This window comes from Rhipicephalus microplus, chromosome 3, assembly GCF_043290135.1.
Source record: "Rhipicephalus microplus isolate Deutch F79 chromosome 3, USDA_Rmic, whole genome shotgun sequence".
NCBI classification, from domain to species: Eukaryota; Metazoa; Arthropoda; class Arachnida; order Ixodida; family Ixodidae; genus Rhipicephalus; species Rhipicephalus microplus.
The window spans coordinates 182,434,385-182,506,473 of NC_134702.1; the positions used below are offsets into that span (position 1 = coordinate 182,434,385).

Genomic DNA, 72,089 nt, shown 5'->3' on the forward strand with positions numbered 1-72,089 from the left:
TAGCGATTTTGTGATTTAATATCCTATGGCGATTTACATGTTGACAATCATGTACTAAAACTAGACAAAGGTATATGACGGACCATTCTGCATGTATTTTTAGGAATACACAAAAATCCGTCAGTATACTGCCCGGCCAGAGTGGATTTTTCGTGTCAATGTTGAGTATTAGTGTAATTACACCATGTTCGGAATACAACAGGTGTTTTTACACGTATTATGTTACAGGAGTTAGAACGGTCCCATCATCCACGGCAACATTTTATTGAAAATATTTAAGGTACATCTTTTCAAACAGCTTTTAAAAAAATCAACAGATCCAGTGTACTTTGGTAATCGATGTTATGTGGAGCATGAAGATAGAAGGTGACTGTGCTGTAATGTTTTTCATTGAGCAAAACGTTACGGAGTGGTGCTAAAGATATGCACAAACGCACGCACAGACACATGTTTAACAACCGAATACGTTTTTTTACATAATGAATGGATATTAGCAACAACAGAAGCTGTAAGCTGATACGAAGCGGTGGTGGTTGCAAGGTTGGTAACCCTGCAGAAACTCCCACTTAAATGAACTTCAGCGGATTGCGCTTACCTACAATTGACGTTAAGCCGACGTGAAGGCTATATCTCAGGAGTACATAAATTATGTTTATAAAATTGTATAGCCAGCTATGCAACCATATTTGACGTTTCATGAACATTATCGTCTATTTTGAAAGTAGTTCCGAGACCTGGCGTGGCTCTGTATATATCAAATTGGTTGCACATAAATAAGTTGCAGTTCAATGTGTACAAAAGTGAGTATATATTATTTGCCCCAAATAATAAACCACGTAAATGTAAAACTGCATTGAAGTTTTGGGGGGCTGAACTGGAACACGTGAGAATACTCAAATTTTCGGGTGTATGGTTTAAAGAGGATCTGTCACGGAATACTCATGTTACTATCTTTACGGCTGACCTGAGCGAAATTGCTGGTTGTTTCTTTAGGATACGTGACATTGTACACATGTGGTTAAACTCTAGGCTTTCGTACTGTACACAAGTATGGGGCACTACCTTTACCGCGAATTATAAGAAACTTATTATCTTACAAAAAAGGGTGCTCAGATTTTTTAGAAAAATACCACAAGAATAAGCCACAACATTTGAGTTCAGAACTTTTGTTTCTGTGATATGCCTTACTGAAGGCCTCTCACATTTTTTTCATAAATTATTGCAACACATAAAACTTAATAAGCTGCCCATCGCATATCAGCCACAAGCGCAAGCTCAATAACCGCTTCGTAAGACACTTATTCTAACCATGCGGACAAGAACCCATTATGGCAGAGAGCACATTAGTTATCAAATCCCGACATTGCTAAATCGTCCAGAATTTATTGATTTCAACAGATTTACTGAGAGTTTGCATAAATCATTGTTAATTGAAAAGAAATTGAATATAGCTAGCTTCCTTCCAATTCCCCTAATCTTCTCAAAGTATGCTTTCATGAAGTGCTACTGATGTTAGTAATGTATACTGAATCAGGAAATGTGTTGCATATATGGTATTGCTTCTTGTCATTTGCTGTTATAATTGGTTGTATTGTGGGATGGTAATCTACTAGATGCCTTTATCATACAAACAACCTGTTCACGGCAGCCAAGTTTGTGGACGAAGCAGGAGCCTTGGTCAGGCCTCGGTGCCTTTTGCTTGTGCCACTTCTGTGTAATGTTACAGAATAAATAAATCCTTATTATTCGATAAAAAGTATAAAAATCTTGAATGCTACGCCAAATGCTGGTGTTCGATTTCTGCTGGAACCCTGGCTTTTATTCTTTGCATTCGTCGGGTAATGCTGCCGGTGTCAGTCTTTTCTGGGTACGGACAGATGAACGTACGGGTACATGGATGGATGGACAAGTGGACGCATGCACGGACGAACAGATAATTTCTGCTCAAGATTCTGCTCAAGAGACGATTCTTGAGCAGAATCTGCTCAAGAGACGCTGATTTTGACACGAGCTCACAAAGGCTAAAACCTATGCTCGAAAAACAAAAATACCCCTCACATGTAATTGATGACACCGTTTAAAAATTGAGAAAACTGAAGCGTGATGACTTACTTATGAAGCGACCACCGCAAGAAGACCCACAACGAACAAACCTCTGCTTAACTTACAGCACAAATTTCCCCAATGTAAACAAAATCCTTAAACGACATTACAACATTATTGAACAAAGCGAACGTCTAAAACGCGCATTCACATCCGCTCCTGGCGTCGTTTACCGACGACCACACAACCTCAAAGACACACTTGTTCACTCTCAAATCAATACCTCACTTCCTAATAATTCATGCCGACCTTGTTTAAAGTCACGATGTCTTGTATGTAAATCGATGCGAGAAACACACAAAGCAACCAGTACACAATCCAAGTTTTCGATTAACATATGAGGAAACCTAACATGCGATTCCTTTAATGTGGTATACCTACTCGAATGTAACGTGTACAGTATGTAGTACATCGGACAAACAGAAACACCATTTAGGATTTGCTTCAATAATCACAGAACCCATGTGAAATCAGCCCCAAGTCTACCCTTATCTAAACATCTCAATCTTCCCGACCATGCATTCGACAAACTATCAGTAACGCTCTTAGAGACGGCATTTAAATCAAACCGAGAATGTGAAACACGAGATTCATGCCTTATCCACCAATTTAACACCCTCGATAGAGGAATAAATGAGAATCCGAGTACACTTGCAGCAATTAAAGTATTAGAAAACAGTAACGCCAATAATGAAAAAATAACTGAGTGCACGGCACTGCAGCTGCGAAGGGCACCGGACAACTCAAAATAATTCCAAGTGTAACTACCCTTCCTATGTACTGCTGTTATCCCTTTTTGTTTTCACCTCACTATACAATCAATTGTGCCAAATATGATATGCCCAACAGCAACCCTGTGCACAGTCGAGAGGCCCCTACTGCACGCGTAATGCAGAAGCGGGCAAGAATTGCCATTGCACCCGCTTGCCAGTCTTTGCGGCAATACGCGGCGCCCCTATTTCTCGACGAGGCGCTGAGTAGTTAAACGCTTGAACTTTTCAAAAAAGTTCTTTTTCCTCCACACCGAATCGCCAGAGCCAGGAGGTGCCGTCTGGTCGGGAACAATGCGTTAGTAAAAGGAAGAAGAATACACAGACCGCAGACATCCTAAAGATGAAATGGAGAAAGGGGAGAGACATGGAGGGGAAAGAGGAAAGAAGAGTGAAAGGGGGCGCCCAGGGGAGTCCACCTTATATTCTGCTTTTTCTTTTTCTTTTTTTCCTTCTTTTTCTTCTTCTTTCTTTCTTTCTTTTCTTTTTTTCTTCTTTTTTTCCTTTTTTTCCTCGTTATCTCTCTCACCCACTGATTCAAGATTGTATAAAGCTGAGCACCAGCAAACTATACCCTCAATCCTGATGAAGCCCAGGCTCTAGGCCAAAACGTCGAAATAAACCATGTTTTGACCGCTCACGGAGGATCTACTTGACTACTTGCAACGCTACGGCCACTCAACCACCATGCCTGACTATATATATATATATATATATATATATATATATATATATATATATATATATATATATATATATATATATATATATATATATATATATATATATATATATATATATATATATATATATATATGTAACTTGAGTGAGTCGTAGTCAGCTCCGCCTTTTATTGCCAGCCCGTGGTTCTATCTACTGCCCTATCAACTTTACTATTAGCCTTATATCGGCTTACGTTGATAGTCAAATCTGTTCGCACATATCCCAACGCACCAGCTTTCGTGCACAACCTGAATGTTCATTGATCAGAAGCGGAGTTATGGGAAAAAGTGCTCTTACCTCATTCCGCGAACTCTTTCATGGGCCAATAAACAAGGTGCTACGCGAAAGAAACACAGACAAGGAAGTAAGCGAAGACAGCCATAAGCTTCCTCGTCGGTGTCTCTTTTGTGCAATCACTTGGTTAATAATGCACCACTGACTTATTCACTGCAACAGGCATTATTTACGAGACGTTGTTGGTAGAAATATATTGGGTGAGTCACATGTAGTTTATAAAAATGGCCTTACTAGATTGAAACCAGTGATGGCTCGCACTTGAAGGTGCAAAATCGAAAGGCATGTCGTATAGCACCGAATATGTGAGATATTGACCTTAGAGCACATTTCGACGTGATTGCAAAAATTAGTTTTACTCTAGCGGACTGACAAGGCAACTCACTCAGGCTAACATCAAGACCTGAGTATCAGTCTGTGTGAGTCCAGCTGAGCAATAGTTTGCTGAGTTTGAAACTGAGTCAGGTCGAGAAAAATATTAGTGATTTAAATTCCGAGTGAGGCCGGTTCAGAAAAAATGCGGTAGTCTGAGTTCGAGTGAGCTCCCGTGTCAAAACATATTTCGTGAGTGAGTCCAAATAGGCTTCAATACTTTTACTGACCTATGCCTAGACTGAGACATGTGTGTCCTGTTCATCCATAGGCACTGCCGCAGTCACGAAAAGTTTCTGACCTCCAGATTTGACTCAAGCTGATATAACGAAATTTCACGCCATTTTTTATTACAATAGTGATCTCTGGAAGCTGCTATTTTAGGCATTTAAATGCACGCTTTACTCGCCAAAGAGAGGTAGACCAAACACCGCTCAAGGTCTTAAAGATAGTCAATATAAGCAATAGAGGTCGGCGCCCCCATGCTGCTTTCAGCGGTTCTCTGGATATTTGTAGAACCAGAGAACTAGGTTTAACATTATACAGTTTCTAAACAGTTGAGTTCCTGGGTCGCATAAATAAATATCTAAAACTGCACTTGAGAGTCAAATTGGAAACTAAAATGGCTATCTTATAGGTTCCAATTTTGGCAATAGGTCTTTATAGGCACTTATGGGCATTTAGGCATTAACGCCAAAATTGGCATTTAAAGGCCCTATAAGAACACCGTAGGAGCTCTTCTTAACCTCTAATTTATGTTCATACACTGAAATGGTGAGACAGACCATAAGAAACAAAATAGGCATTTGCCTCTTATTCTGTCTCCAGTGATCGGATTCGAGCAAATGCCTATTTGGAGACAGGTAGGAAGAAGGCGAAGACGCAGGTGTAGTAATTAATATACAAATTAAGTGCAACCTTAAGGAGTCCTGATACCGCAATTGCGACCTCTAGGCGTTTATGTTGTTGGATCTTTCTCTATGCGTAGGCACTCTCTATCGATTATCAATGACTCAATGGCAAATGTTAGTTTTAGGAAACATTTGTTTCATTTTGAAAATAAGCGTGACTTCTCAATTGAGTTGGCAGCACATCGCGACATCGCCACTGGTATGGCGTAAATTGAAGCCCCGTCACATAGCCCTGTGTGAAGTTCGACGAATAAAGCCGTCCTTATCGACGCCACATAAAATTAAAGGGGTGCACACTACGCCGCTTGTCGGCAGGTGACGGCTACTGTTCCTTACCCATCCCACTTCATTGTCGGGCCGCTTCGGGATAGCAGTGGCTGCTGAGGTCAAGAATGCATTTTAGTTTTCCTAAGTGTACACGCGCTCAACAGGCTTGACATACCGAAGCAACCTCATCATTTATTCCTTTACCGCGTGGTTTGAACAGTGCTCTTTCAACGACACGAAACCTTGAGTTCACGTGGTCTTAGCTCTAGCCCCACAGTGGAGCGGTGGCTTCTCACGGTTGTGGGCCACTGTTTAGAGAGAGAGAGAAACAAATGAACTTTATTAGGGGATATCGTTAAAGAGTCTGTTTCACGGAAATTCCGGAGTCGTTAGTTGTGAGCGCAAAATCATCATCTGCGTGACCGACACATCGCGAAAGATGCAAATAAACTGAGAATAAGGAAAAAAAAAAAACTTTGGACCTGAGTGGAGGTTGAACCCCGGTCGATTGCGTGGCAAGAAGGTGTTTTACGACACAGCAATGCGTCTGCTTGTAAAGACACTGAAAATCAACCTCCTCCGCTTTTAAATGCAGTGGAAGTAACTTTCAAGCTTTACCCCCAAACACACGTGTTCTCTATGTATTATTCACAAAACAGCATGTGATATCGCACCCCACCACGGTGGTCTAGTAGATACTCGGCTGCTGACCCGTAGGTCACAGGACCGAATACCTGCTGCGGTGGCTGCATTTCCGATGGAGGCGGAAATGTAGTAGGCCCGTGTACTCAGATTTTGGTGAGCGTTAAAGAACCCTCAGGTAGTTGAAATTTCCGGAGCCCTCGACTACGGCGTCTCTCATAATCATATGGTGGTTTTGGGATATTAAACCCCACAAATCAATCAATCAATCAACATGTAATATCACACTAATAATGCGTGGTGCAAGCGTACGTTGGCATCTTGCGTCATAACATGTTGTCATAATGGTTTTATGGTTTAAAGGCGCTCACCCACTACACAGCGCACACACGTTGCTGCGCCTATACCCTCAAGGCCACCTAGTGAATGCATAGCAAATTCGAATACATTTTCTTAACTAAGCGTTTGAAGTACGCATTAGAGACAAGATATCGCTATCGCGTTCAACTCTTAAAGGCGGCGCTTAAGATTCGCCCAATCGTTTTACCAGGCTCTTTGTGCCTCAACCCTAAGGTGGGTGACCCCCTCAATAATTGACAAAAATTTAGTTGCTGTAATAAAAGCTAGTAATTATACAAGTACTTAGACCATTGACAACTCAATTGTAGGGTCATAAGACTCAAAGCTACTAATTACGGTAAAAAGGTCACACACAAGAATTTTGCTCCCCGGGGTGTAAGAGCCGGGGCAATAACATATCAGCGATGTGGATACCCAAGTACCGGCCGCCATCATTTCTGGCTCGGACTGATCGCGATTCCACTGGTAATAAATTCACGAGTATGGTCGCGCGTGCGCACCTTTCTTATTCAGTCTTTTCTTATTCACTCTTTCTTATTCGTGCGCACATTCTTTATTCATAAAAGACGGTCGCACTAAAGATCACTCATTCGATGGCGAGCCTTGAAGTACAAAAGGGAAAGCGAAAATCAATAAATACAACTCACCTACAGTGAATGTATCAGCGGTAACAGACTAGTGCAGACAACACAGTCACACAATGTTTTAAAGCGAGTGTAATTAGACGAATAAGCACGTTCCACTAGATGATCATGAGAGAGAACACGCCGCTTTCTGCAAGCACACAAGTGCACACACACGCACGGCAAACACAAAAGACTAGGACAATGCGTGTGTGAACCATAAAACAGCGTTATAAAAAAGCACACCGTTTCACGAGAAACAAGTTCTGATGCATCGCGAAATGAAATAGTGCTTTGATAATAATGCTGGGCGCTTCATACTGCACCTGTATTGCATAAAATTTCAGTATCATTACCTGGTACGGGCTATCATAAAATGAGGCTTCACATCCAAATTAATACATGAGCTAGAGCGCCCTGTTCCTTTTCAAACTGGGAAAACCAGCCGGATGTGAATAACTGCTCGAGGCAGTTAGTATGATAAGCGCAGTTTAGAGGCATTTATGGGTGTGGGCAGAAAAAAATGTCTTTTCTTTCACTTGATTTGGTGCAGCTTTTATTTCAGCATCACCCATACGAAGAAGAGCGAGTGACCTGACATGTTTTATAAAAAACTGCCTTGTCTAGCACACATTGGCAAAATATTGTACTTGAACTTCTTTACGCCTCTTTTGTAGAGATTCTGCGTCGAACTTGAGCAAAGGCCGATTGCGAGAGCTATAGACGCTTTTCCGTTTCAAGGTATCTTGGACTAAGCTCTTAGCTGTCCTAATATATTTATTTAATATTTCCCCAAAGTAGAGCTCTACCAGGTCGTCACTTCACAGCAGCTCTAACACTCCTAAGCAATTTATAAAAGTGTGTAGTTTCGCCTCTATAGTGCATGCACATGAGTAGTAGCGCCACATTTGTGCAGTCGACTGAATGTGTTTGAAGAAAAAAAAAATAGACGGGCTGTTATGTTTGGGTCATGTTGAAATAGCCTGACAGAAATCGTCACTGACTGCAGTACTAGATGTGAAATGCGTCTCAAGACCCAGTACCCACTTTCGAACTTATTACGTCTTCCCTGAAGTTGTACGCAGCTGCATCGTAATTTTTTTATCGCTTCTCTGGGTACGCCGCAGACGCTGTAGAGTACTGGCACAGAGTTCGAACACACGAGCCTTCTGGAATACTTGTGCAGTCCACGAAGAAAGATGCACCAGCGTGTTACTCGAGGAGGATCTAAACCACGTCACTCTCCACTGCACAATACAGCAACTGGCATTCAAGCTACTATTCTCTGCTGGCTCGAACACGAATTTCAAAGACAAGACAATTGGCAAAACTGCCCTAGAAAAATAATTTAGCACGCTTACTTTCAAAACAATGTTTTTGCAGAAAACCGATGCTAAGTAGTGTTCCACCTAATCCCGTCTGTTGCGATGGGCACCGCCACTGAAGATGAGCGCGCCGAGCAGACCGGCGCCCACTACCACGGCACCGGCTATTGATAACGGCTGTATGTAGTCGGTCACTACGGTACGGGCGTCGACTTCGTCAGAGGGCATTTCAATGTCCAGTCTATGCAGAAGGTCTCGGACCCATTTCTGGCAGTTGTTCTCGGTATAATGGTACTGGCCGGAGTCACACATCTTCCTCAGTAGCTGGTCAATGTGTTCTTTTGGAATGTTCCGCTTTGCGAGATATCTCTGAAAAAAGAAAGAGGCCAGTTAGGGTGCGCTGGGTTCGAGCACTCTTATTATAGATGACAAACTAACTGGAGCACAAGGAATTGCAAATGTGGTTAAACAGAACGGAAGCAGATAGTGCGTATTAGATTTATCTATAGGATTCGACAGTGGGCACCACTGTACAGTTAATTGCAAATAATCGTTAAATACAAAAAAATATTGACAATAAGATAAAACACCATCGTTACAGTGCACACCCACTTCAACACTTTGATACCAACACTTTGATATTACAGGCACGAATTCACAACTCTATGGTCGGCACTGAAGCTTTCAAATTTATTGCGCAAGTAGCACAATAGATGAAGCTGAGTCCAAAGTTTTGTGTTAGGATGCGCATGTTTTACAATGAGTTAGAAATTGATTGCATTTTCAGACTGCATGCATAGAAAGACATGCAGATGATTAAACAGAGTCAGCTTACAGTGATAGGTTAGAATAATTTTAATATATTTGTTAGGCTCCCAATATTACGCTGCACGGTGCATCATTGCAACGACACAGCATAAACTGTTCTAAGTTTTATTATCCTTTTTTCTATAGCCTCTTCAAAGACAGGTGTGTTCAAAGCTGTCGTATTATGTACACTAAGTGGCCTAATATGCGATAATATGCATGTGTCATTATTCAGGTCTGTTTGAACGATGAATCTAGTTCGATGACTTTGCAGCAACATAAAAATTATATTGCGCTCATTGACTGTCGTTTTATTAACATTTGTAATCTACATACAAAAGCGACGCCCATTGATGACAACAATAGTATAGTGGGCGAAATGCCATGCGTCTGTACAAATTTGTCTGAACACGCTTGCTTCGAAGCGCATATTTACAGTCTATGCAAAAAGGCCTGGATACAGCAGACACTCATGTAATATATACTCGGCAACAACTTTACTCGGCAGCACGGTAGAAGCTACGCAACAAAAGGGCATGCCTGGTAGCGCACAATTTTTTTCATTGACCTTGCTGGGATAAGCGCTGCCTCATCTATAGCATACTTCAAAAACCAGCTGCACGAAGTCGTAGGTAAAATACAATGTTGTCCAGTTTGTAAAACTACCCTCCTCTCCTTCTCTGTTCTTGAAGAACAACACCTTTTCAGCTAGCCAATTTCACAAAGTAAACCAGAATTACGTGGTGAGTAAGTGTGCAGCCACATACGCGCTTTTAGATCTCCAAGCAAAATGTACTCGCAATTCGACACTAAGATGTACACGGAACAATCTTGAGACGTTTCTCCCGTGCACATTTTTTAGTATATAATATTGACAGGTGTTAATGACCCGGTAAGCCAATCTGATATCAGCCATAAACAACCGTAATGCTTGTGGAGCAATGCGTATATGCGGAAGCCTTTGCTCCAGTGTCAATATAGTTGGCACCGAGTATATACGACTATATGGCTCCTGAGCCTTTATAGTGTTTGGCGTAGAGGAATGTCATTATGTCGTGGTGATGTGAATGGCTGCCGTGTTAAAGCAAAAAGTAAAGAAATAAGTTCGAAATGGCTGCCTATAATGGATAATTGTGTTACATATACACTCTTTGAGGCCGTCGAGTACAAGAAGCTAAGCTGTCCGAGATTCAATTTGGAATGTAGATTTTGAATAAGTGCGCGGAAAATTCGTCAGGGCTCAAGGATTCCTTGCTACATGTTCTAAGTTAGCACCCTGCTATTTGAACGTCTTCAACATTTTAACTTACGTTCCAGTTTACCTGACGCAGATTTACTCAGTTGACGTCATAAAGCACTTGTGTGGATGATTCACACATGCAGCACGGTAGTACTCCCTTCGAAAGCCATCTGTGGTACCTTAACATTGAGCTTAGAATGTGCAAGAACACGCCCACATTGTAAATCATTTTGTGCGTGGCGAGAACTGGAAACAATAGAGCTGTTTAGTGTTTGCAGAACCTTTTCAGAGGCAAATACCTTTGCTCTATTCATTTGTTAAACACTTATAGTTAGGTAACCGCTGATAACAGACAGTTAACGACTGATAATAGTTCAGAGTGTAGGAGTTCGAGCTTGTTGGTAAGGCTTTGTCGATGCGAAACTGCGCGAAAAATGAGGATACGGGAAGAAACAAACGGGAACAAGCGCTGACTATTGACTAATACGTTAATTTGTGCAAGCACGAATACATAGGCTTTTACACGTGACAGGAAGGGGCAGGAGTATGAAAAAAGCACGTGCGCCTCACCTTATACATTGCATACACTTAACGGGGCAGATATCTCATAGCTTTTTTCTGTTTGTTTGTTCGTTTCTGTGCGCTTGTTTTTCACGCTGTTTCGCATTTATGAAGATAATAGCTGATCCTTTGCAAGTAAAGTGACAGGAAACCTGGAAAACGTATGCCTGATTTCAGAAACTCACACTAGAGTTGCATATCTGGTGAAATGTTGAAATATGGGATGTTTTCTTAGGGTGTGTAAAGCCACGCAATGGTGGTATAGTGGCTAGAGTACTCGACTGCTGACCCGCAGATTGCGGGATTGAATCCCGGCTGTGGCGGCTGCATTTCCGATGGAGGTGGGAATGCTGTAGGCCTGTGTGCTCATATTTCGGTGCACTTTAAAGAACCCCAGGTGGTCCGAATCTCCGGATGCCTCCACTACGGCATCTTTTATACTTACATGGTGGTTTTAGGATGTTAAACCCCACATATCAATCAATTAGATAGTATAATGAAATCTGACTCTATAGAACATGAAGCACACACAGGTTTTTGACCGAATCCAGTGAATAACACATTAGGCACGCAATGCATCCTTAGAGAATGTGACCGAATAAACAAAATTAAAGTACCATGTCATGCGTAGTGCAATGGCACGAAACCTATAGCTAGCACAGGGCATTCGAAAACTGTGTACGGTTGAAAACTTTTTTTGGAGAGAGACCTGAAAAAATATATTCATAAGAATGTTATATGTCAGCGTCTTGTTTTTTTTTTCAGTCTTTGAAGATCAAAGAATGAGAGTACTGTCATATTTGAGGGCCATTTCTAATTCGACATATTCCTTGAATTTATTCTTTGGTAACTAAGTGAACATGGAAAAAAGAGCTTCATCTTTCATCATTGTGCTGAAATGTACGTTTTAAAAAAATGATATCAACGCTGAACACAAAGCCGATCCGAATATGCATGTGCTTATAATTAGAGAGAAAGCTGGGCTAATTGGTAGGTATTCACAGTAAACAGACAGGGCGTGTGTGTAAGCACGGACATAGCAAACAGCCCATCGTTTTACTCGCCACTCGCACCAAAATGCTGTGTATCTACCACGGGCACATACGGCCACCTACCAAAGTTCATTTTTCCTGCATAATGCAGGAGAATGGAATGCCCTTCCATCCGATATCACCCTCATCACCGACATTGCTCAATTCAAAGCTGCCATCAAACCATCTTTCAAGTCATAAAACCTAACCTGACCCGCCAGTTTTTCGTTTGCCCACCCCTCATTTAATGTCCCATGTGGGACCTTTGAGGTATTATCAATAAATGAATAAGTGAATAAATAAATAAATAGACATCTCAAATGTCCACTAACAACTGTAAAAGCGCACGATGGTGGAAAAGAAAGAGGCGTGAAACCCTATCTGCGCATGCTCATGCCATAGGCGAACCACTCAATCCGGCACGCGTAGGGGTATATGTGAAAGATGTCTATTAAGACAGTTCGTTTCGTTTTTTGGGCAGGGTAATCAATAGTGAGCTCACGCATGCGCTATCACAGTTATCGGTATGCCTGGCTTCGAACAATAAACGCTTTTCTTTGTTCTCATGCCGGTGAAAATCGTGCGTTCATCGAATTTCGGCGTGCAATAATACTCTCGACCATTCGAAAATGGATTAGATGGTGAGCCTCCGGTTAGCCTTATCTTATGTCCCATTATACTCATTCTCACTCGGGTCTGTATTTTCACGATTTGTCTCTATTACCAAAAATATGGGAGCGTCATTGCACAGCGCCGCCTCTATTCTGGGCGAATATTTTGGCAAAATTAACAAAGGGGCGTCCGCGTTCGCTTTGACTGCTACATGCTTAGTAGTTCTGTATTCCTAGAAATGAGCTGACAACTATAAGCGCGCACGTCTTCAAAAAAAGCACACATCTCTACGAAGTGCATGATGACGAGTGCGCGAAGCTATAGGCCCTGAGGTTCATAACGTCTACGTTGGAGTCATGTACTAGTATAAAGGACGGACACATGGACGGGCGCACGAATGCATGGACGGATGGACAAACGAATGGCACATGTAATTATTTATTGTAGTGTCATATATTCATTGATGTACAGATCAAGTCGGCTTTTTTCTTTAAATAGATGTTTTCGTTCTTCATTGGGCAGGTTTCAGTTTCGGTTTTGTGAAGGGCGACGGACGCCAACAAAGTTCAGCCCTCTTGAGCTTCGCCCCTAAAACTTAGAGGACACTTTTAGAGAACGCGATAGCGTAATTAGACCGATTTCGCATCGGTGTCGGCATCGTTGTTTGTCAGCGAACAATCAGCGATGTCCTTGAGGGAAAATTAAGAACCGATGCAAATATTATAGTTATGAAGCCGAGCCGCAATAGAACCCTGGCTTGCATGAGAAGCAGGCGTTCTACCTCGAAAACGGAACCATATGTCCAAAGCAACTACAGAGAAATATCCCGCGCATTTGTTATTGAGTGCGTCGACTCGAAATAAGGCACATCAACTGCGTGGGCGAAGCGTGAAATCTCACCAGTCGTCTCAACATGTGAATTTCACAAAGAATAGGTGGTTTAAACCTTCCGTACCCACTAGTAAAGGCTCTGCCACAACTCATTACGATCAGTCACATCAAGAAAAAGAACTTAATGTCTTAGGGCACGCCCAGTGGTTACTTCCCTTGCAGTGTGCACTTCGCAACGGCACGTTTAATATGCACTCTAGGATAGTTTAAAAATACGCCAAGTTCCTTTCCTCACAGCGCGGTTGAGTCGACAGGAATATGACACCTGGCTAGCGATTTAAAGCTCGATGCCAACGACCGCGATTAGGCTATCGCGTTGAATTGTGGCAGCCGAAGCTCAAGCATTGTCAAAGTTCTTTTATTTGAATCAATCTTGAATTTTCACTCGAAGACAATGCAGATCTTTCATTCACAGCCAACAACGCACATGCTCGATTTACTGCGAATTGAGCTCCTGAACGCCAACACATTAAAAAGAGCCGAAGGTGTGAGATAGCCTTCTGTCCAAAGGCCCCTAGCCGATCGTCACCTGCTTCCAATGCGCGCCACAAATTCAAAAGTCGACTCTACACTTCTGCCTTGTACAGCAATGCCGTTTATACTTACTTTCTTTTCGTAGTTCTCAAGAGCAGCCCTCTTTTTCCAGTACGTGCGCCCCGTTAGTTCTCCGTCGTGGTTGTCGGCGTCGCAGATGAGCACCTCGTCCTCGCCGTAGTCGAACACGAGGAGCCAATGCATTGCCCACGAGTTGCCGCTTGCCGATTGCGACGAAGACGTCAGCAGGGAAAAGGCGTTGATGGCGCCATTGATGGAGCTGCCCTGCTGAAGCGGCCTACAGCAGAGGTACACCTTGCACCAGTCAGAATACAGGCGACCCGACATGCTTGTTGTATTCCTCGACCTCTTCGCCGTCCACGCAGTCTCTCAGCAACCAATCCGAGCACGACAGGCAGCTATCTGCGGAGTGAAGGTGGGACAGAACAGACCCGGTTTGTTTTATGCGAGGTAAAGGAACACGCACATTGCACGCATTCGCGCAAAGCAGGTTGAACAGACAATGCATAGCTGAGATATCACTGTAGCGGCACTGCCATCAGCATCTTACACGTTATTTGGTCCTGAGAGGGGTGATATTCCAACAGGGGAATCCCCTTTTCTCGGTGGCTTGTTTTTCTACTACCTAATATAAGTCATAAAAGAAAAAAAAATGCCAAGGCTCCGTGAAACGCACAGCATGAAGAGTGGCCTTTCAGAGCCTTTTCTTAAGACTTTTTGAGTAACTGCTACAAACACACTTGCTGGGTACCCATGGCACAGTAAATCATCATAATTTTTGTGTACTATGCTATCCTTCATCATTCTTCGGAAAAGCGTGGTATCCGTTGCAAACTTGCAAGGAGTTATGTTCACTATTTTCATGCAGTAGCTGATGACGATGAAGAATTATGCCTGAAATGGGTATGCGCCACTCACCCTTAAAACAAAAGTAAGTAAAAAGGTGGCAAGTTCAAGGAAATAGGTAGTAACTGCAGCACTTACTACCTTTATTGGACCGTTACTAACCTTTTGCTACCTTTCTACTACCTACGTTAGTAAAGACTAACTAGCTGCAACCGTTGCTAAGTTCTTGCTACCTGTTTACTGCGTAAATTAGTAAACAGTTATTAACTAGAATGAAAGAAGTAGAAACTGCAGCCCTTACTAGCTTTCATGCCCCGTGGCAAACTTTTTGCTACCCGGCTGCTGGCTGTCTAATCGAAAACAGTAGGTGATTTTTATAGTGACAATTTATGAAAGGAATCGTCTCCACGTATGATTTCAGATAAATAAAAAAGTGACGCAGGAGATATCCATGGATAAAGAAAAAAGATTTTGTTCTAAAGTACGCAAACGAGATATATATGCAAACATCATTCTAACATTGCCGAAATAGAGAAGTAGAAGTTGACGAACCAAAATCAAGTTTAACACGCGCTGTAATCGACAATCACAACAAACTCAGTAAAGTACAACAAAATATTAAGACAAGCGGATCACAATAAACCAGGTGGCGGAATTATTCTGGAGTCCCTCACTACGGCGCATGGTAAAGGCTAGGGTAGTAACATTTACTAAATGCTGGTTGTGACAGCAAATGTAGTAACTGTTGAAAGCCTGGTGGTAACTAACTATGCTTACTACAAGGGTTGTGACATATGTGACAAATCATTTCTACCTCGAAGTTAGCGAGTATTATATCTTTCTTTATGAGTGCAGTTAATAGGTGAAGCAGAACAAGCTTATGTAATGGTTTGGATCATTGAACGACCAACTATTTACGCGATTCTCATTGTGTGACATCTGGTTGTTCTTTTGATGTTTTAACTGCTTTATTGCTCACTTTGCGCAATTCTTTTCCCGACATCAAGCCTCCAGCGGCTAGCCAGTTTTGAAAGTTTCAAGGGCCGGCATGGCTCAATGGTAGAATAAAAGGCTGGCACGCTGCGGGCTCGTGTTTGCATCCGTCTGTGTCCTTCCAATTTTTTTAACACGATAGTCTTTCTTGGGGACCTCCGAAAAAATAAATTTGGCCTGTATGTCTGTCTGGGCATTTGTCTGTTTGTCCGCCCTAGTGATACCTCAAGCGGCATCAAACGGCCAAGCCCATCCGCAGCGCCCACCAATATTGCTCAAGGTTTAGTGTTTATAGTTGTGCGATTGTCAATTAAGTAAAAGCCATTATTGCACATATCTGAGGCGCCACAACAAAGCTTCGATGTTTTGTATGTCTGCGTTCATACTAGAAGAGGCGCACAAAAGTAACTCTAAGGAATTTAGCGTTTAATCACGTTGCGCTGACAGTGCAACGCGATGCTCGAAAAGGCGTTTCCAACGCTTTGCTACGACGTCACGGTGGTCGCACCTGCCCGTCGCTTTGCGTCTACAGCTTACCACCTCAGAGACTGGCGTGCATCTTCCTCCGCGGGCTGCATGCCTTCGTTTTCCAAGATAACTGTCAGATGGCACTTGTGTCTAACGTGCCTCGATGCGCTCGTTCACCTCCGCTACACGCTCGAGGCACTCTGACGCAGCGCCTGCAGAATACCATTCACCGAGATTCTTGCGCAGAACATGAAGTAAACGTTTTCTTAACTCTCTATACGCAGTTTATTTTCTGATTTGTTTTTTTTATTTCTTGTTATATTGGTTACGGACACTGACGGCTGTGGCAGCGGACAACTACGGCACCGCACGCGACCCGTGTTCTGATCTCTTAGCAGCTTTCGCTGTAAAACAGGTGCTGCTTCTAAAGGGACAAGAAAGAACACACGAAGGCATGCGCAAGATGTGTTTCTTCTTGCCCGTGTTTTCTACGCAGTGCCTGTTTTCCTTCCCAATATATATTTATACGAATGAGGCCACGTTCAAAACCCTTTAACGCCAGTTGCTAACCTGTATCATTCACCGACATTTGCATGGCTCTGGCTTATAACTTGGTACTAGTACTAAAAGAAATGGCAACCTTTAGAATCACTCAAGAAAAGGCTTTAAATAACTCTACATTTTTCTTTTGCGTAATATGTAGCGTACTTCGATCTATTGTGGGTGTCAAGTCGCAACATATATGTGACCAGAAAGTAGAAAAAAGGAGGTACATAAATACAATGAAAGCCTCGGTGAGTGGGCAAGTATCATTTTCGGAACGAAGCGCCAACAAAAGTATGGCGTTAAGAAAATAGTGAACACTGAGTCACGTGTGACATGTTTCTGGGTCCAATGGTCTTTCGGTCTTTCGTCCTCTGACAGATATCCATGTGAGCGATAAATATTTATAGAGTGTTGTGGACGTAACTGACATGAGGCATAACTATAAGATATTAAAACTAGATTGGTTGATTCGTTAGACCCAAGAAGAGTGGCTTAACCCACCACGGGGGATCGACCATAAGTTGCGCGACAGTGGGATTTTGAGAAAAAAAAAGGGGGGGATGCCGAAAAAGATGTTTTTAGGTACACGAAAGAACTAATTTATTTATTTATTTATTTATTTATTTATTTATTTATTTATTTAAAGTACCTTACCGACCCAACAGGGCATTGTGTAAGGGGAGCATAAAAGGAATGCATACATGAATTGGTACAATTTCCATACAAACAATAACTGGAGCTAAATTTCAATTATTATACAAGTCCTAACAGGAATAACAATGAGAAAATATTAATAATAATTTTAATAGGAATAGAATAGCAATTAACATCAGATGAGTGTACGCGTGAGATAATGACGTAAAACAAGTTAAAAAGAAGCACAAATTGTGAAAAGACTTTCCATTATTAAAAAAAAACATCACTGAATAAAACACAACAGAACTGAATGGCATGTTAGTATTCAAACCATCAAACAAAATAAGAATAAAGTAAGAGAAAAAAAGCGAGATAATAGTAGTGAATAAACGCGTAGGTGCCGATTTAGATATAAATAAAACGAGCTTTTAATCCTTGAAATGGGTGAGTAGAAGGTGGCGGAATTTTTCCCGATTGCGTCCTGCTACGATTTCATTTGGAAGGCTGTTCCACATGCGGATGACACGGGGGAGTGCAGATGAGTTAAAAATGTATGTTTTACCGTATATGCCTGTGAATGAAAGATGACTATTTAGTCTCTTTGATGTGAATGCAGATGTTTGCAATGTCATTGATAATGGCCTTGTATCATGTACGTATTTATGGAATAATAAAAGAAAGTGTAGATCACAATGGCTGCTCAAAAGGGATAGTGATAAGCTTTTTTAATTTGTGTTAAGCTTGCGCTATGATCGTAGTTGTGTGAGATGAATCTAGCGGCTCTATTCTGGATCGATTCCAGCATGTTAGTTAAATAGCTGTAATGAGGGGACCAAACTGCACAAGCGAACAAATGTTACGTAAGCTAAAGCACGTATATTTGTGGGCGTCTAGCGTAGATTTCGGCGTATGTAGCATAATGATCGTGAGGCGTCACTGCAGATGTTAGTGATGTGGGTAGTCCAAGAAAGGTTCCATGTGAAGGTTACACCTAAATTTTTAAAAGAGTCAACACTAGATACGGGTTGCCATTAATAAAGGAAGGAAACTCAGAGTTAGAATTCTTGCAAGAGAAGGACATTACTTTACATTTACTTGAATTAAGGGACATTAGCCAACTATTACACCAATTGCTGATGAGGTCAAGGTCATTTTGAATTATTACGTGATTACAAGTACTAGTTATTGCTCGGTATATTATACAATCATCAGCGAAAACGCGCACTTGTGAGGATAAATTACTTGGTAAGTCATTAATATAAATAAGAAAAAGCAGTGGACCGAAAACATTCCCTTGCGGTACACCAGAACAAACGTATGAAAGTGGGGATAAAAAATCATTAACAATGGTGAATTGCTGCCGGTTAGTAAGAAAGTTCCGTATCCATGACAGAGTTGATGAATCTATACACAAAGAAGCGAGTTTAGAGATGAAGCGGCAGTGAGCAACACGATCGAAAGCTTTGGAAAAATCCAGAAAAAGACAGTCAATTTACAAGTTTTGATCTAAGTGATGATGTAGGTCAGTCGCGAATTCGAAAAGCTGTGTTTCGCATGATAGGACTTTTTTAAATCCATGTTGGTTTGGGAAGAAAAAGTCATTCTGCTCTAAGTGATTGTAAATGTGGGAGGCGATTATATGCTCAAGCATCTTACAGCAGATGGATGCCAGAGAAATGGGTCTGTAATTTTGAGGTGAGTTTCTATTGTCGCTTTTAAACACGGGGATGACCTTGGCAATTTTCCAATCATGTGGAAGCTGTCCTGTTGATAGTGATTGCTGAAAGATGTGACATATTTTATTCGAGGGTGAGGCTGTACTTTTTAGTATCTTAGTGTTAATCTCGTCAATGCCTGCTGACGTGGACAGATTAAGATTATTTATTAGAAATGCGATTCAGTCAACAGTGATTTCAATGGGCTGCAAAAAGAGATAGTCAAGATCGGCTACATTGGGGACGTTTGTATGATCTTCAGTGGTGTAAACTGATGTAAAGAAAGTATTGAAAGCGTTAGGACAGTCTTGATCTGGAATGGGAATGCGGTCATCATTTTGCAACGTTATTTTGTTATCGTGACGTTCTGGGCACACTTGTTTTCAAAACTTCTTAGTGTTAGTGGTGAGCAGTGACGGTAGATCATGAGAAAAATACTTATCACGGGCGGCGAGCATCAAGGAGCAGTAGCTATTCAAGAAGTCTCTATATCTTTGCCACAAAGCAGCAGTTTGTGCGCTTTTAGCCACCGTGTACAATCTCTTTTTTTATTTCTTTGCCTGTTAAGTGATTTATTGAACCATGGATTTTGTTTATCATTAGTTATTTTGATTGTAAGAATATGTTCACCAGCTTATGAAGCTAACCTGTTTTTGAAGAGTGTCCAGTTGTCTTCTAAGGATCAATTTTGAAAGGATGGTAAAAGTACGCTCTCAAAAAACGTGCAAAATTCATAATTTATAACATTGTAATTACCTCTATTATAATCGCGTATTGTTTTGTTTTAGCTCCAGCGAGATGAAATGGGACGTTAAGAATCATTTGAATTAACCGGTGGTCGCTGAAGCCATCTCTGTATGTTATATTTGATATAGTATTTGGTGCCATTGTTAATACCAAGTCAAGTATATTTGAGTGACGAGTGGGTTGGCTTATGATCTGGGCTAGGTTAATATATATTGCTAGGGCAATGAACGCAGTGGAGACATGGCAATTCTATGAAAGAAGCTTCCAGTTTATTGAAGGAAAATGAAAGTCGCCAAATAAATAAACGAGCTCAGTTGGACATGTCTTAACAGAATGAGTTATGGAACTACGTAAGTCGCTTAGAAATGATGGATTAGTGTCTGGAGGGCGATAACAGCAACCAATAAATAATTTCTCAAATAGAATTCTGCAAACAACCCATACAATTTGTATATTTGTAGCAGACGCTATTAAATAAGAGGCCTTTTTAATGGCTCTAACTATGCCTCCACCCCTTCTGTTAACGCGAACGCAACGGTAAATGTTATAGGTATTCTATAGGGGACTAATTTTATTGTATAAAATATCTGCATGAAGCCATGTCTCAGTGAAGATGATTATGTCAGAATCCGTGTCATCAAGGAAGGAACAGACTTGGTCAAGCTTTCGCAGAAGGCTGGGAATACTAGTAAATGATATGGTGAGTGACGATAAACTCTGAGGCTCAGGTGCCTGCTTGAATTCACAGGTGCGAGTACCACGCCTTAGCTATCTGCCTAGTCGCACTACCGTGGTTGTTGCGTGGTCTTACACGTTTGTTACATCATCTATGCACAATCTGTCAACAGATAGCTTAAAGAATTTTTTTCTGGCCTGGGCGAATTCGATAAGCTTTCTTCTTGCCTCTCGCGTAGCAGGATAGAAGTCTTCCCGAATAGAAAACTCGAACCCCTTAAGCTTTCTTGCAGCGGACAGGATGCGCTCTTTGTCCTTATAGAAGGTCATTTTTGCAATGATAGGCCTCTTTTTGCTGTCAGCATGTTTGCCTAACCTGTGCACTCTTTCGAAGTTTGTGCTGGATATGTTAATGTCAAGCTTTTCTGAACAGAATTCTACAATTTTCTGCTCAGACAAAGCCCAGTCTTCTTTTTCGTCATCGGCAATGTTAAAGAAAAGCAAGTTCGAGCGTCGCATTCTGTTCTCAGTGTCTACGCACCGAGAAGAGATAGTGGCCAAGCGATCAGATACACTGCGAAAGGCGTTAGCACTAGCTTCGGCATCACCCGAGCTGCTTCCGGACGTAGAAGCAAGCGACAGTGAAGCAATCTTTGCATTAAGCAATTTAATTTCGCCTTCAACGGCTTCCTGTTTCATTTTCGAAATATTAAGATCTTTGAGAAGTGTTTCCTGCCTTTCTTCTAGCTTATCAATCTTTTTCTAAGCAGCAGCATGGCCAGCTTTTGCACTAGTTAACTTGGAAAGCAAACCTGCTTGTGCCCCTTCCAATTTTTATTTGTGTCTAGGGCAGCAGAAAATGCCTCTTTTTGAGCTTTAGTCATTGGTCCCGGATTTGGCTCAACATCGCTAGGCAACATAAGTGTTAAGGCAGACAAGTCATAACACAGTTCCGATGCTCAAACTATAAATCGCTTAAACACATCTTTTAGGTTTCGTGGGCACGACACCGCCAAAAAACAATAACTATTGGATTTACCACAAGTAGCACCTTTCAGGGAACTAACCTGGAAAGGCAATGGACGTAAGCTTTCCATCCTGGGAATGGTGTCGTGCCCGGAAGACGCGGCAGCTGACTGACGATTATGAAGGGTGTCAGCAGCGTCCAATGCAGTTGTGCTGTGTCAATGTTGCCAGATGTGCTGCCCGGCTGGCTCCGAACTTGGCATTTTGTGCAAGCATTGCAGCCATCCTGGAGGGGAATCTTCTGTAGCTACGTTGCACGTACCGTGCAGTCCAGAACATATGATCCAGGTAAAGGCGACCTGGAAAGGCGATGGACGTAAGCTTTCTATCCTGGGAATGGTGTCGTTCCCACAAGACGCGTCAGCTGACTGACGATTATGAAGGGTGTCAGCAGCGTCCAATGCAGTTGTGCTGTGTCCATGTTGCCAGATGCGCTGCCCGGCTTGATCCAAACTTGCATCTTGTGCAGCCATTGCAGCCATCCTGGAGGGGAATCTTCTGCAGCTACGTTGCACGAACCGAGCAGTCCCGAACGTATGATCCAGATAAAGGCGACCTGGAACGGCAGTGGACGTACGTTTTCCATCCTGAGAATGGTGTCCTGCCCGGAAGATGCGGCAGCTGGCTGACGATTATGAAGGCTGTCAGCAGCGTCCAATGCAGTTGTGCTGTGTCCATGTTGCCAGATGTGCTGCCCGGCTGGCTCCAAACTTGGCATCTTGTGCAACCATTGCTGTCATCCTGGAGGGGAATCTTCTGCAGCTACGTTGCACGAACCCAGCAGTCCAGAACATATGATCCAGGTAAAGACGACCTGGAAAAGCAATGGACGTAATCTTTCCATCCTGGGAATGATGTCGTGCCCTACTATAGTGTCGTGCCCCACTAATTGTGCTAACACTATATTATGAATTGTTATAGAAGAAAAAATATTCAGATAATAGTTATATTAACTAATAGAGTAAAAAATACATGAAATAAACTGAAGACTGGAATAAGTAATCAGTACGTACTTGTGACATTAGCATGCAGTCGTTTTCATTCATTTATATAGTTATATACCGCTCAATATATGTCCCTGTTGCAGTGACCCAGAGCCGAAGCCCCTAGGGAGAGTAAAACCGTTCTAGATAGATCGAGTACATGTTTTCAGAGAAATGGTGCCAAAAAAATTTGCCCTGGGTTTCGATACTTGTAGCATTCTGTGAAAAACTGTTCTATTGTTTCTGCTTGTGCACAAGAGTAACAGTGAGGGGGAAGAAAAAAACGACGTCTGTATAAATAAATGTTTGAAGATGGAATCCTGCATCGCAATTAAGTAAATGTCACTTCGAATTGTCTTGTTGCACACCATGAGCTGTACTACTCAAATTTAAGGCGCTGAGAATCGGCGCCATTTAGAACAGAAGAGTTGGTGTGTTCCTGCCAGAAATTGGGACATCGCGCGACTGTATATTGACCGCCAAGTCTTAGAATATTCAGGACTGGGCTCTGAATTGATGCTGTCACCATTGTGTCCGCTGCTTCATTTATTCTAGTGCACTCTGACCTGGCAACCAAACGAAATGAGCATCACGAACATAATTGGGAATCTATATACAAAATTCTGATAAACAAAGCCATCTCTTTGGTACTGTCAGTCAGTGCAAAATTATAAAGAATCAGTCAGTATAACCACCGAGAAAGAGAGAGAATAAAATGAGAGAAAGACAGGGAGGTTAACCAGAAAATTAAGCATCCGGTTTGCTACCTTGCACTAGGGGAAGGGGGATGCTGTGTTGGGGGCTGGCTGGTCCCGACGAAGCAGAAGAAGAAGACGGCCGACGGAGACGTACGCGGCCGGCGGGGACACCGACCAGCCCGAACATGCGGGTGTGCGCCAAGCGCCGAAAGAGAGCACACAACCGCACTCCACGGTTATCTAACACACACTGCCTTTATTTTACAGTCGCCTTGAAATCCTACGTGCCCGAGCTGGCCCCTGGCATCCTCACATGTCAATCCGAAACCGAAACTGAAAACCCAAAACATAACAATCATCCCCTCCTCGAAAAAAGCACACCTATACACTGTTTATATTTATACATGCTCGATACCAACATATATTACAAGGTATGTACATTAGAACATATGAAAATTCAGAACACGGCACACCGAACTCACACGCTACAAGTCCTGAAAATGCACTGACAAACAAAAAAAATGTACACAACTGTTCGGAACAAGAGTTCTACATCACGTAGTCTTCGAACCGATGCGGATTCTGCCGCTTCCGCTTAGGGCGGGCCCTTTTGGGTGTATAATCGGGTGTCTCTGCACCTTGGCCACTTCTGCTCAGATGTGACACATCAAGAGCAGTGGAAGATTGTGACGGCTCTGAACGAGCGTTGCAATTTGCGGTCTCATCAGAGCTCGCAGCATGAGCTTCAGAAGAATTTTGCGGACCGGAGTCTGGTTCAAGGGTCTCAGCCGTATTTGAAGGTTCGAAGTGAACCGTATGACTTGGTGTACTTGAACCAGCAACACCAACTGGTAACTCCTCCCCCCTTGAAGAAGAAATGCCTGTAGATAAAGGCCACATGTAACAGTCTGATGCGTAGTTGAAAGGCGTGGACGGAACGTGATGAGGAAGACTTTTAGGTGTTGAAGGCAAATCTGTATGAAAAATAACAAGGCGCGAAGCATTCCAGATGTTACCACCACTTAAGCGAAAAGAAGTGGGGCTAACCTGGCCCAACACTTTGTAAGGACACCGATACTTGGGGCGCTTGCCTGGCACACGAACCTTGACTAGATCGCCAGTGCAAACTTTGGACTGCTTTGCACCTCGACGGGTGTCGACATACCTTTCATTGCATGTTGATGAGAAAAAATCCTGGTGCGGATTTGATCAGGAGAAGACACTGCTATGTTACGAGGCAAAGAGGCTATGTCGAGTGAAACTCGCGGTTGCCTACCGTGGAGAAGTTGAGCAGGAGACACTCCCGTGGTGCCTTGTTGTGTGAATCTGTACGAAGCTAAACATTCAGTCAAGACTTGCTTGAGGGGGCGGTGCTCTAATTGGGCGATCTGGATATATTCCTTCAGAACGCGATTAAAGCGCTCGATTTGGCCATTTGATTGGGGATAGAAAACTGATGACCTCAAGTGCTGAATTTCTCGTTGTGAAAAAAAAAGCCTCGAAATGTTGGGACTGAAACTGTGGACAATTGTCCGTAACTATGGCATCAGGAAAACCTTCCCGGCTGAAGATTGAAGACAGAAACTCAATGATGACCTCAGAAGTAACCGTATGTGTGAAATAAATTTCTGGCCATTTGGAATGGTAGTCGATGAGAAAAACAATTAACCGGGCATTTTGCGGAACATTATGCAAAGGACCGATGATGTCCATGCCGAGTTTCTGCCAAGGCCGATCAGGCCACTGGACTGGCTGCAACGGAGAAAATGCAGGTTTGGCAGACTTGTCAGCTGCCTGACATATATGGCAGTTGTAAACTGCATGTTCGACCTGCTTATCTAAGGCTGGCCACCAGTACCTGTCTCTGAGATTCTGTTTGGTGCGGAAAATGCCAGGATGGGCCTCATGGGCAAGCTGTATTAGCTTGTTACGAAAAGAAGGAGGGGGAATCACGCGTTCATCGCGGAAAAGCAAGTCCTCGACACAAGACAGTTCCTGTCGGACTGCGAAGTAAGGCAAGAATTCAGAAGCAAGAGCACCTTTGGAAGGCCATCCTTCACGTAAATATCTGAGAACTTGAGACAAAGTAGAATCTGCAGCTGTAGCTGCCTGAAGCTCAGCTTTAGTAATGCAGGAAGTAACTAATGGAACAACTTCCTCATCCCGCTCTTCAGTAACCAGTATCTGAAGAGGAAGCCGCGACAGTATATCAGCAACCACGTTATTAGAACCTTTACAATATTGAACACTGAAATTATAATACATGAGTTTGGCACACCAGCGGAAAATGCGAATGGGGTGGTGGCCTTCGGATCCTGCAGAAAGAAGCGCAACTAGTGCTTGGTGATCTGTACGTAATGTGAAGTGCCGGCCCCACAAGTAAACATGCTATTTCTCACAGGCAAAAAGACACGCGAGAGCTTCACGCTCTCCTACTGAATATCTGCGTTCAGCAGGGGGTCAATGTACGAGATGCAAAAGCAATAGTGATCAGCTGATCATCTCTGAGTTGTTGAAACACTGCTCCCAGTCCAACATCGGATGCATCCGTCGTGATGACGATGGGAAGCTTCTCATTGAAAATACTAACAGCTGGCTTTGAGGCCAGTATTGACTTAACTTGAATGAAGCTCTGCTCAGCTTCAGCTGACCAGTTAAAAGGCTGTGCTTGACGAAGTAGAGTACGCAGTGGTTCAACAACATCAGCATAGTGAGGAACAAACTTGGCATAATAACCAACAAGACCTAAAAAAGATTGCAAGGTTTTAACATCAGTAGGCCGTGGGGCATTGACAATGGCCTGAACTTTAGATTCACCAGGTGTCAAGCCGCGGGAACTGACATTATGTCCTAGAAATTATAACTCATTCACAGAAAAAATGCACTTGTTATTAAGTTTCATACCACATTCACTGATGCGGTTGAGAACAGTATGCAAGTTAGCATCGTGCTTCTCGCGAGTACGTCCCCACACGAAAATATCATCCAAGTAACAAAGGGCGCCATTACAACCCTTAAGAATAATTGACATCATTTTCTGAAACACTGCAGGGGCAGATGCAAGCCCGAAACACACGCGGCGAAACCGAAACAAGCCCTCATGCGATACAAATGTGGTCAAGTCTCTGCTGCACTTCAAAAGTTCAACTTGGTGATAAGCGGACGCGAGGTCCAGCTTAGAGAAACATACCGCTCCGGCGAGCTGATGAAGCCGTTCTTCAATGTGGGGAAGTGGAAACCCGTCTACGACGATCGCCTTGTCCGGTTCTCGTAAGTCGACGCATAGTCAAAGGGATCCATCTTTTTTCTTGATGACGACCAGTGGAGAAACCCAGTCGGAAGCAGAGACAGGCTCGATGATTCCGCTGGCTTGAAGGCGAGACAGTTCCGTAGAGACATGCTCACGGAGAAGAAGAGGAATGCGGCGCAGCTTGGCACGCACAGGGCACACACCTGGCCGACGCATCACTTTTTGCACAAAACCACGCACACAACCCAGTTCACGGGTGAACAGGTGGTGAAATTCAGAAGGTGCGTTGGCCGGAAGATCTTGGACGTCGGCTTGAGCACACGTCATAGACGCACCGACGATGTTGATGGACAAAGCCTTAATGGCATCACGTCCCAAAAGTGAGCTGCCATTGGCTGTTACATAAAAAGTAATGGAAGCAGTGCGACTGCAATAGGAGACCTGAGCTGTAAATTGACCTAAATTATCAATCGTTTCCTTGGAATATGTTTGTAGAACGACGTGTGAAGGCAAAAGCCGTATGTTGGAAAAATGACTGTGAAGGTCAGTGGCACTGAATAAAGAGACTGAGGCACCAGTGTCCACGAGAAATGACAAGGGCACATGACCCACTGAAACTACGATGCTGGGCTCGGACGTAGAGTGAAAGCCATCCACATTTAAAACAGTGACCGTATTGGTTTGTGCAGTGCTCGAAGGAGCGGACGAAGAAACTGGTTCCGGAAGATTTGCTGGACGGGAATTGCATACGGACTGAAAATGGCCGATTTTTCCACACGCAAGACAAGTGCGGTTTCTCGAGGGACACTGCGCAAAATTGGCTAAATGCCAAGCCGATCTACAACGAAAGAAATGCGCGGTTGCGCTTGGAGAAGAAAATTGCGAACGCGAATTAGGAGCTCGGTGCTGTTCCTGAAAACCCGAATTTGGCGAAATGGGGTCGCCATATTGACGGCTTCCTCGCCCCCGCGACGCAGAGAGGTCGCCATGTTGACCGCCACGGAAGGACTGTGCAGGCGGGCGTCCATGTTGGCCGCCGCGCCGAGACGAAGGTGAAGGGCTGCCATGTTGACCCGTCCCGTGAAACGAAGAGCCGCCGCCTTGGCCCCCCGCAGCAGAAAGTTGCTGCACTGAATGCGGAGCGAAATGCTCCAACTGGGAGCGAATAAGCTCGTCTTCTCGTGCAATCGAGAGGGCTTTGGATAATGAAATCGAGGAGCCCTTTTGAAGCATGCGGCCGCGGACGTTTTGCGAGGCTACCCCGGTGAAAAGTTGATGGCGGATCATATCGTCCTCGAGCGCGCCGAAGCCGCACGACGCGGCGGGCGTTCGAAGAGAAGTAATGAACTCGGCGACTGGCTCACAAGGCAATTGTCGCCTTTCTTGGAATTTTACGCGTGCGAGATAATCGCACGAGCCATCTTTAAAATGCTCATCGAAAAGAGCAACAGCATTCTTGAAGGCATCGCCCGACGCTGGCGTCGGCGACGCGTTGGTTGCTTCCAAAGTATAGAAGAGCTCTAACCCGGCAGGGCCCAACGCGTTGAGCAGCAGAGCCTTGCGACGCTCGGGCTTGCTGGCGTCCTCCCCGGCCGCGTCTGCGTAGGCCTGAAACACCAACTTCCAGTCCGCCCACGGAAGTGGCGGGTCTCCGGGCGAATGAAGAAATAGGGGAGGTGGAATAGGAGACACCATTTCAAGCAAGAAGAATGGAGAGGTGCAGACGAGAAGAAAATGACGCCAGTACACTGTTTGAAAACGAAGGCGGAGGCGGCGTAGCTGAATGAAGCAATGAAGCGACGCAGCACGCAGTAGCCACGTTGCTGGGAACAAAGAGCGTCTAGGGTTAGCACAAACACGGAGAACGAAATGGGTTCTTACAAGTCTTCGTCGCCATTGCTGTGTTGGGGGCTGGCTGGTCCCGACAAAGCAGAAGAAGAAGAAGACGGCCGACGGAGACGTACGCGGCCGGCGGGGACACCGACTAGCCCGAACACGCGGGTTGGCGCCAAGCGCCGAAAGAAAGCACACAACCGCACTCCACGGTTACCTAACACACACTGCCTTTATTTTACAGTCGCCTTGAAATCCTAGGTTAAGGTCCCTAGATGAAACAAGTTTATCCTGGGTGCCATAGCGGCGCGCCCTGGCATCCTCACATGTCAATCCAAAACCGAAACTAAAAACCCAAAACACAACAGGGGAATGGGGAAGAAATATGGAAAAGAAAGCGAAGAGGGAAATAGACACGCGAAAAAAAGGGGGTGGGGCTGCAGTGCTATATTCTATACAATAGGCCATTGTCATGAAAAAAGTTCAGTATGGCCTTCACTGATTTTCTGTCAGCACACAAATCATGTCGCCTTTCAAGCACTGATTGTTCAGACAAAGGTCTGTCGTCAAGGCGAGCTAACACAGCAGCTAGTTGCCGTCTTTGCACGCTGTAACGAGGACAGTGACAGAGAACGTGCTATATAGTTTCATTTCTGCCGCAATGACCGCAAGCAGCACTGTCTTACATGCCGATTCGGAAGGTGAAAGCTGTGGTCAAGGCGACACCAAGCCATAGTCGGCAAAGCACCGTTGTCTCGAGTGGAGAGAGTTTAGACGGAGGCCGCAGTCCACGAGACGTGTCCAGTCTATGAAGTCACGTGTGCCGTAAGCACTCGGCGTTCCACAGGTGTTTTAATTCTGCAATAGCGATTTTTCGGATTGTCATTGCAGCATCAGTCCTTGAAAAAGGTATAGTATCTTCTTCACTATCTTCTTGTGCTGATCGAGCAGCTGCATCGGCATGTTCGTTGCCCAATATGCCACAGTGATTTGGAAGCCACTGAAACGTGATTCTGTGTCTTTCGTCGAAGAGGTGGTGAAGCAGCTCCATGATTTCCAGCACTAGTTGTTCATGTGGTTTCCGGCGTAAGGTGAATATCAAACACTGTAGTGCTGTTTTAGAGTCCGTGAACACGCTCCGTTTCTTGGCTTCTTGGTGTTTAATGACTTTAACTGCGCTACGTAGAGCAGAAAGTTCCGCAGCTGTCAATGATGTCTGGTGGGATAACCGAAACTTCACCGTTGTCGCTGTTGCAGGAAAGATCGCCGACCCTGCGGACCTATTCACATTAGTTGAAGCGTCAGTATATAGATGAGTATGCTCACTGTACTTCTCATATCACAAGAGAAGAGAAAGCTGCTTTAGCACTGGAGACGAGAGCCAGGCTTTTGACCCTATGCCTGGAACCGCGAGCTCAACATGTGCATAAGTCATACTCCATGGGGGAGTAAAAATTCTGGATGGAGTCGTATGTCCCGTAGGAATGCGTTTGCAATATGACGAGACTGTCTGGCAAAATGAGGCACGAGGTCAGTCTTCTGGCATTGAAGCTAGTTGATGGGCAGGGGCGCGAGTAAGATGCCTCACGTGTGCTCTGAGCAATTCCATTATGATATGCGTCTTGAGCGGGTAGTCATTAGCAATATCGATTGTCTCAGCTGTTGATGAACATCGCGGTAGCCCCCGACAAACTCGCAGACTCATAGCCTGGATGCTATCGAGAGTCCGAATGCTGGTTCTACAGGTATTGATTAACACAGGCAAACTGTAGCGCAAATAGCCAATAAAAAGCGTCTTGTACAATTGCATCATTGCATGTACTGAAGTCCCCCAGGTTTTTCCTCCAAGATACTTAAATAAGTTAGCAATTTCTGTCAGCCTCTTCTTCAAGTGGGCCACATGTCGGCCCCAGCAGAGGTCTCTATCAATGAATATGCCTAGAAATCTGTGCGTCCTGACATATGGTATGACTTGGCCGTTGATAGATATAGCGTATGGTCTCATTGGCTTTCGTCTAAAACCAATCAATGCGCATTTCGCTGGCGAGATTTTCAGACCCTGTTTCTTGAGGTACACTGATACCAACGTCACAGCTTTCTGAGTCTTGCGCGTACCTGAGGTATTATCACGTGAGATGCCCAGACGCAGATGTCATCAGCGTACATTGATAACTTGACCACACTTGGTAGTCGTTTTACAAGACCAATGAGAGCGAGGTTGAAGAGGGTAGGACTCAAGATGCCACCTTGCGGAACTCCACGATTTTTTTGGTGTTGGGAGGTTGCGCCATCTCCAGTGTTCACAAATAAGGTCTGCCCTTGTAAATAACTGCGTGTCCAGCAATACAGTTGTCCGCCTAGGCCTACTGACTCAATGGCTTCGAGGATGGCGTCATGAAGAACGTTGTCGCATGCTCCTTTTACGTAAAGAAACATAGCAGCAGATAGTCGTTTACATGCCTTTGAGGCTGGACATATGTGACGAGATCTATAAGATTGTCGATCGAACATCGGTGACGGCGAAAACCAACCACGGCGTTCGGATATATCTCGTAGTATTCCGGGTACCATTCAAGCCAGGCCAAGATCATTCTCTCCATTACCTTTCCTACGCAACTTGAAAGTGCGATCGGTCGGTAAGAGGTAATGTCCAGGGGAGATTTGCCAGGCTTAAGGATCGGTACCAAGCGGCTAATCTTCCAATCGTGCAGAACGACACCAGCTTGCCAGGAATCGTTGAAGATGTTAAGGAGTGCTTCTCGTGCCCGTTTACCAAGGTTGCACAGCATCCTGTATAAAATGTCATCCGGGCCAGTCGACGACGACATATTAGACGAGCGCCGCATCGAGCTCCTGTGATGTAAACAGCGATTCTCCTGTGATTCACTGTATGTAGGCCTGTGTACGTTGTCTGACCCATGGTCATAGCGCAAAAATCCTCTGCTACCTCAATTTCATGCTGACGATGAAAAAGTGCAAGGGCTTTGAAGGGAAAACGCTGCTTTGGAACAGAACGTAGGCCTCGCAGAATTTCTCATATCTGAGACAGTGGTTTATGAAGATCTATCGATGCACAAAATTTTCTTCATCGTAGGGTGTCTAATTTGTCGAGGCGCTGTTTTATCTTCTTTTGGATGCGCCGGGCTGTTCGTAGATCGTCTGTGGAGTTGGTGCGTCGGTATCGTCTTTCGGCACGACGGTGGATCGCACGAAGCCGCTCCAGCTCGAGGTCTAATTCAGAGTACTTCAAAGAGCATCTTATTGTGCGCATAGTCGCATGTGCAGCTTTCTTAATAGCTTGCTGAAAAACATTGGACAGGCCTTCCTCACAAGCATCCTCAAGTTGAGTTTTGAACACAGTCCAATCTATTCTTCGTGTTGTGGTAGAGGAGTACGTGTTCGACATACCTTTCATCTTCGGGTAAGTTGGGATGTGGCCGCTTCCGTGTGTTTCAATGTCTAAAAACCACTTTACTCGTGTAGCAAATTGGCGTGAAACAAAGGACAAATCAAGGCAGCTGCTACATGTAGTGCCTCGCAAAATCTTAGGGCTGGTGCCATTCAGAAGGACGAGACCATGGCTGGAAACCAATGATTCTAGACGTCGCCCCGTTGGATTAGGCCTTGAGCTTACCCAGATGGGATGATGCACATTGAAATCCCTGGTGATAACCCACGGACCTGGATGTGCCCTTAATATGCCGTCTATTTTGTTGGCGTCGAATTGACTTGATGGGGATGTATACACACCTAGAAGTGCGAATGTCATCTTTCCTTTTTTAACAGACAAGCACACATACTGATTGCCGTTGTGAGGAGCATTGGCTGCACGACGTAAGTAAGCTCTCAGCGAATAAATAAAATAACCTTGCTACTTTCGATGTCACATCAGGAGAAAAATGACTCGTAGCTGGATAGTCTGATTAAATGGGATAGTTTCGGTTCACATATAATCATGATAGGGAAGTCGTACAGATGAACGAACTGGCGAAAATCAGATATGCGAGATCTCAGACCTCTTGCATTCCACTGAAGTATCGACGATTCTCTGACCGCCTGTCGGAACGACTTGTGATTGTCGGCCATGGCTTTACTGGAGGCTTGCAAGGACCGGGCTCAACGTGTCCAGCACCTGTAGGCTGCTCCTAGCAGATGGCGTATCGATGCTTGTCAGAAGACTTCTGATGACACTCACAATAGCTTGCAGCATAGGAAGAATTTGACGACCTGCTGTTGAAGCCTCTTCAACAGCAGCATTGGCTTTCACTGGGAGCAGAGAGCGGGAAGGCTGCTTGAAAGGCCGTGCGTTCGCAAGCACCGACCAGTCTTCAGGAGAGAGAGGCCTCGCCGGTGAAGGTATTCTTGTACTCTCTGGCTTTATACTAGATGTTGATGGTGGTGTAGACTTGAGTGGTGCATGAATATTACCATGACTGAAGCGCTTCCGTCAGTGGCGACGTCGACGCCGGATTTTCAGTGAAGCTTCTCTATGGGTGGAGTTATCTCTGAACATCTATTTCAGGATACCCATTTCTTTCTTGAGTCTTGGGCATTCCTTAGACGTGGCTTCATGCGTACCACGACAATTGCCACACCTATAAGTTGTTGCTCAACAGGTGTCTACCGTGCGCGCCTCCGCGCACCGGGGGCATACGGTAGAGTTCGCACTGACGCCCTTCACATGGCCGATCTTGGAACACTTGTGGCACTGAAGCGGCTTTGGGACAAAATGCCGTACCACATGCCAGAAATGTCCCACTTTGATGTGCGTAGAGATTGCGTCGCGCTTAAAAACTATCTTAATGCAGCGGCTCTTCCCAAGGCGGCTTATATGCTTATTGACAACTCCTTCGTACGCTGGTTTTATCAGAATGGGTAGATCCGTGTTTGGGATTGCAAAGTTTATGTCGTTGTTATGACCACCATCGGTAGGCGCCATGCTGTCGCTGAGAAGCGTAGCCGGGCCGCGTTCCCACGCCTGGAACCCAGGTTTTCTTGGAACCAGCGTCGAGAGCTGACGGGGGAGCGGCGCTCTTTTAATCCTCAAACAAGTAGCCGACTCGCCGGATGCCTATGCCCGCCAGGTATTGTCCCTGCTAGCCGGCGGATGAGACGTCGTGTCGCCACGAAGCTATAAGCCGTTCCAGAGGGGACAACAAAGACAGCGTCTTCCTTTGAAGAAACGGCGACCGCCGCCACAAAGTGCCCTGCTAATTGAGCGGACAGATTGGCGGACCGTTTGATGTCTGCTGTCCGAAGCTTGGGACCCCTCGACCAGTGACACACACGACGAGCAAGAGCCCCTCTGGCGCCACCTTTCAGTGCAGTGATCTTGACTCAAAATTGGATGTTCACGTGCGCCGTGCATGCTCGTACCCCTCACCTGTTGTGTGTGTGTGTGTGATTGGTGTTCCACTGAAGAAGAAGGAGCCCGACAGGGCTTATAACGGCGCCGCAGAGTGCAGGACGAGGCTCTGAACCAAGTAAAGGTTCAACCACCACGTTCGTAGTTTGTGAACGCTCTCGACTGTGTAGCGGTTCAACCACCACGTTCGTGGTTTGTGAACTCCTAACCTTCCTATGCCGTAAATATTTGTAAATAGTGCCATAAACCTGTTTGTTTTTTCGTATCCCCATCTTGTAAGCGCTCGTTTCCTCAACCCGAAGCTACACCACGCTACCACAAGAGACCGGGTTTTGTTTTCGTATCCTCCAGCGACCTTCCTTCCGACCCGCAACAACTGGTTGGCAGAGGTGGGATACGACGCAGAACCCCGAGCACAACAACTGGTGGCAGCGGTGGGATCACCACAACTGGTGATCAGCGGTGGGATTCGAAGCTACAAGTGACAACAACAGTCGGCCCAGGAGAAGCAGCTGGCTCGAGACATGGATCACGTATGGGTGAGTGCTTGGCTTTTCCTTTGAGTGAACCAGGTTCTAAAAGAGGGTTAAATTTTAGAACTGGTAGTTAACTTGGCCGAAAGACTCTCTTTCGCCGTTTCGGAAAGTTATTTTGGAAGTAGCGAGCACTCAGTACGATCATGGACTTACGGGAGCTGCAGAAGTCAGACTTGTTGCTGTTGTGTGAGGAATTGGGGATCGATACAAAGGGTTTGGCACGAAAACCCATAATCATTCAAGCGATTAATGATTTGGAGGCTGATGATGAGGAACTAAGTGAAGAATGGGACCTCATCATCGAAAGAAAACTAAGAGCAGCTCAGATGGAAGGAAAGAGTGAAGACGAAAAACTAGGCCTCAAGCTAAAGTTTTTCAAACAAGATAACGAATTGAGTAAGAGGCTGGGACCTCAGCGAGGAGTAGTACTTCTCGAAAATGAGGCAGAGTTGGAGATGTCTAGGTACATGCAGCCATATGAGGTATCATGGGATATGGGCCTGTATCTTAGACTATTTGAACGAAAGTGTAGTGAACTGAAGTGTGAGCGAGACACCTGGTCTCAGAAGCTACGCACGGTTCTGCCCTGCGAAGCAGCGGACGTTGTTGCGCGACTCAGTGAGCAGCACGCGAACAACTACGAAGTTGTTAAATCAGAGCTAATCAGAAGATTCGGAACTTCGGTTAGCAAAAAGAAGGAAAGACTCGCACCGGAGTCTGAAAGCGAGGCGCGTCGCAAAGCACCGGAAATTGAGGCGCGTCATGAACCGCTAGAAACAGAGATCGCGCCAGAAAATAGCCCGCATATTCTTGAATGCATCAATGTAGAGCATGCAGAGAACGAGGCCTTGGCCGGTCTGGAAGTGGGGACGATGTCGGGGGACGCTCCTTGCATGGATGAAGAGGGTGCCAGCAGCCCTAATGGGCCCAGTAAGAGGCTGGAAACCTTCTTCGTGCCTCAAGGGCGTGTTTCGACATCGTCAAATGTAGGCATGGGTAGTGCAGTGGCTAATCAGAGCAAAAGCGCGATGCTTCAGGAGTGCAGCGATGCCATCGCAGAGGGCCCAGTTAATGATTCTATCAGCGTTAACAAAGATAATTTGGCCCGGCAGTCCATCATGACACCGAGTTCAAAATGTTTGAGCGTGGTGAAAAGTGTAGCACAAGCTCCAACGAGCTTCCCAACCCCTCAGTTCCCGACGCGACTTGATGATGGCATCGAGAAAAAGGGGGCAAGCAAACATCGCCGAAAACGAAAGAAGCGGAAGCGCACTGCACTGCGTAGGCCTAAGCCAGGTCCCACTCCGTCCCAACAAAGAAAGGGTAGGCCACTAATCCGTTTAAGGAAACGTCAATGGTGGCGTTCAGGAAGACCGAAGCGGCGAGCCAGATTTGGAGGAGAAAAGAAGGTGCGTCACCCCAAGGAAAGACGCGGTTCAGTTCGACGACTTCGGGAAAGCGGCCTTGCCCAAAGGATCAAAGACGAAAGCGCAGAGTGGCTAAAAACCGCGTCAGGGGGAGCACAAAGAGACAATGTCCCCTGTCTCAAACCCTGTTTCTAGCGTCACTTACAAATTCCTACGGGGAACAGGCCAAAGTGGAAAATGAGGCGTGACGGCAGGACACAGCCTAACGTTCGTGTGTTTAGTAGCCTCAGGTCTGCTGGAAAACCGCCGGGACCGCGACCCCATCGTGTGCGATTAAAGGAACTATGAGAAAAGGGGGAACGGTCAGTTCGAGTAACTTTTGCACAGGCGTGTCAAATATTACTACTCAGTGTTGCATTAGAAATGCAGATTTGAGCCACTTTAAATTGGGTAGGTTACAAGAGGCGGTCTTAATTTTTTTTAAAAAAAGGGGGGAAACCGCCGAACCAAAGGCTGAAAGATAGCATCGAAGTGCTTTAATCACTAGTACGAAAATATCGAGAAGTTAAAAACAGAAAAGTGTTATTTTCGAGTGTTTTTAAGGTTTAGTGTTATATCGTATGCCTTCACTGTCAAGTGGATTTGGAGTGAACGAGCATTTGAAGGAAGATGTTAAGACAGACCAAGTGATTTCGTAAAATGATTAAGTTTGGCGCGACATGGTAGAGTTGTCGTTACGTGCTAGTAGTATTGAGAACATTCTAGTGTACTGTTTTAGCATAAAACCTATGCAATTGTTGTAAGGTGCCTTTTATGAGTATTGCACCGAAGATTATTTTTGTGTTGTACACAGAGTGTTACAACGTAACGTTCGAATGAACATTAAGACAAACTGTGAGGGATTATGCGTCTGGTTAACAGTACCATGTAATTTGCAACGCTGTAGAACTGAGAATAATTGAAAGCGCTCAGAAGAAGACAGTGGTGACAAGCAAAGCTGCGCTTTACTTGAGCCAGAATTTGGGCTCTCGTGAGATAACGTACTGCTCTTCAGTAAATGAATGCGCTTGCCTTGTGTAGGCCATTGATCAGTTGCAACGTTATCACGGAGGTGCTAAATTTAAAGTAGATACAGAACATTGTCCCCTTGGCTGCAAACCATGACATCGTAGAACAGTCGCCTTGAGAGGTGGAGCTTGATTCTTCAAAAATATCATTTTGGCATTAGGTAAAGGGCAAATTGAATGGAAACGTTGGCACGCCCACCCGCTCTTTCTAAGCCATTCTGGGGTGCTCTTGATGTATCAAAATTGATAATTTAGTTTTTTTCGTGCATCCTATTATGTAAATTTGTAAGGTAGCACGTCTGGTTTCTTAGCGAAAATGAGTCCTGAGAGTTTTGAGTGCGAGCTTTTTATTAAAGCTAGCAATGAAAAATTGGTTTCCCATCCCTCTTTTGGCTTGGGTTTGTTCAAAGGGTGCCGAGTGCTTGCTTGTACATGTGGTCGAGTATCAGAGATGCTGTCGAAGATTCGGCAATCACCCGGACCATGCCACAAGCGAAGGCCAGTTTCTGGCATTCAACTACTGACCCTTTCGTCGTCCCTGCGAGCAGAAGTGTTGACTGCTGCCCTCCGTGACTCATCTGGCGAGAGGGAAGCTGTTATGACCGCCATCGGTAGGTGCCATGCTGTCGCTGAGAAGCGTAGCCGGGCCGCGTTCCCACGCCTGGAACCCAGGTTTTCTTGGAACCAGCGTCGAGAGCTGACGGGGGAGCGGCGCTCTTTTAATCCTCAAACAAGTAGCCGACTCGCCGGATGCCTATGCCCGCCAGGTATTGTCCCTGCTAGCCGGCGCATGAGACGTCGTGTCGCCACGAAGCTATAAGCCGTTCCAGAGGGGACCACAAAGACAGCGTCTTCCTTTGAAGAAACGGCGACCGCCGCCACAAAGTGCCCTGCTAATTGAGCGGACAGATTGGCAGACCGTTTGATGTCTGCTGTCCGAAGCTTGGGACCCCTCGACCAGTGACACACACGACGAGCAAGAGCCCCTCTGGCGCCACCTTTCAGTGCAGTGATCTTGACTCAAAATTGGATGTTCACGTGCGTCGTGCATGCTCGTACCTCTCACCTGTTGTATGTGTGTGTGTGATTGGTGTTCCACTGAAGAAGGAGGAGCCCGACAGGGCTTATACCGGCGCCGCAGAGTGCAGGACGAGGCTCTGAACCAAGTAAAGGTTCAACCACAACGTTCGTAGTTTGTGAACGCTCTGGACTGTGTAGCGGTTCAACCACCACGTTCGTGGTTTGTGAACTCCTAACCTTCCTATGCTGTAAATATTTGTAAATAGTGCTATAAACCTGTTTGTTTTTTCGTATCTCCATCTTGTAAGCGCTCGTTTCCTCAACCCGAAGCTACACCACGCTACCACAAGAGACCGGGTTTTGTTTTCGTATCCTCCAGCGACCTTCCTTCCGACCCGCAACAACTGGTTGGCAGAGGTGGGATACGACGCAGAACCCCGAGCACAACATCGTAAATGACACCTGCAGTGCAGGTCCCAGTCATCGGTACAACCACTCGTACTTTGACATCTCCAAACTCTGTCATCATTCGAAGCTTCTCTAGCGTGTCTGCCTGTGTTGTGTCAAGAGCTAAAACGTTCTTACGTGTGTTTAGCCGGACCTCTTTGATATCATTCTGTGCTGTTCCCTCAAGAACAGTGGAGATAGCTTGCCTGTTCAATTTGCGAAGGCTGACGGAAGGATCCACGGGCATGAAGAGAATGGTATGCGGCCTGTGTTCACTCCTTGCCTTCACAGTTGACATGCTTGCTGATGATGACATCTTAATGAGCCTTTTTGGCCTTCCGACTCTTCAAACACACGAAGCTGCCATCTTATGAGTCGTCGCCATCGACCGAGTAGATGTCTGTGTCCTAACTGGAGCTGTACCAAGAGCCTCGTTTTCTTGCGCAGCTTACAAATGTTGAGCTTAAGCCAGACGGGCCAGCAGTCGGGTCTTTGTCTATAGGCTATGGAGATGGTCTTTAATCAACCAAGTCAAATATCTGATTGACAAAATTTTAGCAATTTTTCGAAATGTGTCAACAAATTTTGTTCTTACCGTAGGAATCCGTACCTGTGAGAAACCCACGTCCCAGTTTTTACCCCTGATAGCTTTCAGAGCTTTCGAACAAAGACTGTTTGAGATCAATGCAGCTGAGACCACTCACAATAAAAAAATATATGGATGGCTCGCTCACAAATACTTATTGGGAGCATGCCTGTGGGAAAGTATAGATGTCTGGAAATGTGCGAACAGTTAATATGCGAAACCTGGTTTTAGAGAAAGCAGATATGCTCCATGATGAACAAAATTGTTAGCGACAAACTTAGGGATACCTAAACATATGCGCAATGCCTCACGCTCTAGATCGAGAAAAGGCCGTAATTCAAAAGTGGATACCCCACAGAACAGCACACATCCAAACTGTATTTTTGGGCAGACACACATGCAATATATCATTCAAAAACTTCTACGCATTCCAAATCGACCATTTTGATACGCCAGAACAACCCAATCCCACGTAATCGTTTAGGCGCAATATATTCAATACGTGAACTCTAATTCAGATTTGCAGTGTATAATATACCCAAGTACTTTAATGAGTCTACTTGTAAAATAAAGTCTTGGCCATGCTTCAACGCGATCGGCACAGGAGAGCTAAATGGAAATGCAAGAGGAGCACTTTTGTTAATAATAAATGACATGCACAGGTTGCTAAGCCATAATTCTTTGGTATCCAAATATGACGGCAAAAGTATTGTACAACGAGTGTGTCTTGGCAAGCTGGAAAGAAAGCTATATTGTCTGCGTGTACATACACTTGCACATTATCGTGAGTAGGGATAGAGCTTGATATTATATTGAATAAAAATGATGAAATAACGGATCCCGAAGAAACCTTTTTTCTCTGTTTGTATTGTTTAAAAAATAGCCCATTTTACAAACAATAATATATACGTCAACATAAAAATTTTTGAGCCCATGCGATTAGATATACGGGAACGTTAATACTTCGAAGTTTACTAATCAAGATGGCGTGATCCACGTTGTCATACGCCATGAAAATATCTAAGACCACCAGAGTGGCGTATAGCGTTCTGTGCCGAGCAAGTTTATTTATAGCTTCTTGGTCAACATGGGCACATCATATGGGGCACCCAGCTGTAAATCCGATTCGAGATTCACTCAATATATGTTTTCGCTCTAACTATCTCGCTTCATGTTTTCGCTCTACCTATTTCGCTCTTTGTTTTCGCTCTACCAGAAAAGTTCACAAAGTTAGTGAGATCACTGGGAGACAAAAGAAAGAATTTTTAACAGTGCTGTAGTTATGTTATCTGGACCTTGAGATGAAGCTGGAAGTGACTGTACTTCCTCTTCTATCTTTTCTAGTGTTATTCTCTCTCTTCTAACTTTTCTAGTGTTGTTGCCTTACATTCATCAGATTTTTCTGTGACTAGTAAGGTGGGGTAGCACTGACACAAAGCGATCTTCCAATCCTTTCTCAATTGCTTCTAATGACTGCAACAATTCTGCGGGTGATACACAAATTAACTTTATATTTAATAATGAAGAAACAATCCCTTTATACCGCAGGAACTTAAACAGGACTTTCTTTTGAGGGGCGAAACTCCTTAAGCTGTGGGTCGTGCGTCCGCGACTTATGTAGTAGTAGTAGTAGTAGTAGTAGTAGTAGTAGTAGTAGTAGTAGTAGTAGTAGTAGTAGTAGTAGTAGTAGTAGTAGTAGTAGCAGTAGTCAGCAGCGACCTCCACGGCCGGACTAGAGGAGCAGCACGCGCGCACTCCTTTGAGTTGGGGAGAAAACCCGTGCACGTTAATCATAAATAAAATGGTAGTTGTTTCTGATGAAATAATCTACATAGACGAGTATCGGGCACTTCATATCCAATAAAATTTGCTTTGAATTTTATGTTTATGAGAAAAAACTAGTAACAGAACGACGCACTTTTAACACTATGTGACCAGAGAAGGTTGCCATGTCAAACTCAATGGGCGTAACCCCTTTGGTAAGGCCGCAGTGCCATGAACTAGCGGCGGCGAAAGTTGGGAACTACAAACGAAGCGTAGGCCGTAAGAGAGAGCCCGGGTGCCGCTCCTCCAATACAGCCATGCCACTTATCGTTTAGTCTTTGGAATGCCCGCTGGATGGTGGTAGTTCTATATGATGAATATATATCATGAAAAAATGCGAAATGGCGGTACTTGGAGTGTTCGCTGGATGAACGGATGAATGGACAGAAAACGGACGGACGGACAGAGAGACATATGCACGGACAGACAGGCGGATGCACAGACGGGCGCACGGAAGGAGGGATGGACGCACTGACGGACATACGGTCACACGGATGGACGCATGCACGGACAGATGGACTGACACGCGGGCGGACGAACGCACGAACGAATAGAAAAACGGATGAATGCACAGACGCACGCACGAACAGACGCAAGAATGGACGGAAGCAAGAACGAACGGACGAACGGAAGCGTCAACGGAGTGACGGGTGCTTCGCCTCACTGACCACCATGCACTCCGTGGATATGCTGTGATTTTTATTTTTTGTCTCCGACATATAACTGTAATGTCTGGAGTTGTAATCTTTTTTTCGTTTTGACAGACCTTTGGATAAATAGAGCAGCAACATATCTACAGTCGTTCTAATTAAGTGGACACTGGTGGTACAATTATTTCCTCCAAGCCACCTTTTATAGCCTATAGTCGCAATCCCAGTCAGTTTTCCACCGTGGTGAATGAGTACTACTTGCAGTTGACTGCTTATTGAAGTTGGCTTTATTCGTAGCGTCACCTAATAGTTGACTATAATTAAGGGACTTTACCTGCTCACTTTGTCCTTCCTGTTTATTCAGGTGGAATAGTAATGTATTTTTAAATTTAGTGTAATTAACACAAACCTGGACATATTTGTCTGTCGAAGCAAGCGGGCATGTTACTTCAAAAAATGTTGATAGTCAATCAGTTTTTGTGGCTGATGGGATGGTGGACAGGACGAAATAGTACAACCTGAGTTAGAAAAAGTAAGGCCAGTCACAAATTAGAAAAAATTGCGAGAGTTATACTTCTCATTTTTTTGAAATCGAACCAACCTAAGAAAACAAAACTGTGCTAAATTTGGTGTTGCTGTTGAGAACACCTGGTATAGTTTCATATTAAAACAGCATTTCAGAACAAAGTCAAATTCCAACGCAAATCTTCGTTCAAAAATAGTTTTAATGAGAAATCGGCCAATTGCTGAACCTGACTGAATTGGTATGAGACAAACTGATTAACGAACAGACCGGTTCCCTTAGCGACCAACTGGAGAGCAACATATGTAACACTGTAGTCTCAAAATATTGTGATCGTGGCTACGAAACGACATTTGCGGAAATGTTGAAGTCGTGAAAGAAATAATGATCAAGAAAGTTATCTCTGATCAAGAAAGCATAAGCGAAGAGTTTGCCTATTCCCGAAGGCAGCGGGGCGCACGACCTGCTCTTCCACAATTCCACAATACGTATATATATATATATATATATATATATATATATATATATATATATATATATATATGTGTGTGTGTGTGTGTGTGTGTGTGTGTGAGTGTGTGTGTGTGTGTGTGTAAATGAAATGCATACTTAAGAGCTCATTTTTACTTTACCTGTTGGACACAATATTAAGGAGATCTATAGACATTAATGCAAGGAAAGGACAAGACAATCAAATTAACTTCGCAAGACCTAATTGTAATGCAAATGTGAAGAGCATCGAACGCGTTATTCGAAAGTCACAGGTTCGGTTCCTGCCCACGGAATGTTATCTTTTCATGAACTTTTCTTTTGTCACATTTACATAACATTTACATTATAACTTTCCATATATTTTCCTTGTATTGTTGTCTGTATAAGGAGGTTTATTGAATAATACCAACTGCCTGGTTCAAGAGGCGTCAGTCACTGTCACGAGCTCAGCTCTTCGTCGTAGTCGTCTTTCAGGTGCTCCAACTAGATACTGTCTCTCTCCTTCTTCCCCATTACATTTGCCCCAGTGGTGAAGAGGAGCCATCCTGGCGACTCACGGCAAAGCAAGCACAAGGGGATCATAGTAAGGTTTTAAGCGGCTGATGTGGACTGTCTCACGACCACAGCATCGTGTGTCCTCGGCAGGTGTCACTCGTTCGACGACGTAGTTGACCGGTGACGTGCATTGAACGATGCTGTATGGACCATTGTACTTGGGTGCAAACTTTCGGGAGAAGCCAGGGGACTGGAATGAAACCGAAAGCCATACAAATGAGCCTACGGGGAAGCTGTGGGCAGGCTTGTCTCGGTCAAGTCGTTCTTTTTGGAGACCTTGTGCGACGGACGTAAATGAACGCGCTAGTTGGCGGCACTCTTCGGCACACTGAAGAAGCTCGGAGGCTGGGCGGTATTCTGAAGCCTCTGGGCGGTAAGTAAGTATCGTGTCAAGCGTAGAAGAGGGCTCACGTCCGTACAGTAGAAAAAAAGGTGAAAACCCAGTAGTTGCTTGCGTGGCCGTATTATATGCATACGTCACGAAAGGGAGCACCAAGTCCCAGTTAGAATGGTCGGAAGATATGTACATAGAAAGCATATCACCGAGCGTGCCGTTAAAGCGCTCTGTCAAACTGTTTGTCTGTGGGTGATATCTTGTAGTGGTGCGATGAATAATATTGCACTCACTGAAAAGCTCCTGGACGACTTGCGATAGAAACGCACGCCCACGGTCGCTAAGCAGCTCACGTGGCACGCCATGGCGAAGGACAAAGCTACGCAAGATGAACAAGGCGACATCACGAGCAGCAGCGGCTGGCAAAGCGGCGGTTTCAGCGTAACGGGTTAGGAGGTCAACGGCCACAATAATTTAGCGATTTCCCGCAGGAGTACAAGATAGTGGGCCGTAGAGGTCGATGCCGAATCTATCAAACGGCCGAGCTGGACACGGCAATGGTTGTAATTTGCCAGAGGCATGACAAGTTGTTTTCCGTCGCTGACACTCAGTGCAGAAGCGTATGTACTTGCGAACGTATGAGTACATTTCTCGCTAGAAAAATCGCTGACGAAGCCAGTCGTATGTTTTCAAAACGCCAGTGTGCACGTTTTGAGGGTCTGCGTGAAAGTACGCGCACATGTTGGAGCGCAAATGGCGAGGTATAACAAGAAGCCTTTTCCTACCATTCGGCTGATAGTTGCGACGGTACAACATAGCATCCCGTATTGCATAATGGGGAATTTGCCGACGTAGTGCACGAGGTAGACGCTGGCGTGCTGTCACCGAAGACGAGGAGAGAACGTCGATGAGCGAGGCTATCCAAGGGTCCTTGAGTTGTTCCAAAGGCATGTCAGCGGTATAAATGCTGCCGATGGTAGCTTCGGCGAAGGAAACAGGTGCAACGCTGAAGGTAGGGGCGAACGAGAAAGAGCATCTGCGTCAGTGTGCTTGTGGCCTGAGCGGTAAATGGCCTGAATATCAAATTCCTGTAAACGTAGCGCCCAACGTCCGAGCCGGCCCGAAAAATCCTTCAATGAAGCGAGTCAACAGAGTGAATGGTGATCTGTAACTACATCAAATGGGCGTCCATATAAGTAGGGACGAACATTTTGTAATGCCCAAACAATGGCCAAACATTCGTTTTCGAAAACCGAGTATTTGTGCTCTGCCTTCGTTAGGGTGCGACTGGCATACGCAACCACATACTCTGAGAAGCGAGGCTTGCGTTGAGCAAGGACAGCGCCAAGTCCTATGCCACTGGCATCCGTGTGCACCTCGGTTGGAGCAGTAGAGTCGAAGTGGCGTAAAATAGGTGGTGAAGTAAGGAGACGGCGTAATATTGCAAAAGCATCATCGCATGCTGGCGACCAATCAGAGAGGTGCCCATCGCCAGAGATCAGCTGTGTCAGTGGTGCGATTATTGAAGCAAAGTTCTTCACAAAGCGGCGAAAGTACGAGCATAGTTCGACAAAGCTGCGAAGCGCTTTCCCAGTCGTAGGCTTCGGGAACTCAGTGACAGCACGAAGCTTCTCTGGGTCTGGGAGGACGCCCTGTTTTGAGACGTGACCAATTATTGTGAGCTTTGGAGCTCCAAAGTGGCACTTCTTGATGTTTAGTTGAAGGCCTGCGCTCGTGAGGCAGCTCAAACCTTCGATGAGACGATAGAGGTGGCTGTCGAAATAAGGGGAGAAAACAACGACATCATCCAAGTAGCATAGGCATGTCTTCCATTTTAGCCCACGCAAGACGCTATCCATCATCCTTTCGGATGTGGCTGGCGCATTACAAAGGCCGAAAGCATTACAATAAATTCGTATAGCCCATCGGGCGTCACAAAAGCAGTTTTTGGGCGATCTGATGGTGCCATGGGGACCTGCCAATAACCGGGCCGTAGGTGTAGTGATGAGAAGAATTCAGCGCCTTGCAATTAGTCCAGGGCATCATCGATGCGCGGCAAAGGTATACGTCTTTAATCGTGACTTTGTTTAAACCGCGGTAGTCGACGCAAAAGCGAATCGAGCCGTCTTTTTTCCTCACAAGTACCATAGGTGAAGACCAGGGATTGCTGGACGGCCAAATGAAGCCATGTTGAAGCATGTCGGCCACTTGCTCGGTGATCACAGGACGCTCAACAGGAGATACACGGTAGGGACGCTGTCGCAGAGGCGCTTGGGAGCCAGTGTTAATGTGATGGACAACGGTGTGCGTTCGGCCTAAGGACGTCTGCTGGCAATCGAACGAGTCGCGAAACTAGTGAAGAAGTTCTAGAAGCTTTTCGCGGTGTGGTTCTTCAAGTTCGTCATCAATTGAAGGGCCAAACAAATTATTGTTTTCGTGGACAATTGAATAGGCAGATGGTGTCAATGCATTAAGCTGCAAATCACTTTCACCGTCAAGGTCGAAGATGGAGGAAACGTCTAAGTCTTCGAATGTTCTATTACATTCTCCGCGACACAAGGTTGTGGGAGACGGCAAGGGATTTGTGACAAACAAATTGGTAGCGCCCGCCGAAATATCTAGAACTGCAAACGGCAACGCGAGGCTCTTGCGACTTTGGAATGTTTGGGAAGGCGTAAACAACACTGCAGGCTTAGACACATCGGCACAAGATACAGGAACAAACTGTGCGCTTGTCGGTGGTATGTCGATGTCGTCAGCGACAAACAGCTTGTTCAACGGAAAGTCCGGAGACGAGGCACACAACGCAGAGAAGGCCACTTCAGCACGAGGACCGTCGATAACCGCATGATTACGAGACAGTAAATCCCAGCCGAGGATCACATCATTGAGAACAAGCCTGTAGCACGAGAAATTCAACGGTACACAAAACATCTTGGATGAGAATGCAGCTGATGGTCGAATATGGTGAGCACTGGCAGTACGGAGGGACAACCCCTTTGGCGTCGTGGTAACCTTCCGAAGAAGCGGCAAAGTTTTAAATCAATTACTGAAACGGCAGCACCAGTGGCCACTAGCGCAAGGGTACGGTAACCATCCACAAAAACGTCGATAAGGTTTGTCGGAGAAATGCGAGGACTTGATTCTTTCGACGATGACGCAGTTCGTGCCTCCGGAACTGCGGCATCTAGTTTTCCGCGTCTGAAGGGCCGGGTTGACGGCGCATAGGCGACAGGGAGCGACGTCTGGGAGATGGAGATCAATGACTGACTGAGGGAGGGCGGTCTGGTGAAGAGGATCCTTGTTGACGTGCCTTGTTGTTAAAGCGCCGAGAGTCGTGCGACGGTCTTTGCATGGTGTCGCTCTGAACGAGAGGGCGGCGGCGGCACAAGCGAGCCACATGTCCTGCGTAACCGCAAGAATAGCAAATCGGGCGGTTGTCTGCGGTGCGCCACGGATTCGGAAACGCTGCAATCGGCCGCCTGATCGGAACTGGTGATGACCGAACAGGAATCGGTGAGGTGGCATAAGTGGGCAATCGATGTGCTCCGGCTGCAACGACTTGCGCATACGTCAAGGGTGTGGCCTCCAGAGGTGGTGAACGAGCGAAAGGCAAAGCGTCCGCTACCTCATCTTGTATGACGTGCCTTATGGCCGGGGCCAGATGTTCTGGGGCCAAAGGATGCGTTTGTGCTGGCTTGGGCGCGCTCGATAAAATGGAGAGCTGCCGAGCGACCTCCGCACGCACGCACTGCTTTATGCGAGCCAACATGTCGTTCCGGTCTCCGAGAGTCAAGGCCGCGATCGAATCACGTTGTTCTAGAGAGCGCCGCGTTTGGGCACGTTGCTTGCGCAATTCGTCAAACTCTGGCACAAGCTGAGGAGTTCGGCAATGGTTTGTGGGTCCTTCGCTAACAACATTTGAAATGCGTCATCGCATATGCCCTTGAAGATTTGTTTAATTTTGTCGGCTTCGAGCATCGCTGGGTTTACCCGCTTGCACAAGTCAACAACGTCTTCAATGTAGCTGGTAAAGGTCTCTCCTGGCTGTTGAGCGCGCTCACGAAGTTTTTCTGCGCGGAGTTTTCGCACAGCAGGGTGGTCGAAGACTTGCGAAAAGGAGGCCTTGAATGAATCCCAGCTGGCAATGTCAGCTTCGTGATTGCGCAACCAGAGACTAGCGACGCCGGACAAGTAAAAGCTTACATAGATCAGCTTAGCCGCATCGTCCCAATTGTTCGCTGCGCTCACCTTGTGGCAAGTAGCGAGCCACTCCTCAGCGTCTTGGCCGTCAGTGCCGCTGAAGATCGGAGGGTGACGCAGTGGCCACACGCCGGGACATGTAGAGGCGGGAACTTGGGAGGTACCTTGGGTGTAAGATTTTTCCGGCATTGCTGGCAGTGAAGGTAAGGTGCGATTTCGTAGTTCCAGCTTACAGAACTACCCAGCACTTCCGCCAAATTATAAGGGGGTTTATTGAATAAAACCAACTGCCTGTCTCAAGAGGCGTCAGTCACTGTCACGAGCTCAGCTCTTCGTCGTAGTCGTCTTTCAGGTGCTCCAACTAGATACTGTCTCTCTCCCTCTTCCCCACTACATCTGTTAATTACATCAATATTTTGTCCAACAAGAAAAAAGGAGCCCTTATGTATTCACTTCCTTCCTGTATTCATTAACGAGCCTCTCGTACTAGAAGACTTGGTGCCTTTAGATAGTGTACTAGGGGTTATTGGTCAGCTTCCAGCTCGCTATAAGACGTGCTACGTGACGCCATACACGCTGATAAATATTTTTCTACACTGGCCTTCATGGCTGCTGGTGGCGCCGTCTGAATGCAACAAAGTGGACGGTGGTATAGCCGCCGTAGTAGTATGGTCCCTAGATAATACTGGCTAGTCTGCCGTCTCCGCTCTCCGCCGCGGCTTCTCGGCGATGCATGTGGTGGTGGCGCTTGGGTCAATCGGAGTTCCTTGAGTGGACGCCCCTCCCGTGGCTCTCGCTTACGGTCAGGCTGGTAGAAAGGTTTGCAACAGCGCTTTCGTGTTTGCTTACCTCGTCACGTCGAGTGTGTGCGGTAATTTCTTTTATTACGGAAGGTGAAAATTGTACACACGTGAGCAATGAATACCTTAACGCTAGTTGCAGAATCGCACGAAGAGTCACGCAAGTTTCCAAGTGGGGACCATCATCCCTCAGTGCATTCATGCTGCTTATTACTTCACGAAACATAAGTAAATGCATCAAAATCCTTATTGGTTCATTTACAAGGGTTTCGCCAGCATCATTTATTTGCATCTTCTCAACTTTAGCACCTTCATTTTTGGCCGCTGTACATCTCTTTCGCTGCTCAGTGATTTTGTCAAGCGGAATATAAGTAAAATGTACAGCTTCATAAGGCTTTTTGAGATAAAGTTTGAGTGTTGTTCACAACCCAGGTGAGGCAAATTTGTTGTTTTTTTAAGAAAGCGCTGAAACCCACAACATGTATAGTTTTTTTATGCAGCACGCTGAAATAAGTAGTGAACTTATTTTTGAGTTTCGCAATAGCTGCTTTGAGGGGTCGGGAGGAGTATATGTGAGGCTTTCGTTATCAAAGTGCGCTGTGAACAGTGAAGCCGGCTCAGTCCCTGTTGCTATGCTTCTGTCTGACGTGAGACATATGTTGCGAAAGTCTCAAACTACGTCTTTTTAGTGTCTTACGCGCTACATTACTAGCAGTACAGTAAGGGAGCATATCGTGGCTTTTTTTTACATATGCACTGTGGTCTGTACGTGATACTAGTGCAGTTTTCGCGCCCCTGAAATCTCCTCCATTGATGAGACTGTGAACGACGTCAAATGTGGCAGGCGTGAATGGCCATTCCCAGAAAAAAAGAGAGCTGATTACCTGCGGCGAACAGTTACCCGACTTGGGTGGGCTTGCAAGGTGATAAAACGCAAGGGCATTTATTGTCACCAGAAACTGAGCTGCAGTGGGGTGATCATTTGTGCCGGAAGATTGCCGAACAATTCTAATCATATTTCGGAGCTTGTGCTGGCTTAAATTTGAAGTCATGAAATATCTCAGACAGGCATACATCTGAGATACTTCGAGCAGTTGCACCATGCTGCCAATTATGACACGCAGCCCTTCTGCTGGGCTTGATGAAAGGAAACCGCCAATTGTGTTCGTAGCGTATGTGTACAACATTCTTTTCTATAGTCTAAAAATTCTTTTAGAAACGCACAGTTTGGCGAATTAGGTTAGAGAGCTTTTTTGGGCGTTCAAGGAGTCATGCATTCTAATCAATATATTCATATTTTAAGTGAAGTTCTGAGTTGGCTCCACGGGGCCACAAGCTTTTTGGACCTTGTCGTAATACAAAAATGAGCCTATCATTCCCTAATCACTGAAGAGTTGAAAACCTGGTGACATTCTTAACTTCTCGAATGCGTTCGAATGGATATGAGCATTCGTGATGCTTTCCATCACCTTTAGCGTCACACTTTGGCTGTTATTTTTCTATGCTCCTTTTACGAATTCAACGTTCACATAACCCTCCGGAGTATTGAACCCCACGGTAACAAAAGCATTTCTTTGAAAGGCTGTTCTTTCAAAGGTGTGGAAACTCAGAGATAAAGAACAAATGACCCGCCGGATTGCCGAGATGAGGAGCCTTGTACTGAATGCTACAGGCGGTTACTCAATGCAACAATGGCATTTAAGAACGAACCTAGATACCTTCAATGGGGGATCCAAAAAGCAGTGCAATGCAATGTTTTATAATGAGAGCTTTATGTCCCAAAGGCACGATAAGATTATGAGAGAGGCCATCGTGGAAGGCTCCCGAAATTCGGACCATCCGGTGTTCTTTACCGTGGACGGACATCGCATAGTGCACGGGCTTATTCTGTCATTTCGCCTCCATAGAAATGCAACCGCCATGGCCGGATTCAAAGCCGCAACCTTCGGGTACACAGCCGAACACCGTAGCCACTGTTCCACCTAGGCTGACGTGTTGTATCGGCGCAAGACTTTCCAGTGTGCCTAACGAGCAGAATGAACGAAAACGTGTAGTTCATGCGAGAACGCAAAATGAACGGCAAGGCGCAATGCCCCACCGATCCCTTCTCAGCGGCCTGTACGGCATGTACCAAGCACGCGCTACGATAGATCGCAGCGCCCCCTGCGTATGCACGAGTGGCGCCGACAAGGTCTTGCATGAGGACGGCGTGGAGACAGCAGATTAGCCTGTTATTGTAGGGACGGTAGTAGTAGCTCAGTTGGTAGAGCATCGAACGCGTTATTCGAATGTTGCAGGTTCGGTTCGTGCCCATGACAAGTTATCTTTTCTCTTTTCTTTCTTCACATTTACATTGCAATTAAGTCTTATAACTTCCAGTTTTCCGTTATATATATATATATATATATATATATATATATATATATATATATATATTGCAGAAGAAGAAGCATTGTCTGTTGCAAAACATAACTTTCATTTTCGCGATGCGTATGCGTACATCTCATGTACTCATTTTGTACAAGAACCATGCAACTCCGCAATTTTAGTCATCCTGTGACCACTGCCTTGATTCTCAATGCAACCACGACGTCAGCCTCTCTTTCTCTATGTTTTTTTTTCAAGAATGAAAGGAAAAGAGACTGGTATAAGCAGTTCTCTAGAAAATAGGTGCACGGCAGGATGACCAACAGTACTTAGGCAGTGGGTGAGAGCATAAGCTCAGCTTTAAAGAAAAAATTATGACAGCACAAGCTCAGCACTACAGAAAAAAAGCGGTGCTATTTGTTCCAGAACTGCACAAGGAGTGTGGCAGAGCAAAGGTGCGTCATGCACGTAAAGAAATAAAAAGAGGCAATCATAGTGCTGCTTGCAGAATGACGCCAAGGTGAGGTTGATTGTGTCACTCTGTAAAACACAATGCAATAGCCTGTGACTTAAATCTCTTTCATGTGATAAAGTGTCGTTAGTAGATGAATGACAGAACGTTGCAGTGCAAAAAGGAGATGTATAGATTTAGCAGTTTTTATGAGCCGGGACATGACTGAACGATCTATAGCCCCACTTGTGCTACGAACATCTCGGAACCGCATTCATGCCACCTAGACAATGAGAAAAAAAAACGTGATTGGCAAGTTTCCGATTACCGTAGTCAGGTAGATTGAGTTTTAGAGGGCAACGTAGTTTTCGCCTGAAGAGCACCTATAGGCGCCCCATTTGAACTGCAAATAACAGTGACTATTGCATAAGTCTAGGAAGCAATCAAATGACCGTACACGTCTGTTGTCTTGGCGCAGGAAAGAAGATGAATTGTGCGCTCTTTTATATTTGTATTCAACTCGGTTAAAGAATCCAGTCAGCTCGTTTTCAGTCATGACAGGACGCTGTGCAGCTTGCCTCTTATGCCCCTGACACACGGACACCCTGAAGTCCTTTAGACAAGGGGACATCTTTCGGAAAGGCGTTCGGGCGCAGTGACACACGACAAAGGAGTAACTCCTTTCCGGGAAAATCCTTTTCGCAAAAACAGATCCTGCATTTACTTTTCTGGCAGGAAGGGAGTACTCTTGCATACAGTGTGCATAATTTATCAATAGAAGAAAACGTGTCGCACCACTGCGGTGCCCTGTCAGTGTTTTTTTGCACTGAGAAAATGTTTTAATTTTCAGCAGCAGTGCGATTTGTTGAAAAGTGAAGGCCTATAGCCTGTCCATACTCTCAAACACCTGCATTACGTCACTAGCGCGATCATGTTAGTTGTGACCCTCTCTAGCGAAGGGCTTAGGCTGTCTGCAATGAAACGGAAGGTGGTTGGGCTCACTCAAAAACACTGCTTTAAGTGGCCGTCGCCTAATAACGGCAATGTGTCTTCGAACCAGCATTCGTTGCGCACATAGGCCCACCTTTCGCGGTTGATAGCTCGGGGGGACAGTGCGGAAGCAGTCAAAATGAAGTTGTTCATGACGAGTCTTTGTTTTAGGCTCATCACTCTTGCCTTCGCAGCGTTTAGCTCATCTTCGGTGAAGCCGAGGGCGACAAGAGTCAGGCCCACCTCAACTGTTGCTTTATCTCTGTCTCTGCGCTGAGACATTGCAGGACCACGATCAAACGTGGCACGCCGTCACTGACCCAGCTGGACGCAGCCATGTAAAAAGCACGACAAAAAACAAAAACAGCAAAACACCAAGTGTTCATAGTTGCCAGACGAATTTAAGTTGCTGCTAAAAACGCAAAAAAGCGAATGAAAATTACAGGTATGCGCAGTATAAGCCACCAGACAATAAAAAAAACGGTTTTATGCTCTCGCGTCGCTGAATGTGATGTACATGCGCAGATTCTTTTTAATATTTCCAATCTTGCTGCTTTCACAAACAATGCCATTTTTTCTGTAGCGTTCTTCTGAAGAACCGCCTAAAGCAGTAGTCCGGTGCCGTGTGTCATCAGCGCCACTCCTTTCTGCAAATGGTCCCCTTAGGCGACAAAAGGGGTTTACTTCAAAGTACTTTACTTTTGCCCGTGTGTCACGGGTATTAGTCTCATTCCGTACGCTGCTTGACTCTCGCTTTACACTTGTTCTTGAGGCACTCGTAAGCATTGGGCTATAAGAAGAGAAAAGCCGGTCCCTACATTGTGTTTAGGCGCATTGTATATATAGGCATATGGCTTGTGATGTCATGGAAGCGGCTATTAACACTGTGCAAGTGCCAACATGACGGCTACGATGGCGTCAGTAGACAACATCGTGGCCATACGCACACCACTCTGCTCTTGACATTGGCCATACGTAGGTTGTTTACATTATTGTTATTGCTTGAACTCTCGGCTCGAGACTCGTCTGTGCGGCTTCTGGTAAGTAAGCACCTCAGAGTGATTTTCGCGATGATTTATTTATATAGAATACCACCAATGTAGTTTCGGGCTGTACGGCTAAAGATCCAATTTTCATACAACAGGCACAAAGACAAGTCTGAGCAAATGCGGCAGGTCAAAATACAACTAATATTAAACGAACGAATACAGAATACAGAAACCCACTGAAACAGAAATCTGCAGCACAGAAACGGTAAGTACTATAAAACACTAGAATATAAATGAAATTCTCAAGTGCATTTTAAGAAAAACGAAAATATGAAAGTAGGAACATTCACGCAAAGAGGAAAAAAAGATCTACTGTGCACTCAAAAAAGAGTTAGTTGAAACGAACGTGATTGAAAAAATTGACTAAAGTTTGGTTCAGGAAATTGAAAAGCATAAATGGACGAAAGCCATTTCCCTCACTATTGATAGCCTTTTGCAATATTTCGAAAAATCGAAATGTGATACGGTGGTAGTCATGGGTGCATATATGCTATTTCACTCATAGATAATATACCAAAAAAAAGAAACACCAAAGGTATCATTCTTTCAAAAGAAGAACCCCTTTAGTGCGTATATCCGATAATGGAGGGAAATGCACGAATACTTAAAGGTAACCTATTGGGAAGCATCCAATTTTAGGGATGTTTCTTTTATGTCAACACATATCATCAACGGCGCAGCAGTGTATTAGGACGAGACCAGACATATTGCGGTCAACACGTGCAACAAGGCAGAATTGACAAGCGGACTGCTACATGACAGTGCACTGTGATGTGAAGCGGCCCAAGCATGAAGTTTAGGGCCGGCCAGTTTTGTCGAAACCTGTGCATGAGCTTTTGTCAAGAAGTTCAAGGCAAAGTGCACTGCGGTCGCGGTCGTTCGTCTGTGTTATCTACGATAACATGTGGTAGCGCTCCCCTTACCCTATCCGTTTGCGAAAGGAGATAAGTGCTGATCTGAACTACCCTTTCCTTTGCACATTAGGAGCATGGGTTGGGAGTCGCCAACGTTCACCGGCGCTTGCTTAACGTTGGCTAACATCGGCTAGTGATTCTCAATGGTGCCGAGTGCTGAGCTGAATAAGTGCTCACGTTCGCTATTGATGGCCTTCTATTGGTAACTCTCACCCAGCGCTGCTATATTTTGTCTAAACTGTGGGTAGTGTTGGGTAAATGAAGATCAGCAGTATTGTTAGCCTGTGTAGGCTATCAGATATTATAGGAGAAATGTTGTTGTTATTCAGTGTAAACAGGGTGTTGTTGCACTTGAGCATAGAACTAGGGTTGATCCTTCCTGACTTTGCTTTCCCGTACGCCGATATCTGATTGATTGATATGTCGGGTTTAACGTCCCAAAACCACCACATGATTATGAGAGACGCCGTAGTGGAGGGCTCCAGAAATTTCGACCTCCTGGGGTTCTTTAACGTGCACCAAAATCTGAGCACACGGGCCTACAACATTTCCGCCTCCATCAAAAATGCAGCCACCACAGCCGGGATTCGAACCCGCGACCAACGGGTCATCAGCCGAGTACCTTAGCCACTAGACCACCGCGGCGGGGCGTACGCCAACACCTGCCCTGGTAAAATTTCCGAAGTTTCTTAAGAGTTTCAGCGCACACAGGACAAATAACAACTTCCTATATGCTCATCAGTCGTATTAACGAGCTCCCTCCTTGTTATCTGACAGTCAGTAACAACACTCGCTATAGAAAAAAAAACACACTTACGACCGTATCTAACAGTAAAGTAATTGCTGCCGAATGATTTATCTTTCAATCTCGAACTATTGCAAATAATTTCAGGCACCTTCGATGTAATCTAATCCCCGTATGTTAATCGTGGAAGCATCTGTTCAAGGAACTTGACGCTGACGAATCACAATAAAACTCCAATTGTATCGGAAAAAAATTCAATCAAGCAAGATCCCCACTGTGTCACCAAATAGCAGGCTAAGCACTTTTCATAAGCTATCCCAACACTGAGCGCTTACAGCGAAGTAGGTTTTCATTCACCACACGCATTGCCCCTAATGAAACCCCGTTATCGGAAATTCATCTGGAAAAATTATGACAGCATCCTTTGAATGCTTCATTCTTAAGCCATTCATTGAACAAAAGCAACTCCTTGCAGAAACTACACGCATTCACGATAACCTCAAGTTTCGAGCATCTTTAGCAAACATAGTGCAATCTTTTTTTCCCCCTTTGCTAGACTTTACATTTTTCACTGACGCCGTTTAATCATTCCCAACTGTGTCATTTCTTTTTTATCAATTTTCACGGTTAGGTCTGTATTAACAAAAGAACATCATTCTTAACACGCATTTTACTAATCAGTTGCGTCATCAGCGGTATGCAAACACGCTTTGAGCAGTCTAATCTCTTTGTGAACTGAAAAAAGACTGCGGAGATTTTTCTCGATGAAATTATTTCTCCTATTGTTCTACCAAAGAAACTTCGCGGTTCACTTAGAAAAAAACGTACAGATGTGAGCGGAAACTAAACTTAAGACTAGTAAGGCGCACTTGCGTAAACTGGCTTATATGACTTTTATCCGTCCTAAAATAAAATGTGCGTCAGCCATTTGAGATCCCGATCAAGACTACATTATTAAAAACATCGAAGCCCTGCAGAACCGTGCTGTACGTTTTATTTTCTCTGATTATTCACGTCACACCAGCGTCACTTCATTGAAACTTCGTGCTGAACTGGAACTCTTATGACGTCGTCGTAATATTGTTCGCTTTTCACTACTTCATAAGCTCTACCATTACGCATCAATTCACGAAGACGTTTTTAGGCCACCCCCTGCCACTTTTCGCGATGCAATCATCCCTTTAAAATCGAACGCTTCCCTTGTCGCATATTTTATTATGCCAGATCCTTAATACTGCGCAAAATAACCGAGTGGAATGACTCACCAACAAACGTTGCATCCGTAACAGATATCACTGTATTTCAGAACCTACTAAACATGAGTTCAAACGTGTGAACCTTTTGCGGTATTTCATCCCTCTTTCTTTTGCAAATCGTGTTTTCTGTATAAACTGCGGATGTTCATGGTTCGTGTTATTTATTTTTGTTTGCCTAATTCAGTATTTCAAACGTGCTATTGGCGATGTTGTCATTCTTTTATGCTTTAATGGCACGTGTGCTTGTAGTAAGCTAGATTGCGTTTTAATATACTCATGTGACTCTATTTCCTTTTTGTTTAGATCAATTTCAAAATATGTTTATACTTTCATTATTGTTTGACTCACGTTATTTACTCTGATTATTTGAGATCATGCAGTAAGAATATTGACCTTATACTTACTCTAATCTATTTTGTAGCTGAGTGTTTAGTTTGCGTGGTTTCTGCCCTATTAATCATTTCATGTACCTGTATGTGTTATAGCCTCCCCCCCCCCTACGGAATACCCTCTTGTGAGAGGGCCCTTAGGGGTATTCTTAATAAATAAATGAATAAATTCCTAATTAATTATGGCATATTCGTGCCGTTATGCCTCATTTTGCTACGTTATGCACATAGACGCTTTTCAGAATAATAAAAATGCCAGTGCAATACTTATATGCACCAATAAATAGTAGCGAAGATAACTTTCTAGTCATTGTTTTTCAAAGCAGGAACTAACTGGCAATGTCAGCTAACACAATCACTGTACATTTTTTCTAGCAACGCTGAAACAAATCCAAAAAATCCCAGACTGCAAATTTTTAGGGGAGTATTTTTAATGATCCTCACTTTGACAACTGTGGCATTTTTGCGAAGCTGGAAGCTAAAAAGAAAAACACGTCTGACTGAATTGATCGGTGACTCCGAGGCGAATAAGCGCCGTTTTTGAGACGACGTCTCGAAGTTTTTTCGAGGACTTTCACACTGCCGAATGATACAATAAGACGTCTGTAGAGATTTTGTGTACTGTAATGAGTAGCAGTAGCAGGAATAAAAAAGCGATTTTTCTCATTGTCCGACTGCTCATCCCTGAAGACCTAATTTCGCACAATTTTTGTAAACTCAATATTAATTTTCACCACTTAATCAAATAATCTTTCGTGAACTTATCTGGTCCTAACCATTTGGAAAACACGCACAAGAATATCCTGCAGATAAAATAAAAATCTACGTGGAAAGGTTACAAGAGAAATACTATTCTAGAAATCGGGATAATTTAGCATTGAAGGTTTGCTTTCAAAACGCATTTTTAGTTTTAACTTGCGGCAACCACACCACAATCATTAGGTGCTTTGAAGTGGGGAGAGCGGGGAGGCACTCAGTGGGGGAAAGTTTGATGTCTCTAAGTTTTCATCACAACCACCATCGAGGTCTTTAAAGACCGTGTCTATAAGCTTATTCACTCCAATTTTTTTACATAATACCAGCATAGCATCCTGAAAGGCAGAACTCCACATGCGAACCCTTTCCCACCGTCGTCTCACTGAAAGCTTATTGTTAACGAGCACCTAATTTAAGCGAACAGGTGCTATCACCATTACGTGCCATAAAAATGTGAACTCCGACGTTTGAAACCAAACCTTGGGCCCCGCAGTGGAGCAGTGGGACACCATAGCCAGCATGCTGTGACGGTGATTGCCAAGAAGAGAGAGCTGCTTGAATGCGAAACTATAGATAATACGTTCGTCATGAGCCTGACACCGAAAGTTTCGTTTTTGTGAAAACAAAAAACAGGGGCGCGTGCTCGTCGTGCTAACAGCTGTGGTTCTATTATATTGGTCAGGAACGATCAGAATCACGAACACAACGAACGGGCAGCTAACGTGGCGCCTGCGCACGAAGCTCAGAATAACACTTACTGTTATCTACGTTTCGTTTTCTACGGACACGCCCCGCACAAATGAATGGAACCATTTTTTGGCGTGAAAAGCGCAGCTGGCTACAAAAAAAAATCTTTACATTCAACAGCTTGGAGACAATCCACTTTCGAGACATTTGAAAACGACAAAGCATCCTGCAGTACCAGACTGACTGAAAAGATCTACGAGGGTGCGAAATGCTCACCTTATTCCGAACCGGAGTTTCAGTCATTCAGGGACTGGCACTCACTCGCTGTCGTCGCACATTCCTTGCGTGCGTGGTGAACAAAGAGTGCGTCGTCAATTCTATAGACAGGGCAGCCTTCTACGATCTATGGGCGAATCCTCCCTCAACACGACTAGGGTACGTGCGGCAAACGCGCGATGGCGTGGCAAGAGTATCGCCTTCGAGGTCGCACGTGGCGCCTGATATTTTGTGAGAGTGTGAGACGTAAACGACTGCTGTCTTCAAGACAGTTTCTGCCCGCAGTGCCTAATTTCGGCGGAGCTGCTCTCGCCGCGTCTTGCAGTGCGTGCGCCCTCCCGCAGCCGTCGCTTCGACGTCGGTGACGTGTTCAAACGAGATTCTGTTTTCGTTACGCGGCGCCGGAGCCAGCTGGCACGCAGCCCACACATGCCGGCGGCTCGGCGGACGACACTCGCTAGAGGTAGTGGGGGACGCGCACGCCTCTTATGCTTCGACTTCATTTGTTTACATCAGGAGTGTGAATATTGAAGTACCATAATCGGCGCAAAAGGAGGGAAAATATATAGAGGGAGTTAACATGCCTCAGGAATTCCGTTTCGCCTCCGAAGTCAATAACAGAATGTGTAATTGAATAGGAATTATTGCAAGTAAACGAGACAAAGGAAGAGTGTTTGCAAAACATGCATTGTTACAGCGGGTGTTTGGCTCAATAAGTATTGATTATTTATGATCATCAAGAAACGGTTGCGAAAATCCCCATCAATTATTTTATGCACACCAGCCGCCAGAACATAACCGAAAAGACTAAAGACATCATCAATCGCAGAAATCATGATAATCATGAACGTTTTTAATAAAGAATACACGCGATAGATTAGATAACACTACTGAAGTTACTCCTGCGAAAGACAAGTTTGCCTCATTGAGAATAAGAAAAGCGGCTTCCGGTAGTTTTTTCATAGTGATGAAACTCGACGGATTCTTCCGCCAAAACTGATACCATATTGCCAGTGAACAGAACTAGCAGACGACGAGATTGTGTGAGCCAGTTATGGAGCATATCATCATAATTACAATCTCTCGACAGCACCTATAGAAGTGAAACCTTTTGTGTTTGTCGTACGCCTTCCAACTGCATACTATATATTCGTAATATATGCACGTAGTTCGAAGGTCGTAGGTTCGATTCCTGCTCACAGTTGGTAATTTTTTCATCCACTTTTCTTTCTTCTTATTTACATTCTATTGGTTTTAATAACTTCCCCTGTACATTCCTTGGCATTACTGTCTTTTAGATCTCATTAATATTGTGTTAAAGCACGGAAAAACGTGCCCTTAGGTATACACTTCTTTCCCTTATTATATATATATATATATATATATATATATATATATATATATATATATATATATATATATATATATATATATATATATGTGTGTGTGTGTGTGCATGTGTGTGTGTTTGCGCGCCATGCGGCTATAGCAATAGCAACCGCTTAAGGCTGCAAGGGCCATCATCAAGGAGAGAACTTTGAGGCTGCCGCGGATATTGGCAAACTCGTCGTCACACAAAGCCAAGATTTAAGCCTTCAACCAAAGCAACCCCATGGTGAAGACCACGTTAGTAGACGCACAATTGTTCAAGCGAAGTTTGGATTGACAATATTACCTGGCTGGTGATGTTGTAGTTACCAAAAGCCCTTTCACTCACACTTAGACGCGCACCATGAGGAACAATAAAAAAAAACAAAACAGTACGGGGAGATCTAAAAAAAAGAGAGCGAATAGAAGTAAACAGCATCGCTGCAAAACAACTTGGTGAAACATGACGTTGTTCGCTAGCTCCTCAGCAAGCCCGCGTCATCGGGCATGTTGTGTGTGTATCATTGAGAGCGTTTTGTCGTAGTAATTCCAGATGAACATTTTGCGCATGCGTCGGGATGCGAAAGCGACGGAAATCCGTAGCGAGTCTAGCTTCACGGACAACGTCTGAAAGTTCCTCTACCGGGGGAGTGTACACGTCCTATAACTAGTGTGACTTTTTTACCCGCCCCCCACCCCTTCTTTTTTTGCTATCAGCGATTAGGCTATTGCGCTTAGTAAAATAAAAGAATGGTGGCCTATAGCACGAAGGGTAGATTCTTATTACTGTGCTAAAATGGGACGGTGACTTCTAAGGAGTATTTACGGCAAGATGGCCGTCACCAGCTTGCGTTATAATATAACCCGCTTATACATCTCGATTTTTGAACTGTCGTCTAGTTTAGTCAACCAACACAAAGCCTATTTTAACATTACTTCAAAACCGCACACTAAGAGCAATAAGAAAGTTCGGACGAATGGTCAACACAAAATGATATCATTGCAAATATAAAAAAGTGTTAAACTTCAAGCATCTAAACTTTTCCTTGAAATCTTGGGCAATTTCAAACTGACTAACCTTTTTACAAAACAAATACAGTGTGAATCGATGCGCTGCAATATGAAAAATACTTTGGTACCACACAGCTGAAATGATATGATGAAAAATAACTAGGAGCTCAAAATTTCTAACCTCCTACAATACTAGGCGGTGACTACCAACACCTTTAAGAGTGAAATTTGAAAGCAAGAGCTTAACAAAACGATAATTCATGATAACAAATGGTAAAGTTAAACTACCAGTGATATTGTGCTGTAGCAATGTTTCTTCTCTTCAAGTGGCTCGCACACTTTCTAAGGTTCCGTAGGTCACGGAATCGAGTCCCGGCTGCGGCAGCTGCATTTCCCATGAAGGCCGAAAAGCCGTAGACCCGTGTGTTTAGATGTGGGTGCATCTTAAAGGACCCCTGGTGGTCGAAATTTCCGGAGCCCTCTCCACTAGGCGTCTCTCATACTCATATGGTGGTTTTGGAATTGTAAATTCTACTTATCAATCGTCAATCAATCACTTTAAAGGTTGTTCCTCGTTGCTTTTCTTTCCTTCATGTGATACATGTGCTATATTCTCTATCAACATCTGCTTCTACTTTTGTAGTGCTTAGCAAGTGCTGAGTAAATTCCATAACGTTAACACTTTTTATCTATCGTTCGTTGCCTTTCATTTTTATAAAACGTACATGTCAATTGTCGAAAACACGTGTACCTATTGATTTTCATGCGTACTTTTTATGTTGTGTAATTGCCTTTCTGCTGCTGGCTAGCACGACGAAGTCGGGGAATGTTGCTTTCTGTCGCGTTCTTTAGGACGTTGCATACTTTGTTTTAAATTAATTAATTAATTAAAATGCCTCAACCTCCCCGACGGGAATCGTGAGAAAATGTGAATGTATTTCTTGCTCCGAGAGGGTACTGTTGCCATCCCTTCACCGACTTCTGTCATCGCCTTGAGAGGCGACCAGCCAGCCAGTGGTCGAGAGCGAGGATCGAGCGGACGGGAGAAGGGAAGCAGGGGGAGAGAGAGAGTGAACGGCTAGAGAAGAAGAGGTGAAGAACTGCACCTACCCTTTCCTTCATTGTCCTGCTCCACATGGTCCGGTTGCTAGTGGCAAGGATAAACGCGTGCGGCCGCAGTTGTTGCTGACAGCTGCCGACAGACGCCGAAGCATGACATGGTGGGGACCCCGGTTGCTAGAAACGCGCGTGCCCGCAGCTGTTGCTATAGGGGAGACCCGCTCAAGTTTGCCCGGTGACGCCAGCGCTTGCCTTTCCCCTGCCAGAAAAAGCGCACAACAGTAGAGTCTTCCGACCCTTCCGCTCCCTTTGGCTTCCACGCATTTGCGAAGCACGCGCTGCACGTGAAACGTACCTCGTTCCGCGATGTCACTCCAACAGAAAAGGGGGTGACATCACTGCGTCGTCAACTGTCACCATAACCATGCAAACACGAAGGGGTCGACTCCACCAGTGAAATTCTGCCGATTCCCAAACCGACGGTACGAAACAAGCAGACGACAGAAATGGATTAAAGCAGTGCGCCTAAAAAAGTATGTAAACATTTTTTCCATAAAAATTAGCACGCGCACAATGCATTCAAAATTACGGGTGTTAATTCCTGCGTCACCGTTCCTCTAATCTATCGAGTTACTGGGAGATGCACGTCTCCATCTTAAATGTATAAATTTTCAACGCCCGTCTTTAGAGCACTGTTAAAAAATAGCGAAGAAATATTTTATGCTGCTACTATTATTTGATATTGTTGGGGACGTAGTAGTTGAAGCTGTGTGCAAATGTGGTATTGGTAATGTGTTGTTATATATTTTTAAATCTACGCAGCGCCGATGGAAGTGTGTGGTTGCCAAAAGCTTGGGCAACTGTGAAAAAAATAAAGAAAATGCATTAGCCGTTGTTGCACGTCCGTTGGCAGATACAGTGAACTAGTTGTTACTGAGTGTGCAGGGGTAGCCCGAACAACACGGTGCATTTTTGATACGTGACCAAGATAAAATGCCTTTATAGCAATGAGCTCTTCCCCTGCAGATTAGACACACACAAAAAAGTTTATCTGAAAGCTGGGCGCTCATCAGGATGGTACGCACGCTGTTCGTGAACTCAAGGTACCCGCGATGAGAATGGTGATAATGCAAGGAAAGACACGCGAGATAGATCAATTATTGTTGTGGGTCAGAAAGAAGCCCCAAATAGACCATTTATTTTTGAAGTGTTGTGTATACACCACACGATAACTTGTGGGTGCTAGTAAATTAAGGTATCCCAACTAATAACCGTCACAGCGCAAGAACCGCTTAACCTTAAGCACGAGAAGCGGCCTTACCCACGCATCCAGGAACAAACATACTGCATAGTACACAGAGTAAACCAAATAAAACAGGCATATAATTATGAACGTACAGAAAGTTTTATTCACCTCTAACGTCGTAAACAGAGTCGTCTTTCACTTGCGAAACGCACTTCGCTCTGACGAGGACGGCGTCGTCTGCTACAACATGCTTCGCTGCCCTTTTACCAAATTGCTGCCATGAAAAAAAATCCTCAATTGCGGCATCCTATTAAATGTGGACAGAACGCAAACGTCATAACCGCGCGCGACGCGAGACTCTCAAAAACACGTGCAGAACGCGTGCAGCGTGCGAGCAAAGCAACGCGTTTTCAAGCAGGTTGAATGGGACAGCGGAGGGGCGAACAGTCGAGTAACCAGTTTTCTCCCCACATTGACTGACAGCGCCACGCTCCGCAGCGCCTCTCTCGGCGTGGGTCTCTCTATTGGAGAAGGTGGTGGATGGATCCCGATAGACGCCTGACATGGCTCGACTAAAAAATGCATGCGCGAAAAAATTCGGAATATTCCACGTACCTTAGGAATCATCTTATGCGAAGCATGCGGAGGGAAGATGACTCTGCTGTAACTTTTTCTTGAGCTAAACGTTACAAAATAATGCTAGATATGTGTTGAAATGTTTACGCACAGACAAATGTTAAGCAGTCACATGTTTACTGCTGCGTAACGATGCCAACAGCAGCATGGGTATTAGAAACACCAGAAGTAGTAAGCTTATACGTAGCGCTTGTGTCTGTGAGGATGGTGGGCCTGCACTTCTACATAAATGAGCTACAGTGGATGACGCATCACTTCCAATGTCACTAAAATGTCATGGCGGATCTATCATAAGAATACGTATGTACTGTTGGTAAGATTGCTTAGCCCCCCTCCTATAGTACTGCAACCACAATTGACGTTTTCAAACATTACGAGTTATGGTGTCCATCATGCCCCACAAATTAAAATCAAAACTGGAACTGTGCACAACATAAACTAAAACATATGTAAACAACTGACTTTCTGTGTGATGCCCAATAGGACAGCCCAATACATGATCTCTCACGCCATCCGTCTGGCCGTTCGTCAACCCGTCCGCGCATCCATTCACCCGTCCATACATCTGCTCCTCCGTCCGTGCATACGTCCACCCATCCGTCTTTTATACTAGTCGGGCACTTCTACGCATACGCTATTAACCTTGGGGACTGTAGCTTCACCCGCTTGTCGTCATTTACTTCGTACAAATGCACCAAATTTGAATGCTCTCAAAGTGAAATTCCCAATATCTTTTCGCGCCGTTCCTTGGTTGGTTGACATAAACTGTATCGTAGGATGTAAACAGCACTCTTGGTTGATATAAACTGACGGCTGTTTCGTAGCAGTGCGTATGTAAAGTTTATAAAATGGATAGCCATCACAACTTCCCAATTTTTGCTTCACGAACAATACAGTGTACTTGAAAAGCGGTCGAGAGACCTGGCGTGTCTCTGTGGTAGAATACTTTATTGCCACGCAGAATGCTGCGGTTCGATTCCTGCTGAGACCCTGACATTTTTTTCTCTTCACTCGTCGGGTCAACATAGCCGATGTCAGCTTTTTCTGAATGCTCACGTGTTAAAATTTCTCATGCGTGTTCTCGGCGTTTTTCTCATGCGTGTTCTCGGCGTTCATGGGTAGATAGTAAGTGTCGTGGTTGTTGCTGTTTTCCTGTGCAAATGGCTCGTACCCAAAGGAAGGGATTGGTTCATTATAGGGTGAATTTGCCCGATACTTTCATCATTGCGTCATTCCTAAAAAAACTTTTGCGTTTTAATTCTGATTCGAAATGTCAATTGCAAATTCGCAGAAAAAAATTAAGAAAAAAATAGTGAGACCGTAATTTAGCAAGAAAATGATTTTGTCACATTCATGTATTCCTGAACGGCGAATGAAACACCCCTGTGGCTGAAACTCAGTGTAGAGGCCCCAAATGAAAGATCAGGTTGTGATAATTGCGAGCCAAGTTTTTGAAGAGGTGGTGCTAGTATGATTAGCCTGAATAAATCGAAGCGGCGACAACGTAACGAAAAATGACTGATCATTTCCTCTTGATTACAGTAAATGCACATAGGGGAATTCAATATACCTCATCTATGCAAGTAAAAGTTGAGGGAAGTAACGCAGCAACAGAATTTTGGTATGACAACTTCCATCATCCTTGAATGAGACAGGGACTGCGCCAGGGACTGCGCCAGGGAAATAACAAGGACTCTGCGCCAGGGAAATAACAAGGGGTTGTACTCCGGAAAGCCGTCAGTGCAGGGTCTGATAAATTTTGCCTGATTTTAGGTTTGCGAAATCGCGCCACCGCAATTTGTACTGTATGAGCGAAAATAAGAATGATGGGTGCCGAAAGTGATGCCTTCGCAAGAGAATCAGCTATTTCGTTTAACAACAAACCTTTGTGCCCTGGTGCCCAGATTAAATGAATACTTCGGAGATGACAGGGAGCCAATGATTTAAAAAGTTTTAGTATGGGTGAGCGACCGGATGCGGACAGAGAAGAGCACACTGGTAATGAATCAGTTATGACTGCTACAACTGGAATATAAGTATTTACCTTTCGCAAAGCTAACATTATTGCCACAAATTCAGCCAGAAAGACAGAAAGATCATTTGGTAAGCGAAGTGAAAATGACCAATCAAGTACGGCGCAATATAATTTAACGCCTGATTTTTCATCTGATTGCGATGCGTCCGTTGCAATCATGACAATTGTTGGCAGAGTACTTAAATGGCTCTGCAATAAATCATTTAAAATGCCTGTAGGTATTAACTTAGCGTGAGTGGCCATGGGAAGATATCATGGTAAACGATTTCTGGAGAAACTTGTTGCTCAGTTAAAGGAATCAGATCACGAACTTGTGCATTTAGAGGCTCTAGTAATGAGTGAACAAATACTATTTGTGGTTTGTAAAATCTGGGCCAATGCACGAAGAAGAATAGGTCAGGATTCGAAATAAAAATAATTTGTTTAGGGTTAAACGGTGCTTCATATAGTCGTGAAAAGGTCTGCACAGTAAGAATGTTAAAGCCACATACTTGTGTTGGCATTCGTGCTTCAAGGTATAAAACGGAATTTGCAGTATACTTTGGAAGTTTTAAGCAGAGCCGTAAAGCCTCTCTTTCCAATAGAGCGAGTGACCGAAGCTTCTAGGCTGGCGCACCAGAAAAAAGAACGCAGCCAAACTCTAACACAGGTAGGACATACATTTTATATATAATCAAGAGTGCCTTCCTTCTCATACCTGATTTACAATTGCTCAACCTGCGCAATACGTCCATCGAGCGTACTGCTTTTGTCGCGGTGTATTCAATGTGAGGGTGCCAATTGAGATGTTCATTATACGTAACTCCCAGATATTTCAATGATTGTACTTGTGGAATATCTTGAAGCTTGTATTTAATAGATATTTGCAAAGGTTCTTGGACAGGAAAAACGAGAATAGCACATTTACTGGTATTTAGGTTCAACATCAATTCAGCCAATGTTCTATTTCATTTAAATATGCTTGCAAGATAGTGTAAAGACTGTGGAAGTCATGTGTTATAGCAAAGAAAGCAATGTCATCGGCATAAACATAGGTTTTCACATCTGGCTGAACGAGGATGGTACTAAGCAATATGTTGAATAATAAGGGGAAAGTACTGACCCTGAGGTACACCTCGGGTTTGCTTGTGCTTACGGGAAGAGAAACCACCTTTATAACAATAGAATTCTCTTCTACTTAAAAATTCCGTCACCCATGTTACCATGTAAGGTGGAAGTCCATGACTCCATAACTGATTAATCAAGATAGAATACTCTACACCATCATATGTTTCACATATGTCTAGCATTACTAAAGCTGTAAACTGCTTTTTGTGACGGGCAATATGAATACGACTTTCCAGATCTACATGTGCATGCCATATGGAAGATCCAGATCTAAAGCCAATTTGTGAAGAACTCAACAATTGTTTCTCAATAATAAACCTAATTATACGACTATGAAGTACTCTTTCAATAACCTTTACTACATTAGATGTTAAGGCTATCGGCCGTGTGTTGTCTAAATTATAATCTGCCCCCTATTTCTTAAGCAATGGTATATTTTTGCAATCTTCTATTCAGAAAGGATCTACGCTCTTTTAAGGGAATAATTGACGAGACCTAAAAGATCATTAGGATATTCCCTGTGTAGTATTTTTAGCATTGTATTTGTTATTCTGTCGGGGCCTCGTGCAGCATTTGGCAATCTTTCCATAGCCTGATTTAATTCGGAAGTCGATATTTCTGTGTAGTCATAGATGGCTGTTGTGTAAGCCGAATTAGGAAGACGCGTTGAGAACCTGTTTTCTAATCGTTCAGCAAATTGATGTAATGATTCCTGTAGTTCTAGTGAGGTGTGAATTACTGAGTCAACGTTTTCTGGTATACGGGTCTTCTTCCTGCCACGAAGGAAATTGAATAACGCACATTTGGTATTCGATTTAGACCGGTACTCGAATTGTTCTTGATCAAATTGCTTTTTTCCTCGCGATGCAGTGCGTTTAAATGTTGCCGCAATGAACTGATAATCCTTCCAAATTTTTGGACTCTGCTTACATATAAGTCTTTTCCATGCAGCTTTTCTTCTTCTATAGTCTCGTGTGCACTCATTATTCTACCATCTACTAGGTTGGGCACTTTTGTTTGACGAAAAGCAATTACAAATTTTGAAGTGTTCTTGGAGATTTTTCAAGCGGAACCGACATTTCTGCCGAGATCTTCATTTTGACCTCTGGACACTGCCCTAATGTTTAAACGCAAGCAGTCTTTAAATATTTTGTAATCGAGCAATGTTTTCTCTGTCCTTTCAATAGATTTCACAGCACATAAGACTTCAAAGTATACAGGAGGATGGTCACTGTTTGAAGAGAAATCAATTGTTTCCCAAGACTTTATTTAAACGCTCGAGTTGCAAAACGCAAGATCGAATACAAATCGCGTCCGTCCGTCAAGAAATGCAGGCAGTCTTTCATTTAGGCAGGTAAGGTTTTTATTAATCATCCAATTCCACAGAAAAGTACCGAAAGGTCCGTTCGAAATCCCCACGAAACTTGATGTGAGTTGAAATCACCGGTCAGAAGGAAATCATTCTTGCGATTAGCTAAGGCAGTATCCAATCGTTTAGTATTATGCAAACCCGTAGGAAAATATGCGTTTATAAGTTAAAAAGGGCGGTGCCCTGGCAGACTGAGGTCTATTGCCGAAATTTGACAGTTTGAGGACACAAGCTTAAAAGCTATGCTCGCTGTGCGGCAAAATTTATTTGAGACTAGTATAATTAGACCACCTCCTAGTGATGAACGGTCGAGCCGAAATGCTCTAAAATTGTTTACATGATAATTCTCAGCGGGGTTAAGCCAGGTTTCTTGTGATAAGATTATATCCAGATATAACTGAATAATTAAGCAAAGTAAGTCAGTAGAAGCAGAAATCAAACACCTACAGTTCCACTATACCACTTTCAAGGTATCTATGTTGACGAGCGAAACACTTCAGCGACGGCAGCTTTTAAAATACTCTCTTTAATAAGTGCACTGGCATTTTCGTTGCCTTTTTTAGTTTTTGAATTTGGGCAAGCAGATTTTACAGGAGATTCAGTGCGCTTCCAACGCCTGAAATCTTGACGTACGTCCATTTCATTCTGATCCTCCGCGTGGGTCGACGTAAGTAGTACAGACAAAATTGGGGTTTTCTCCTCTCGGGATTGCCGCTGTGGTGCTAAATTCGGCATTTCTTCCGCTGCACAAGGTGCCGACTTGGCTATCGGTACTGCTACTGCAGAAACCAGCTGTGTCATCTGTGAACAAAACACTTGAGGGATGCACTCACGCTCGTAACTATGTGTTCCAGCGCTTTCGACATCGCCTTTTCTACTGCAGCTTCAATAAGAGTCAATATCTTCTTGTCACTTTGTTGTTCGTGCCTCGAAGTGACTCCAGCATATCCAAATGCCCTATCCTTCACAACTGTTATTGCTTCTCGCCACGAGCAACGAAGTCTGTCCATGATTTCTAGCAGTTGCGTTTCATTAGACCTTGGGTGCAGTTCAGCTAATCGGCCGCATAATTTCCTGCCCAGAGGCAGAACTTTTCTGTTTCGGCGTTGCACTCCTTCGATAGCTGGGCATCGCCACAGATGCGGCAACGTGAATTTGATTTACAGCCCCCTACACTGTGACCAAAACGCCAACAGTTTTGACATTGGAGAGGACGAGAAGCGAGACGTTCGACTCTGAAATTGAGTGGCCATATTTTCAACTCGGATGAAAAGGAAGTGCCGGCAAAGGTAGCAATAACCGACTCAGTGGGGACTTTCTCACCGTTAACTAATCGGTTGCATCGGTACACAGCTATGACCCCAGCATCAGACAGCTTTTCCAGAGTCTCAGCGGGCATTAGTCTAGAGTCGACTCTTCGTACAATTCCCTTAGTGCACGCTAAATGAGGCGGGATAAACGCACTCACCGGCACCGAAGCAAATGTCTTGCACTTGAGGATATTAGAAACGCATGAAGGATCTGACGATCTGCATACCAAACCACCTCTTCCTAACTGACGAACATAACTTATCAGCTGGAAGTGTGGCGTCATGGCCTGCAACTCCGCCTGAATCGCCGCATGGCTGATCTTGAAACACTTGTGGCACTGAAGCGGCTTTGGGACAAAATGCCGTACCACATGCTGGAAATGTCCCACTTTAACGTGCGTAGGGATTGAGTCGCCCTTAAAGACTATTTTAAAGCAGCGGCTATTCCCAAGGCGGCTTATATGCTTAATGACCACTCCTTCGTACGCCGCTTTTATCAGAATAAGTGAATCTGTGTTTGGGATTGCCAAGTCTATGTCGTAAATTACACCTGCAGTGCAGGTCCCAGTCATCGGTACAACCGCTCGTACTTTGACATCTCCAAACTCTGTCATCATTCGAAGCTTTTCGAGCGAGTCTGCCTGTGTTGCGTCAACAGCTAAAACGTTCTTACGTGTGTTTAGCCGGACCTCTTTGATTTCATTCGTGCTATTCCCTCAAGAACACTGGAGATAGATTGCCTGTTCAATATGCGAAGGCTGACGAAAGGATCCACGGGCATAAAGAAAATGGTATGCGGCCAGTGTTCACTCCTTGCCTTCACGGTTGACGTGCTTGATGATGATGACATCTTGATGAGCCTTTTTTTGGCCTTCCGACTCTTCACAAACACGAAGCTGTCATCTGATGAGTCGTCGCCATCGACTGAGTAGATGTCTGTGTCTTCACTGGAGCTGCACGAAGAGCCTCATTTTCCTGCGGAGCTTACGAACGTTGAGCTGTAGCCAGATGGGCCAGCAGTCGGCTCCTCGTCTATAGACTATAAAGATGGTCTTCGATCAACCAAGTCAAATATCTGATTGACAAAATTTTAGCAACTTTTCGAAATGTGTCATCAAATTTCGTTCTTACCGTAGAAATCCGTACCTGTGAGAAACCCACGTCCCAGTTTTTACCCCTGATGGCTTTCAGAGCTTTCGCACAAAGACTGTTTGAGATCAATGTAGCTGAGACCACTCACAATAAAAAAATATATGGATGGCTCGCTTACAAATACTTATTGGGAGCATGTCTGTGGGAAAGTATAGATGTCTAGAAATGTGCGAACAGTTAATATGCGAAACCTGGTTTTAGAGAAAGCAGATATGCTCCATGATGAACAAAATTGTTAGCGACAAACTTAGGGATACCTAAACATATGCGCAATGCCTTACGCTCTAGATCGAGAAAAGGCCGTAATTCATAAGTGGATACCCCACAGAACAGCACACATCCAAACTGTATTTTTGGGCAGACACACATGCAATATATCATTCAAAAATTTCTACGCATTCCAAATCGACCATTTTGATACGCCAGAACAACCCAATCCCACGTAATCGCTTAGGCGCATTATATTCAATATGTGAACTATAATTCAGATTTGCAGTGTATAATATACCCAAGTACTTTAATGAGTCTACTTGTAAAATAAAGTCTTGGCCATGCTTCAACGCGATCGGCACAGGATAGCTAAATGGAAATGCAAGAGGAGCACTTTTGTTAATAATAAATGACATGCACAGGTTGCTAAGCCATAATTCTTTGGTATCCAAATATGACGGCAAAAGTATTGTACAACGAGTGTGTCTTGGCAAGCTGGAAAGAAAGCTATATTGTCTGCGTGTACATACACTTGCACATTATCGTGAGTAGGGATAGAGCTTGATATTATATTGAATAAAAATGATAAAATAACGGATCCCAAAGAAACCTTTTTTCTCTGTTTGTATTGTTTAGAAAATAGCCCATTTTGCAAACAATAATATATACGTCAACATAAAAAGTTTGAGCCCATGCGATTAGATCTACGGGAACGTTAATACTTCGAAGTTTACTAAACAAGATGGCGTGATCCACGTTGTCATACGCATTAAGGAATTTAAGATCACCAGAGTGGCGTATAGCGTTCTGTGCCGAGCAAGTTTATTTATAGCTTCTTGGTCAACATGGGAACATCATATGGGGCACCCAGCTCTAAATCCGATTTGAGATTCACTGGATATATGTTTTCACTCTACCTATCTCGCTTCATGTTTTTGCTCTACCAATTTCACTCTTTGTTTTCGCTCTACCAGATAAGTTTATAAAGTTAACGAGATCACTGGGAGACAAATGAAAGAATTTTTAACATTGCTGTAGTTGTGTTATCTGGACCTGGAGATGAAGCTGGGAGTGACTCTACTTCCTCTTCTATCCCTTCTAGTGTTGTTCTCTCTCTTCTATCTTTTCTAGTGTTGTTGCCATACATTCATAAGATTTTTCTGTGACTAGTAACGTGGGGTAGCACTGACATAAAGCGATCGTCCAATCCTTTCTCAATTGCTTCCAATGACTGCAACAATTCTGCGGGTGATACAAAAATTATTTCTATATTTATTATTGAAGGTGAGACGTCCCCCGCTATGCCACCGATTACCAAAGAGAGGGAAGACCACTCAACCCCTTTGTCTATCCGGTTCCCTCTTGGCTACGTGTCTCAATCATATCTCACATACAGGGATTCGTGCTGGGGCCGAGAAGTAAGAGACGCTACGA

General features: G+C 44.5%; 1 protein-coding gene across 2 annotated transcripts; it reads right to left on the reverse strand.

Annotated features, from left to right (window-relative positions):
- Nucleotides 1–5,612: 5,612 nt before the first annotated feature.
- On the reverse strand, nucleotides 5,613–58,488 carry LOC142804070 (uncharacterized). 2 transcript variants are annotated; one of them, XM_075890615.1, is made up of 5 exons: nucleotides 58,153–58,488; nucleotides 21,781–22,553; nucleotides 14,139–14,489; nucleotides 8,427–8,759; nucleotides 5,613–5,748 (listed from the first exon to the last, which is right to left on the reverse strand). In XM_075890615.1, exons 3-4 carry the CDS (start codon nucleotides 14,412–14,414, stop codon nucleotides 8,475–8,477), a joined length of 561 nt encoding a protein of 186 aa, XP_075746730.1. In that variant the 5' UTR covers nucleotides 14,415–14,489; nucleotides 21,781–22,553; nucleotides 58,153–58,488; the 3' UTR covers nucleotides 5,613–5,748; nucleotides 8,427–8,474. The 2 variants fall into 2 exon arrangements, with proteins under 2 accessions (XP_075746730.1, XP_075746729.1); XM_075890614.1 differs by lacking the exon at nucleotides 21,781–22,553.
- Between the last annotated feature and the right edge of the window lie 13,601 nt (nucleotides 58,489–72,089).

Bases quoted from the DNA above. Each gene is read 5' to 3' on its own strand.
- LOC142804070 (XM_075890614.1), bottom strand. From the start codon at position 14,414: ATGTCGGGTCGCCTGTATTCTGACTGGTGCAAGGTGTACCTCTGCTGT. The intron at 8,760-14,138 runs GTAAGTATAAAC...TTCTTTTTTCAG, and splicing joins TTGAGAACTACGAAAAGAAA to AGATATCTCGCAAAGCGGAA.